This window comes from Miscanthus floridulus, chromosome 14 (assembly GCF_019320115.1).
Source record: "Miscanthus floridulus cultivar M001 chromosome 14, ASM1932011v1, whole genome shotgun sequence".
Lineage (NCBI taxonomy): Eukaryota > Viridiplantae > Streptophyta > Magnoliopsida > Poales > Poaceae > Miscanthus > Miscanthus floridulus.
In genome coordinates this window covers 14,418,327-14,489,764 of record NC_089593.1, presented here as the reverse complement: position 1 = coordinate 14,489,764, position 71,438 = coordinate 14,418,327, and the positions used below count along the sequence as shown (strand labels likewise).

The following is a 71,438-nucleotide window of genomic DNA, read 5'->3' as shown; positions in this document are numbered from 1 at the left end:
ATCTGATAGTCCTGGCAAATATGACAAGTATTGCCGAATGCCCTCTCTAGCTGCTGCCACAATGGACTCTTTCTGACAGACCCTCTGTGATCTGAACACTGCCCCACTGTTAAGATATGCATTGTAGAAATCCTCCTGCAGTGGCGTGTAGAACCCCTCAGCTGCTCTCTCATCCCTCCTCGGGGGAAACCAAACCTCAAACTCAACAAACCGCAGCTGCTGAACCTGCCTGGCTATAGCGGCCCTCAGGTCGAGGTGAACTACTGGAGGTGGACCCTGTGGTCTGGGCAGAGGGCGTGAACCCCTGTGCTGTGTAGCTGGCCGCGGTGGAACTGCAGCACTGGTACGACTCGAGCGGCGTAGCTGAGGTGCCGGCTCGGTCTCCTGACTCTCCTGAGTCTCCTGGGCTAGCTGAGGCTCTGCTGATGGGGGCTGCTGCTGTGCTGACGGACCCTCCTCAATGGCAACCCGTCGTCCTACAAGCGTGGCAGTCCCAGCTGGACTACCGTGACGACGCTCAACCTCCTCAATCGCAGCTCTGACTGCGGGTGAAACTGGCTGATCTGTAATGAAAACTCCGCTGCGGGTGCCACCTCTCTCGGCACGCTCTGCGGCCTCTGCAACAGCTGCTGCTCTCGCTGTCTCTGCGTCGGGGTACTTCCGCTTCTTGGATGTTACCTGCTTGGTTGACTTGCCTTTAGATCCGGCTGGCTGGCGAGGCGGGGGCCTCCGATCATCATCACTTGGGCCACCACCAACATTCTTGGTGCGAGCCATCTGAACTGACAAGATGGTGAACTGTCGCTGATGAAGATCAACTGTCAAACTGCCGCTTTCGAGGCTTGGCCTTGATCCTTACTCGCGAGCTTGGCTCCGAGTTAACTGCCAACTGCCAGACGAAACACAACGGAACTGACTCGCTGCACGAAAGAATAGATGGATATACAAATAAATACCATATATCTAATAGATGCGAAATCCTAATAGAGAAAGCAATGTAGATGCGAAATTGAATCGAGTGGCTTTCTACCTGACGATCAGCGAACCGAGAAGAGATAAGATATCACGCGGGGGATCCTCGGAACCGGGCTAGGGTTAGGTCAAACGCCCTGAATGCAATTTGGAATCAGTGCATTTAGAATTGATCTAGGTCACAATTGGAGATCAAGATTGAAACGCAAAAACTCGCCTTACCAAACAATGGGAGGATAGAGCAAGAGCACTTGGCGAAGATTTGTAGCCTTGGCAACGGTGGAACGACGAGCTTGGGCGTGAGGAGGCCGGCGAGGAGCGGAGCAGGCATGGTGGCGCGTGGGACGGCGGTGCTCCGAGATGACTGGCGCGGGGCTCGGTGGCGCGCTAGGCCGGGGCGCGAGGCTCGGCTGCGGGCTCGGGGAGGCTGCGGCGGCGCGGCTAGGCAGGGGCACGGAGGCGCGGGCGCGAGGTGAGGCGCGAGAAGGCGGCGGCGCAACCGTGCGGCGGCTACTTGGGCTAGGGCACGGCGGCGGCTTGGGTTAGGTCAAGGAAGAAGAAAGGTTCGGATAAATAACCCCCTAAACGCGACAGAAAAGGAAACGGGAAAAGAGTCCTTAAGACGCGCGAGATCCACTGACCGGACGCTCCGGTGGTAGCGACCGGACGCTACCACCCAGCGTCCGGTCGATTCCAGAGAGGTCCAAATCCTCTGGAATTGGGACCGGACGTGTCCGGTGGTCCATGACCGGACGCAGGCAGGGTCCGGTCAGTACAATTTGATCTTCCTCCGATCGACCGGACGCTGAACCCTTTCTGACCGGACGCACAGACGCAGCGTCTGGTCACTCCTTCAACAGCAGTTCACCTCCTGTGAACTGACCGGACGCTGAACAGCAGCGTCCGGTGCAGCGTCCGGTGCACCTTTTCCAGCAAATCTTCAAACTTCCTTCGCGCTGCCTGTTCCCAATCAAGTCCCAACTTGAATAAGATCCAAATAAACACCAATTGGGACTGATGTGAGTGACCTCTCTCAAACCCTCATATTTTTCAAAATATTTTGCCTTAGGCTATAATTCTTTTTAAGAAAATAGGCAACAATAAGGCAAATGGAACAAAACGACAAAACGAAATTCATGCATATGTAATACATGTAAGTAAATCTAGTTGCTTGTCAAGTTTGATCCAAGGTTAAGCTTCTTCACACGCTTTTCGGCGGTTATCTTAACCATGTTAGACAAGCCCTATATGCATTTCCACAAATTAAACATGTTGTATATTATAATGAATGCAAGGGACAACACAAGCTCAATTTTTTTTGTGAAGTTACTAAAATCAAGTACATTGAGCTCGTTCCGCAATCTACAAAATGTAGCCTCATCTAGCGGTTTAGTGAAGATATCCGCTAATTGATCTTCGGATCTTACACCTTCTAGTGATATATCATTTTTAGCTACATGATCTCTTAGAAAGTGATGGCGGATATCTATATGCTTGGTGCAAGAGTGTTGAACCGAATTATTTGCAAGTTTTACCGCACTTTCATTGTCACACAAAAGAGGTACTTTCTCTAAAACTACTCCATAGTCTAGTAAAGTTTGTTTCATGTATAATATTTGTGCACAACAAGCACCCGCGGCAATGTATTCCGCTTCAGCGGTGGACAAAGCCACACTATTTTGTTTCTTGGAGGACCAAGACACAAGTGATCTACCAAGCAAATGGCACCCTCCGGATGTGCTCTTTCTATCAACTTTGCATCCGGCGTAATCCGAATCGGAATAGCCAATTAATTCAAATAAAGCTCCTTTGGGATACCAAAGGCCAATGCTTGGCGTGTGCTTAAGATACCTAAGGATTCTTTTTACGGCAATTAAATGTGTTTCCTTTGGACTAGCTTGAAACCTAGCACACATACACACACTAAACATGATGTCGGGCCTAGATGCGGTTAAATATAACAAGCTACCAATCATAGAACGGTAGAGAGTTTGATCAACCAAGTTACCTCCCTCATCTAGGTCGAGATGTCCATTAGTAGGCATTGGGGTCTTGATTGGCTTACATTCATCCATCTTGAATCTCTTGAGAAGGTCTTTTGTGTATTTCTCTTGAGAGATGAAGATGCCTTCTTTCATTTGCTTGACTTGAAAACCAAGAAAGAATGTAAGCTCACCAATCATTGACATCTCGAACTCCTTAGACATCAATTCACCAAATTCTTTGCATGAGTCTTCATTTGATGATCCAAATATAATATCATCAACATATACTTGACAAATGAAGATATGCCCATCAAGCTTCTTGGTGAATAGTGTGGTGTCGACCTTCCCAATGGTGAAGCCCTTCTCAATAAGGAAATCCCGAAGGCGCTCATACCAAGCTCTTGGGGCTTGCTTAAGCCCATATAGTGCCTTGGACAACCTATAAACATGATTAGGATATCTAGGGTCTTCAAACCCGGGAGGTTGATCAACATAGACTAGTTCATTAATAAAGCCATTTAAGAATGCACTTTTCACATCCATTTGATATAGTTTCATTTCATGATGTGATGCATATGCAAGAAGGATACGGATGGCTTCTAATCTTGCAACCGGTGCAAAGGTTTCTCCAAAATCTAAACCTTCAACTTGAGAGAACCCCTTTGCCACTAGTCTTGCCTTGTTCCTCACAACAACACCTTGATCATCTTGCTTGTTGTGGAACACCCACTTTGTTCCAATCACTCTTGCACCTTTTGGTCGCTCTTCAAGATTCCATACTTCATTGCGAGTGAAGTTGTTCAACTCTTCATGCATGGCATTGATCCAATCCGGATCTTTTAGAGCTTCTTCTACCTTGGTAGGCTCATAGCAAGAGACAAAAGAGTGATGAGCAATAAATGAGGTAAGTTTTTGAGATCTAGTCATCACCCCCTTTGTTGGACTCTCTATGATGAGATCTTGTGGATGATCTTGTAGGAGAGGTGTATTTCTTCTATTGACCACTTGAGGAGGAGGTTGTGGAGCATCAACATCTTGTGCTTGTACCACCATTTGCTCATGGGAGATATGAGTATCTTCATTTTCTACTCTCCCAACTTTATCACCATCTTGTGGTACATTTGATGAAGAGGGTTGGTTAAAGACTTGTACATCATCTTCATCATCTTTTGGCTTGATGTCTCCCACCGGAATATTCTTCATAGCCTCCCTCAATGGTTCATCACCTACATCATCAAGATTCTCATGTGCTCCTTGGGAGCCGTTAGATTCATCAAATTCCACATCATATGTTTCTTCAACCAAGCCGGTGGCATGATTAAATGCTCTATATGCTTTGGACTTCAATGAGTAACCAACAAGAAAACCTATATCACAACGCCTTTGAAACTTCCCTAGGTGTTGCCGCTTCTTGTAGATGTAGCACTTGCAACCAAACACCCTAAAGAAGGAGACGTCCGGCTTCTTCCCATTGAGCAACTCATATGGTGTCTTGACAAGGAACTTTTGAAGAAATAGGCGGTTGGATGCATAACATGCGGTGTTCATTGCTTCCGCCCATAGAGCTTCGGGGGTGTTGTACTCATCTAGCATTGTCCTTGCAAGAGTGATCAAAGTCCGGTTCTTCCTCTCAACTATACCATTTTGTTGAGGAGTATAGGTTGCGGAGACTTCATGTTTGATTCCAACTTCATCACAATAAGCTTCTATGTTTGTGTTGTCAAACTCTTTGCCATTGTCACTTCTTATCTTCTTGAGCTTCACTTCAAATTCATTTTGTGCTCTCTTGGCAAACTTCTTGAAACAAGATGCAACTTCGGATTTGTCATGAAGGAAGAACACCCATGTATATCTTGAATAGTCATCCACAATCATAAGACAATAGAGATTTCCTCCCAAACTCTTGTATGTTGTTGGTCCAAATAAATCTATGTGTAGGAGTTCTAGCACTCTTGTGGTTGACATGAAAGCTTTGGTTGGATGAGTATTTGCAACTTGCTTGCCGGCTTGACATGCACTACAAAGCTTGTCTTTCTCAAACTTCACATCCTTCAACCCTCTCACCAAATCATTTATCATAAGCTTCTTGAGTGAGCTCATCCCAACATGAGCAAGTCTTCTATGCCATAGCCACCCAAGTGTTGTTTTGGTGAATAGGCAAGTCTTCAAGTTTGCATCTTCGGAGGTGAAGTCAACTAGATATAAGTTGTTGTATCTAAATCCATTGAATATCACTTGATTGTCATCTACCTTGGATACAACAACCTCCTTCTCGGTGAATAAGCATTGAAAGCCAAGATCACACAATTGCCCAACGGATAGCAAGTTGAAGCTCAATGAAGCAACATAGAGCACGTTTGAGATGGAATGATCATTTGATATTGCCACTTTACCCAATCCTTTAACCTTGCCCTTTGAATTATCTCCAAATGTTATTTTCTCTTGTCCATCTACCTCTTCATCTAGTGAGGTGAACATATGAGGATCACCGGTCATATGTTGAGTGCAACCACTATCAATAACCCAATGACTTCCACCGGTCTTGTAGTTCACCTACACACAAGAGATTCAAGCTTTAGGGATCCAAGCTTGTTGAGGGCCCTTCACCTTCTCAACAAGTGACTTAGCCACCCAAATTTTCTTAGGCCTACTCTTGTTGGGGGGACCTAAGAACATGACTTTCATCTTTCCACTCGAATCTTTTCTAAGCATGTAGTGAGCATTGAAAGCAAAGGGTCTAGCATGCTTGGGCAAGGGTTGTGGTGGTGGAGTTTGACACTCATGAGCAAAGTGGCCTTCTTGTCCACACTCAAAACATCTCTTTGGCTTTAGCTTTGGCTTTGATTGTTGGTGTTGAGCTTGAGCCTTCTTCTTCTCTACACTTGCCATATATCCAATGCCACTTCTATCCATCTTCATGACGGTATTCATGAGTAGCTCACTTTGAAGATGCTTGCCTCTAGCAAACTTGCTCAATCCCACCTTGAGATGCTCTTTCTCCATTTTAAGCTTCTTGTTCTCTTCCTTGAGAATGTCATTGTTCTTCTCCTCCTTGAGTTTCTCGATTTCTTCTTTTAACTTCCCATTCTCAAGGATCACCTCTTTGTCATGATCAAGAGTTTCTAGCACAATGGTGTTGTGACTTCATTTCTTCAAGATCTTTCATGAGCTTCTTATTTTCACTCTTGAGCTTGACATACTCATCATAGTCATTGCACTCAACCACTTGCTTGCCCTTGCTACTAGATCCATGCTCAATGCTTTCATCAATTAGATCATCACATGAGGTAGCTATATCAATCTTAACAACATGGTTAGTAGCATCATGTGGCTCATTTGGTAAGAATTCTTGAGCAATGATAAGGGTATCATAATTGATCTTTAGAGTTGCATATTCATCTTTTAGCTTATTGTGACTAGTGATAAGCTCATTATGCACCCACTCAAGTTTATCATTTTTATCTTTAAGCTCTTTCTTAGAAGATTTGAGCTCCTTGAGTTTGGATGATATAGAATCATTTGTTTCCTTGAGCTCATCATTAGCCTTTTTAAAGTATCACACTTAGCTAAGAGTGAATCATTTTTAGCATCAAGCTTTTCATTTGTAGCTCTACTCTTTCTAATGATCTTAGTATATTTTCTTAGTATTTTGATAAGATCATCATAAGTAGGTGAGTCATCATCATCGCTATCACTATCATCACTAGCATGTTCATCATCACTACTATCATCACTCTTAGTTACCTTGCGTTCACCTTTGGCCATAAGGCATAGGTGTGTAGAGGATGATGGCGATGGTGGTGGTGAAGATGCAAGATCAATAGCAATGGCGGCCACCTTTTCATCGTCACTATCATCATCGGATGATCCACTTGATGAATCAATGTCCGTGAGCCAATCACCGACAATATAGGCCTTGCCACTCTTCTTCTTCTTGTAGAACTCCCTCTTTTTGCCATCGCTCTTCTTGTATGGCTTGTTCTTCTTCTTTTTATCTTCATCACTTGAATCATCTTTCTTGCCCTTGTTCTTGAACTTGTCTTTCTTGGGCTTTGTGCATTGATGAGCTAGATGACCAAGTTTGCCACAATTGTAGCAATCCATCTCGGAGATTGGCTTTCTTCTTGAGCTAGTGAAGAACTTCTTCTTTTTGCCATCAAACTTGATGCCACTCTTGTTTAGCCTTTTTAGCATCTTGGTGGTCTTTTTCACCATGAGGGCAATGCTTTCTTCATCATCTTCATCACTTGAGCTCTCATACTCAAGTCTTGCTTTGCCCTTGTCTTGGCTAGCTTTGAATGCTAAGTCTTTCTCTTTCTTCTTTGTAGAGGATGAGCCATCTTGTGGTGTGATGTGCATGTACATCTCATGAGCATTGATCTTTCTCAAGATTTGTGTTGGTGTAGCGGCGGAAAGATCACCTTGATGTAGCACGGTCACAATGTGCCCATATTTGTCAATGGGGAGGACACTCAAGATTTTTCTCACAACGTCGGATGGTGACATTTGAGTGAGTCCAAGCCCATTGACTTCCTCTACAAGAACATTTAATCGAGAATACATCTCATTAGCACTTTCTTTGGGAAACATCTCAAAAGAATTTAGCTTTTTAATCACAAGATGATAGCGTTCCTCACGCTCACTCTTGGTTCCCTCATGGAGTGCACAAACATCCGACCATAGTGCATGGGCGTCTTTGTGGTTCCTTACACGATTAAACACAGCTTTGCAAAGGCCTCTAAAGATGGTGTTGCGAGCCTTTGCATTCTATTTTTCATAATTCACTTCATCGCCTTGAAGTTGTGCGGCATTCCTAGGTGCTGGGAACCCTTGAGAGGCGGCTCTTAGAATTCCAACATCTAGAGCTTCTAAGTAAGCCTCCATGCGGATTTTCCAATATGGAAAATCATCTCCCTCAAAGATAGGTGGAGGACCATCCCCGTGAGACATCTTGCTCTAAGCGATTAAGCTTAAAACCGTGAGCACGAGGCTCTGATACCAATTGAAAGGATCAAGATGCCCAAGAGGGGGGGGGTGAATTGGGCTAATTCTAAATTTTCTTGCAATAATCAAATCCTACGGATAGCCCAATTAACCCCTTGCGCCTAGAAAAGTGTTTATATCAAACTAATGCACAACAACCTCTCAACCTAAGTTCCAAACTTACTCTAGCAAGCAATTCTTATGGAAGTAAAAACAAGTATTGAATTGCTCAAGGTAAATGCTCAAAGTAAGTGCTCAAAGTAAATAGAGAGAGAAAGGAACACGGCGATGTTTTGCCGAGGTATCGGAGAGTCGCCACTCCCCACTAGTCCTCGTTGGAGCACCCGCGCAAGGGTGTAGCTCCCCCTTGATCCGCACAAGGATCAAGTGCTCTCTACGGGTTGATTCTTCGACACTCCGTCGCGGTGAATCACCCAAAGCCGCTCACAACTTGAGTTGGGTCACCCACAAGCTCCGCTGGGTGAACACCAAACTCCCAATCACCACCAAGCCGTCTAGGTGATGGCGATCACCAAGAGTAACAAGCACGAACTCTCACTTGACCACGCGAAGCCTAATGAGAAGATGGATGCACACTTTGCTACTCTTGATTTGCTAGTGAGGCTACTCTCTTGGATTCTCAAATCACAAACACCTCACTAGGACCTTGCTCTTCTTGGCACTCACAAACGTGTTTCTCAGCTGTTGGAATGAGCAAAAGATGCTCCACTCACGAGTGGAGCTTCTATTTATAAGTCAGCCTAAAAAACGAACCGTTATGAGCCTCTGTGGGATGACCGGACGCTCCGGTCGTGATGACCGGACGCTCCAGTCAGTTCAACCCGTGAACCAGTTTTCAAGTGATGACCGGACGCTGTCAGGATCCGGTCAGTACCGACCGGACGCGTCCGGTCGCTCTTGGATGCTTACTGTAAACGACCGGACGCTGGATACTCAGGGTCCGGTCATACTGACCGGACGCGTCCGGTCACTCTTTCCCAAGTCTGGACCCTTACTGGAGTCGACCGGACGCTGGCCCTCAGCGTCCGGTCACATGACCTCCCAGCGTTCGGTCACACCAGACTTGATCTTCACGGTCAAATGAACTGACCGGACCCTACGGCCAGCGTCCGGTCGCACCGGAGCCAGCGTCCGGTCAGTGTTTGACCCTCCATTCACTTCCAACTTCCGAACATATGTGAATGAAGTTTGCTCCAAAAGATCTTAGGCATTCATAGGAGCTACCTAGAGCTAGTTTTAACAAGTGTGCACCACACCTAACTCACTAGACTTAACTAGGTCAAGCTACCCGTTCATACCCCCCATCATAGTACGGCCAAAGGAAAAAACAAAGTCCTAAACTACTCTAAGTGTCTCTCCAACTCCAATTGACACTTAGAACTAGTTATCCTTAACCTTGTCGTCCAACCTTTGAAAACCGAAACGATTTCCATCGTAGGGGCATGACAACCTCGATTGCCCAATCGATCTCCATTACCATGACCTAACTTAATTGTCTCTGCAAAACACACGTTAGTCATAGTAATCTTGTATTGACATTAATCACCGAAATCCAAATAGGGGCCTAGATGCTTTCATGTCCTTAACCTTATCATCTATCCTTTGAAAACTAAAACAAATTCCATCAATAGAGGCATGAAAACCATCGATTGCCCAAACAATCACCATATTGTGACCTAACTCACATTGCCTTTACAAAACACACGTAAGTCACAAAGATCTTATGTAGTCATTAATCACCGAAACGTAACTTGGGGCCTAGATGCTTTCAGCTATCTAAGGCGAGAAAGGATGGGCTACCATTTGTGCACGTGCATAACAGATACTGTCCATAGGCTGAACATGGAATACTAGGGGCAGTAACGGTGTTGTCCATAGGCTAAACATGCAATACTTAGAGCTACAATAGTCTCTAGACTCTGAAAAGAAGAAAACAGAGAAGGTTGCAAGAGGCTATTGGGAAGGAAATGGGCGAACACATGATGTAGTGGTTGATTGCTAATGTCTTGGAATTAGGTCTAGTTGACCTACAAGAGTTCCAAAAGTGGCTGGAAACAATGGATGGTGTAGACAAAGAGAAGGTGAACAAGATACTAGTTGAAGCAAGGCAAATAACTCAAGGGTCAGTGCCACAACCACTTATGGGGATAGCTTCCACTTCACGGTACCAATAGTTCAAGCAATTGATTCATTGATGGTTACAAGTAAAACTTGTATAAATGTAAATTTCTTTATTCTCTAGTCATATTTCCATATGTTCAACCATGCTACATTGTGCTTGTGTTTATTCTTCTTTCGGTGTGTGTGTGTTTGTGTACACACACATATGCAAGTTTTCTCCTCTCCACCACTCGGCCACTAGGACATAGCCCACCCATGACTATGTGATTCATTGTAGTATGTTGTCCAATGGACCCCCACTAGACTAGTCCAATGTACTCAATTCCTCTCCAGAAGCTCTCTATATGCCATCAGACCAAGAACCAATGGTCCAATGCACACCCTCTATAGCTTGGTCCGATGCCTTGTAGACCAAACCCTTGGCGTACAGTCCCTAAAGCACATGGTCTGAGGCCTTGTTTAGTTCCAAAAACTTTTCCCAAAAAGTGCTATAGTAGCCATCACATCGAATCTTGTGATACGTGCATGGAGCATTAAATGTAGACAAAAAAAACTAATTGCACAGTTTGGTTGGAAATCGTGAGACGAACATTTTGAGCCTAATTAGTCAATGATTGAATACTAATTACCAAATAAAAATAAAAGTGCTACAGTAGCCAAATTTCCAAATTTCACCCAACTAAACACAGCCTGATGGACCTTTCGGCTAGGTTTAGATGCCCTCATAGCCTAGCTGCCCTTTGCTAGCATGCACCAGACCACAACCTTTGGTTTGATGGCTCCTTGAGCTAGAGCCTGATGCCCCATTTGACCCTCCATTAACTTCCAATTCCAACTTATTTGTGAATGGGGTTAATTCCAAATGATCTTTGGGCCTTCATAAAACCACCTAGTGCTAAGTTTGACAAGTGTGCACCACACCTAAACCATTAGACTTGCCTAGGTCAAGATACTAGTTCATATCTCCCTTTAAAGTATGGCCAAAGGAAAATAATGTCCTAAACTACTCTAAGTGTTTTCCAACTCCAATTGACACTTAGAACTGGTCCATTATCTTTGTCATCCATCCTTTGAAAACCAAAATCAAATCCATCAATAGGGGGATGAAAATGATTGATTTCCCAAACAACCACTATTATCGTGATCTAACTCAAATTGCCTCTACAAAACACACATTAGTCACAATGATCTTGTGTAGTCAATAATCACTGAAACCCAACAAGGGGCCTTGATGCTTTCAGCTATCTATGGCGAGAAAGGATAGGCTACCATTTGTGCATAAGTGTAACAGATACTGTCCATAAGCTGAACATGGAGTACTCAGAGCTACAACAGTCTCTAGACTCTGAAAAGAAGAAAAAAGAGAAGGTTGGAAGAGGCTATTGAGAAGGAAACGGGTGAACACATGATGTAGTGGTTGAATGCTAATGTCATGGAATTGGGTCTAGTTGAGATGTAAGAGCTCCAAAAGTGGCTAGAAGTAGTGGATGGTGTAGTCAAAGAGAAGGTGAACAAGATACTAGATGAAGCAAGGCAAATAACTCAAGGGTTAGTGCCACAACCACTTATGGAGATAGCTTCCACTTCATGGTACTAGTTTGGTCAGCACATCAATGCTGATTGAATGGCTTCCACAGGTCCTAGTTCGAGCAATGGATTCATTAATCGTAGCAAATAAATTGTTTATGAATGTAAATTTGTTTATTCTCTTGTCAGATTTCCATATGTTCAACCACGCTACATTGTGCTAGTGTTTATTCTTCTTCTTCCGGTGTATGCAAGTTCTAGGTAATAAAAATAAGATGAGGGGTAAGCAAAGAAGAGGAGCTTGGGAACCAAGCCCACTTAACCAGCCCACACCCCCTTTTCCTCCTCTCTGCCTCCCGACCACCAGGACATAGCCCACTGATGACTATGCAATTCATTGTAGTGTATGGTCCGATGGACCCCCATCGGACCAGCCCAATGTGCTCAATTCCTCTCTAGAAGTTCCCTGAGTTCCTTCAGACCGAGAGCCAGTGGTCCGATGCACCCTCTGTAGCTTGGTTCGATGCCTTGTAGACCAAACCCCTGGTGTACAGTCCCTGTAGCACATGGTCCGATAGACCTTTAGGCTAGGGTCAGATAGACTCAAACCCTAGGTGCGCTTTGCCAGTATGCATCGGACCACAGGCTTTGGTCTGATGGCTCCTTGAGCTAGGGCCTAATGCCCCATTGGACCCTCCATTAAGTATGGCAAATGGAAAAATAATGTCCCAAACTACTCTAAGTGTCTGCCAACTCCAATTTGCACTTAGAACTAGTCTGTTTTTAACCTCGTCATCCATCCTTTGAAAACTAAAAAATCTATAGGGGCATGAAAACCATCGATTGCCCAAACAATCACCATTATCATGACCTAAGTTAAACTGCCTCTATAAAACATACGTTAATCACAAAGATCTTGTGTAGTCATTAATCACTGAAACCTAGCTAGGGGCCTTGATGCTTTTAGCTATCTAAGGCGAGAAGGATGGGCTACCATTTTGTGCATGCACGTAACACATACTGTCCATAGGCTGAACATGGAGCACTAGGGATAGTAACGGATAATGTCCATGGGCTGAACATAGAGTACTCAGAGCTACAACGGTCTCTAGACTTTGAAAAGAAGAAAAAGAGAAGGTTGCAAGAGGCTATTGAGAAGGAAATGGGTGAACGCATGATGTAGTGGTTGAATGCTAATGTCTTGGAATTGGGTCTAGTTGAGCAGCAAGAGCTCCAAAAGTGGCTGGAAGCAGTGGACGGTGTAGTCAAAGAGAAGGTGAATAAGATACTAGTTGAAGCAAGGCAAATAACTCAAGGATCAGTGCCACAACCACTTATGGAGATAGCTTCCACGTCACTGTGCCAGTTTGGTCAGCACATCAATGCTGGTTAAATGGCTTCCACAGGTCCAAGTTTGAACAATGGATTCATTGATCGTAACAAATAAAACATTTATAAATGTAAATTTCTTTATTCTCTTATCATATTTCCATATGTTCAACAACGCTACATTGTCCTAGTGCTTATTCTTCTTCTTCCGGTGTGTGTGTGTGTGTGTGTGTGTGTGTGTGTGTGTGTGTGTGTTTGTGTACACACACATATGCAAGTTTTAGGTAATAAAAATAAGATGAGGGGTAAGCAAAGAAGAGGAGCTTGGGAACCTAGCCCACTTAACAAGCCTGCACCCCATTCTCCTCCTCTCCGCCACTCGGCCACCAGGACATAGCCCACCCATGACTATGCGATTCATTGTAGTGTATGGTCCGATGGACCCCCACCGGACAAGCCCAATGTGATCAATTTCTCTCTAGAAGTTCCTTGAGTTCCATCAGAACGAGAGCTAATGGTCTGATGCACCCTCTGTAGCTTGGTTGAAAGCCTTGTAGACCAAACCCTCGGTGTATAGTCCCTACAGCACATGGTCCGATGGACCTTTGGGCCAGGGCCAGATACCCTCAAACCCTAGCTACGCTTTGCCAGCATGCATCGGACCACATGTTTTGGTCTGATGGCTCCTTGAGCTAGGGCCTAATGCCCCATTTGACCCTCCATTAAGTATGGCCAATGGAAAAATAATGTCCAAAAGTACTCTAAGTGTACTCTAACTCTGATTGGCACTTAGAACTAGTCTGTCCTTAATCTCGTCATCCATCCTTTAAAAATAAAAAAATCAATAGGGGCATGAAAACCATCGATTGCCCAAACAATCACCATTATCATGACCTAAGTCAAATTGCCTCAACAAAATACATGTTAATCACAAAGATCTTGTGTAGTCATTAATCACCGAAACCCAACTAGGGGCCATGATGCTTTTAGCTATCTAAGGCGAGAAAGGATGGGCTACCATTTTGTGCACGCGCATAACTCATACTATCCATAGGCTGAACATGGAGTACTAGGGATAATAACAGATAATGTCCATGGGCTAAACATAGAGTACTCAAAGCTACAACAGTCTCTAGACTCTAAAAAGAAGAAAAAGAGAAGGTTGCAAGAGGCTATTGAGAAGGAAATGGGTGAATGCATGATGTAGTGGTTGAATGCTAATGTCTTGGAATTGGGTCTAGTTGAGCTGCAAGAGCTCCAAAAGTGGCTGGAAGCAGTGGATGGTGTAGTCAAAGAGAAGGTGAACAAGATACTAGTTGAAGCAAGGCAAATAACTCAAGGATCAGTGCCACAACCACTTATGGAGATAGCATCCACGTCACTGTACCAGTTTGGTCAGCACATCAATGCTGATTAAATGGCTTCCACAGGTCCTAGTTCGAGCAATGGATTCATTGATCGTGACAAATAAAACATTTATAAATGTAAATTTCTTTATTCTCTTATCATATTTCCATATGTTCAACAACGCTACATTGTGCTAGTGCTTATTCTTCTTCTTCTTCCGTTGTGTGTGTGTGTGTTTGTGTACACACACGTATGCAAGTTTTAGGTAATAAAAATAAGATGAGGGGTAAGCAAAGAAGATGAGCTTGGGAACCTAGCCCACTTAACAAGCCTACACCCCATTCTCCTCCTCTCCGCCACTCGGCCACCAGGACATAGCCCACCCATGACTATGCGATTCATTGTAGTGTATGGTCCGATGGACCCCCACCGGACCAGCCCAATCTACTCAATTCCTCTCTAGAAGTTCCCTGAGTTCCATCAGACCGAGAGCCAATGGTTTGATGCACCCTCTGTATCTTGGTCCGATACCTTGTAGACCAAACCCTCGGTGTACAGTCTCTGCACCACATGGTCTGATGGACCTTTGGGCTAGGGTCAGATACCCTCAAACCCTAGCTGCGCTTTGCCAACATGCATCGGACCAAGGCTTTGGTCCGATGGCTCCTTGAGCTAGGGCCTAATACCCCATTTGAACCTCCATTAAGTATTGCAAATGAAAAAAATAATGTCCTAAACTATTCTAAGTGTCTCCCAACTCCAATTGGCACTTAGAACTAGTCCATTCTTAACCTCATCATCCATCATTTGAAAATAGAAAAAATCAATAGAGGCATGAAAACCATCGATTGCCCAAACAATCACCATTAACATGGTCTAAGTCAAATTGCCTCTACAAAACATATGTTAATCACAAAGATCTTGTGTAGTCATTAATCACTAAAACCCAACTAGGGGCCTTGATGCTTTTAGCTATCTAAGGCGAGAAAGTCTAGGCTACCATTTTGTGCATGGGCGTAACGGATATTGTCCATAGGCTGAACCTAGCGTACTAGGGACAATAACGGATAATATCCTTGGGCTGAACATAGAGTACTCAGAGCTACAACATTCTTGAAAGCATCTAGGCCCCTAGTTGGGTTTCGGTGATTAATGACAACACGGGATTACTATGACTAACGTGTGTTTTGCAGAGACAATTTAAGTTAGGTCATGGTAATGGCAATTGATTGGGCAATCATGGTGGTCATGCCCCTGACGATGGAAATCATTTCGGTTTTCAAAGGATGGATGATAAGGTTAAGGACGAACTAGTTCTAAGTGTCGTTTGGTGTTGGAGAGACACTTAGAGTAGTTTAGGACTTTGTTTTTCGTTTGGCCATACTATTAAGGGGGGTATGGACTAGTAGCTTGACCTAGGTAAGTCTAGTGGGTTAGGTGTGGTGCACACTTGTCAAATCTAGCACTAGGTAGCTTAGGAATAGCCCTAAGATCAATTGGAGCAAACTTCATTCACATAGAATTTCGAGTTGGAAGTGAATGGAGGGTCAAATGACTGACCGGACGCTGGTCTGGTTGTGACCGAACGCTGGAGAGTGAGTCCGGTTAGTTCATTTGAGCTGAAGTCATCTGGTTGTGACTGAACGCTAAGTGAAAAGTGATTGGATGCTGGGTGTCTACGTCCGGTCAACTCTAGAGAGGTTCCAGAGAGGGATTTTCTTGACCGGACGCGTCCGATCAGTGCTGACCGGATGCTAGTCAGGATCCGGTAACTGACCGAACGCTGAATAGCAAAGTGACCAGACTCTGGGTGCCAGCGTTCGGTCAACATCAGTAAGGTTCTAGAGAGAGTTTTTCTTGACCGGACATGTTCGGTCAGTGCTGACCAGACGAAGGTCAGAGTCCAGTCAGACCTTAATGGATCTTTCTGACACAGTGGCGGGGATAACTAACTAGAGCGTCTGGTCACCCTGACTGGAGCATCCGGTCACCCCACAGAGTGCTAACTCAGCCTCCCAATGGTTTGTTTTGAATGAGGGGATATAAATACTTACTCCTCTCGTCCAAGGGAGGCCTCTTGCCCATTTGTTCAGGTGAGAAACACCCTTGAGAGTGCAAAGGAGAGCAAGAGCCCAGTGAGGTGATTGAGATTTGAGAATCCAAGATTAAGGTCCTCATTAGTGTAAGGAGAGTAGCAAGTGTGCATCCACCCTTCTCACTAGGCTTGTCGTGGTCAAGTGAGAGTTTGTGCTTATTACTCTTGGTGATCGCCATCACCTAGATGGCTCGGTGGTGATTGGAGGTTTGGTGATCATCTGGTGGAGCTTGTGGATGACCCAACTCAAGTTGTGAGCGGTTGTGGGCGATTCACGGCGATGGAGTGCTGAAGAATCAGCCCGTAGAGGGCACTTGATCCTTGCGCGGATCAAGGGGGAGCTACACCCTTGCGTGGGTGCTCCAATGAGGACTAGTGGGGAGTGGCGACTCTCCGATACCTTGGGAAAACATCACTATGTTCCTTTCCCTCTCTTTACTTTGAGCATTTATATTTGAGCAATTCATTTCTTGTCTTTACAATTCTAGAATTGCCATGCTAGAATAGGATTAGAACCTAGGGTGCAAAACTTTTGTGCGGTAGAACAATAGAAACACATTCTAGGCACAAGGGGTGAAGTGGGATAAGTGTAGGGTTTAATTATTGCTAAAATTTAGAATTGGCCCAATTCACCACGCTCTTGGGCATCTTGATCCTTTCAAGTCTCTAGACTCTAAAAAGAAGAAAAAGAGAAGGTTCCAAGAGGCTATTGAGAAGGAAATGGGTGAACGCATGATGTAGTGGTTGAATGTTAATGTCTTGGAATTGGGTCTAGTTGAGCTGCAAGAGCTCCAAAAATGGCTAGAAGTAGTGGACGGTGTAGTGAAAGAGAAGGTGAACAAGATACTAGTTGAAGCAAGGCAAATAACTCAAGGATCAGTGCCACAACCACTTAGGGAGATAGCTTCCACTTCATGGAACTAGTTTGGTGAACACATCAATGTCAATTGTATGGCTTCCATAGGTCCTTGTTCGAGAAATGGATTCATTGATTATTGCAAATAAAGCATTTATAAATGTAAATTTCTTTATTCTCTTGTCATATTTCCATATGTTCAACCACGCTACATTGTGCTAGTGTTTATTCTTCTTATTCCTCTAGTGTGTGTGTGTTTGTGTACACACACATTTGCAAGTTTTAGGCAATAGAAATAAGACAAGGGGTAAGCAAAGAAGAGGATCTAGGGAACCTAGCCCACTTAACCAGCCTACACGCCCTTCCCCTCCTTTCTGCCACTCGGCCACTAGAATATAGCCCACCCATAACTATGTGATTGATTGTAGTGTTTGGTTCGATGGACCCCCACCGAAGTAGCCCAATGTGCTCAATTCCTCTCTAGAAGTTCCCTGAGTTCCATCAAACCGCGAGCCAATGGTCCGATGCAACCTCTGTAGCTTGGTCTGATGCCCTGTAGACCAAACCCTTAATGTACAATCCCTATAGCACATGGTCCAATGGACCTTTAGGCCAGGGTCAGATACCCTCAAACCCTAGCTACGCTTTGCCAGCATGCATTGGACCATAGGCTTTGGTCTGATGGCTCCTTGAGCTAGGGCCTAATGCCCCATTTGACCCTCCATTAAGTATGGCCAATGGAAAAATAATGTCCTAAACTACTATAAGTGTCTCCCAACTACAATTGGTAGTTAGAACTAGTCCGTCCTTAACCTCGCCATCCATCCTTTGAAAACCAAAAAAATCAATAGAGGCACGAAAACCATCGAATGCCCAAACAATCACCATTATCATGATCTTAGTCAAATTGCCTCTACAAGACACATGTTATTCACAAAGATCTTGTGTAGTCATTAATCACCAAAACCCAACTAGGGGCCTTGATGGTTTCAACTATCTAAGGCGAGAAAGGATGGGCTACCATTTTGTGCACGCGCGTAACGGATAATGTCCATAGGCCGAACATGGAGTACTAGGGATAGTAATAGATAATGTCCATAGGCTGAACATAGAGTACTTAGAGCTACAACAGTCTCTAGACTCCAAAAAGACAAAAAAGAGAAGGTTGCAAGAGGGTATTGAGAAAGAAATTGGTGAACGCATGATGTAGTGGTTGAATGCTAATGTCTTGGAATTGGGTCTAGTTGTGCTGCAAGAGCTCCAAAAGTGGCTAGAAGTAGTGGATGGTGTAGTCAAAGAGAAGGTGAACAAGATACTAGTTGAAGCAAGGCAAATAACTCAATGGTCAGTGCTAGAACCACTTATGGAGATAGCTTCCACTTCACGGTACCAGTTTGGTCAGCACATCAATGTTGATTGAATGGCATCCACAGGTCCTAGTTTGAGTAATGGATTCATTGATTGTAGCAAATAAAACTTTTATAAATGTAAATTTTTTTATTCTCTTGTCATATTTCCATATGTTCAACCACGCAACATTGTGCTAGTGTTTATTCTTCTTCTTTTGGTGTGCAAGTTTTAGGTAATAGAAATAAGATGAGGGGTAAGCAAAGAAGAGGAGCTAGGGAACCTAGCCCACTTAACCAGCCTGCACGCCCTTCCCCTCCTCTCCGCCACTCGGCCACCAGGACATAGCCTACCCATGACTATGTGATTTATTGTAGTGTATGGTTCGATGGACCCCCTCTAGACCAGCCCAATGTGATCAATTTCTCTCTAGAAGTTCCTTGAGTTCCATCAGAACGAGAGCTAATGGTCTGATGCACCCTTTGTAGCTTGGTCGAAAGCCTTGTAGACCAAACCCTCAGTGTATAGTCCCTGCAGCACATGGTCCGATGGACCTTTGGGCCAGGGCCAGATACCCTCAAACCCTAGCTATGCTTTGCCAGCATGCATCCGACCACATGTTTTGGTCTGATGGCTCCTTGAGCTAGGGCCTAATGCCCCATTTGACCCTCCATTAAGTATGGCCAATGGAAAAATAATGTCCAAAAGTACTCTAAGTGTATTCTAACTCCGATTGGCACTTAGAACTAGTCTGTCCTTAACCTCATCATCCATCCTTTAAAAACAAAAAAATCAATAGGGGCATGAAAACCATCGATTGCCCAAACAATCACCATTATCATGACCTAAGTCAAATTGCCTCAATAAAATACATGTTAATCACAAAGATCTTATGTAGTCATTAATCACTGAAACCCAACTAGGGGCCATGATGCTTTCAGCTATCTAAGGCGAGAAAGGATGGGCTACCATTTTGTGCACGCGCATAATAGATACTGTCCATAGGCTGAACATGGAGTACTAGGGATAATAATGGATAATGTCCATGGGCTGAACATAGAGCACTCAAAGCTACAACAGTCTCTAGACTCTAAAAAGAAGAAAAAGAGAAGGTTGCAAGAGGCTATTGAGAAGGAAATGGGTGAACACATGATGTAGTGGTTGAATGCTAATGTCTTGGAATTGGGTCTAGTTGAGCTGCAAGAGCTCCAAAAGTGGCTAGAAGCAGTGGATGGTGTAGTCAAAGAGAAGGTGAACAAGATACTAGTTGAAGCAAGGCAAATAACTCAAGGATCAGTGCCACAACCACTTATGGAGATAGCTTCCACGTCACTGTACCAGTTTGGTCAGCATATAAATGCCGATTGAATGGCTTCCACAGGTCCTAGTTTGAGCAATGGATTCATTGATCGTAACAAATAAAACATTTATAAATGTAAATTTCTTTATTCTCTTGTCATATTTCCATTTGTTCAACAACGCTACATTATGCTAGTGTTTATTCTTCTTCTTCCGGTGTGTGTGTGTTTGTGTACACATATGTATGCAAGTTTTAGGTAATAAAAATAAGATGAGGGGTAAGCAAAGAAGAGGAGCTTGGGAACCTAGCCCACTTAACCAGCCCGCACCCCATTCTCCTCCTCTCCGCCACTCGGCCACCAGGACATAGCCCACCCATGACTATGCGATTCATTGTAGTGTATGGTCCGATGGACCCCCACTGGACCAGCCCAATTTGCTCAATTCCTCTCTAGAAGTTCCCTGAGTTCCATCAAACCGAGAGCCAATGGTTCGATGCACCCTCTGTAGCTTTGTCCGATACCTTGTAGACAAAACCCTCGATGTACAGTCCCTGCACCACATGGTCTGATGGACCTTTGGGCCAGGGTCAGATACCCTCAAACCCTAGCTACGCTTTGCCAGCATGCATCGGACCACAGGCTTTGGTCCGATGGCTCCTTGAGCTTGGGCCTAATGCCCCATTTGACCCTCCATTAAGTATTGCAAATGAAAAAATAATGTCCTAAACTACTCTAAGTGTCTCCCAACTCCAATTGGCACTTAGAACTAGTCCGTTCTTAACCTCGTCATCCATCATTTGAAAACAGAAAAAATCAATAGGGGCATGAAAACCATCGATTGCCCAAACAATCACCATTATCATGGCCTAAGTCAAATTGCCTCTACAAAACACATGTTAATCACAAAGATCTTGTATAGTCATTAATCACTGAAACCCAACTAGGGGCCTTGATGCTTTCAGCTATCTAAGGCAAGAAAGTCTAGGCTACCATTTTGTGCATGGGCGTAATGAATATTGTCCATAGGATGAACATAGCATACTAGGGACAATAACAGATAATGTCCTTGGGCTAAACATAGAGTACTTAGAGCTAAACAGTCTTGAAAGCATCTAGGCCCATAGTTGGGTTTCAGTGATTAATGACAACACGAGATTACTATGACTAACATGTGTTTTGCAGAGGCAATTTAATTTAGGTCATGGTAATGGCAATTGATTGGGCAATCATGGTGGTCATGCCCCTGACGATGGAAATCATTTTGGTTTTCAAAGGATGGATGACAAGGTTAAGGACGAACTAGTTCTAAGTGTCATTTGGTGTTGGAGAGACACTTAGAGTAGTTTAGGACTTTGTTTTTCCTTTGGCCATACTATTAAGGGGGGTATAGACTAGTAGCTTGACCTAGGTAAGTCTAGTGGGTTAGGTGTGGTGCACACTTGTCAAATCTAGCACTAGGCAGCTTAGGAATAGCCCTAAGATCAATTGGAGCAAACTTCATCCACATAGAATTTCGAGTTGGAAGTGAATGGAGGGTCAAATGACTGACCGAACACTGGTCTGGTTGTGACCGGATGCTGGAGAGTGAGTCTGGTCAGTTCATTTGAACTGAAGTCATCTGGTTACGACCAGACGCTGAGTGAAAAGTGATCAAACGATGGGTGTCTACGTCTGGTCAACTCCTAAGAGGTTTTAGAGAGGGATTTTCTTGACCGGACGCGTCCGGTCAGTGCTGACCGGACGCTAGTTAGGATCCGGTAACTGACTGGATGCTGAATAGTGAAGTGACTGGACTCTGGGTGCTAGCATCCAGTCAACATCAGTAAGGTTCTAGAGAGAGTTTTTCTTGACCGGACATGTCCGGTCAGTGCTGACCGGACGCAGGTCAGAGTCCGGTCAGAACTTAATGGCTCTTTCTAACACAGTGGCGGGGATAACTAACCGGAGCGTCCGGTCACCCTGACTAGAGCGTCTGGTCCCCCCACAGAGTGTTGACTCAGCCTCCCAATGGTTTGTTTTGAATGAGGGGGGTATAAATACTTACTCCTCTCGTCCAAGGGAGGCCTCTTGCCCATTTGTTTAGGTGAGAAACACCCTTGAGAGTGCAAAGGAGAGCAAGAGCCTAGTGAGGTGATTGAGATTTGAGAATCTAAGATTAAGGTCCTCATTAGTGCAAGGAGAGTAGCAAGTGTGCATCCACCCTTCTCATTAGGCTTGTCGTGGTCAAGTGAGAGTTTGTGCTTATTACTCTTGGTGATCGCCATCACCTAGATGGCTCGGTGGTGATTGGGAGTTTGATGATCATCCGGTGGAGCTTGTGGATGACCCAACTCAAGTTGTGAGCGGTTGTGGGCGATTCACGGCGACGGAGTGCCAAAGAATCAGCCCGTATAGAGCACTTGATCCTTGCGTGGATCAAGGGGGAGCTACACCCTTGTGTGGGTGCTCCAATGAGGACTAGTGGGGAGTGGCGACTCTCCGATACCTTGGGAAAACATCGCTATATTCCTTTCCCTCACTTTACTTTGAGCATTTATATTTGAGCAATTCATTTCTTGTCTTTACATTTTTAGAATTGCCATGCTAGAGTAGGATTGGAACCTAGGGTGCAAAACTTTTGTGCGGTAGAACAATAGAAACACATTCTCGGCACAAAGGATGAAGTGGGATAAGTGTAGGGTTTAATTATTGCTAAAATTTAGAATTAGCCCAATTCACCCACGCTCTTGGGCATCTTGATCCTTTCAAGTCTCTAGACTCTAAAAAGAAGAAAAAGAGAAGGTTGCAAGAGGCTATTGAGAAGGAAATAGGTGAACGCATGATGTAGTGGTTGAATGCTAATGTCTTGGAATTGGGTCTAGTTGAGCTGCAAGAGCTCCAAAAATGGCTAGAAGCAGTAGACGGTGTAGTGAAAGAGAAGGTGAACAAGATACTAGTTGAAGCAAGGCAAATAACTCAAGGATCAGTGCCACAACCACTTAGGGAGATAGCTTCCACTTCATGGTACCAGTTTGGTGAACACATCAATGTCGATTGTATGGCTTGCACAGGTCCTTGTTCGAGCAATGGATTCATTGATCATTGCAAGTAAAGCATTTATAAATGTAAATTTCTTTATTCTCTTGTCATATTTCCATATGTTCAACCATGCTACATTGTGCTAGTGTTTATTCTTCTTATTCCTCTAGTGTGTGTGTGTGTTTGTGTACACACACGTATGCAAGTTTTAGGTAATAGAAATAAGATGAGGGGTAAGCAAAGAAGAGGAGCTAGGGAACCTAGCCCACTTAACCAGCCTGCACACCCTTCCCCTCCTTTCTGCCACTCGGCCACTAGAATGTAGCCCACCTGTGACTATGCGATTGATTGTAGTGTTTGGTTCGATAGACCCCCACCGGAGTAGCCCAATGTGCTCAATTCCTCTCTAGAAGTTCCCTGAGTTCCATCAAACCGAGAGCCAATGGTCCGATGCAACCTCTGTAGCTTGGTTTGATGCCCTGTAGACCAAACCCTTGGTGTACAATCCCTATAGCACATGGTCCAATGGACCTTTAGGCTAGGGTTAGATACCCTCAAACCCTAGCTACGCTTTGCCAGCATGCATCGAACCACAGGCTTTGGTCTGATGGCTCCTTGGGCTAGGGCCTAATGCCCCATTTGACCCTCCATTAAGTATGGCCAATGGAAAAATAATGTCCTAAACTACTATAAGTGTCTCCCAACTACAATTGGCAGTTAGAACTAGTCCGTCCTTAACGTCGTCATCCATCCTTTGAAAACCAAAAAAAATCAATAGGGGCATGAAAACCATCGATTGCCCAAACAATCACCATTATCACGATCTTAGTCAAATTGCCTCTACAAGACACACGTTATTCACAAAGATCTTGTGTAGTCATTAATCACCGAAACCCGACTAGGGGCCTTGATGGTTTCAACTATCTAAGGCGAGAAAGGATGGGCTACCATTTTGTGCACACGCGTAATGGATAATGTCCATAGGCTGAACATGGAGTACTAGGGATAGTAACGGATAATGTCCATAGGCTGAACATAGAGTACTTAGAGCTACAACTGTCTCTAGACTCTAAAAAGATGAAAAAGAGAAGGTTGCAAGAGGGTATTGAGAAAGAAGTTGGTGAACGCATGATGTAGTGGTTGAATGCTAATGTCTTGGAATTGGGTCTAGTTGTGCTGCAAGAGCTCCAAAAGTGGCTAGAAGTAGTGGATGGTGTAGTCAAAGAGAAGGTGAACAAGATACTAGTTGAAGCAAGGCAAATAACTCAATGGTCAGTGCTAGAACCACTTATGGAGATAGCTTCCACTTCACGGTACTAGTTTGGTCAGCACATCAATGTCGATTGAATGGCATCCATAGGTCCTAGTTCGAGCAATGGATTCATTGATTATAGCAAATAAAACTTTTATAAATGTAAATTTTTTTATTCTCTTGTCATATTTCCATATGTTCAACCACGCTACATTGTGCTAGTGTTTATTCTTCTTCTTTCAATGTGCAAGTTTTAGGTAATAGAAATAAGATGAGGGGTAAGCAAAGAAGAGGAGCTAGGGAACCTAGCCCACTTAACCAGCCTGCACGCCCTTCCCCTCCTCTCCGCCACTCAGCCACCAGGACATAGCCCACCCATGACTATGCGATTCATTGTAGTGTATGGTCCGATGGACCCCCACTGGACCAGCCCAATGTGCTCAATTTCTCTCTAGAAGTTCCTTGAGTTCCATTAGACCAAGAGCTAATGGTCTGATGCACGCGCGTAATAGATACTGTCCATAGGCTGAACATGGAGTGCTAGGGACGGTAAGGGATAATGTCTATAGGCTAAACATAGAGTACTCAGAGCTACAACAGTCTCTAGACTCTGAAAAGAAGAAAAAGAGAAGGTTGCAAGAGGCTATTGAGAAGGAAATGGGTGAACGCATGATGTAGTGGTTGAATGCTAATGTCTTGGAATTGGTTCTAGTTGAGCTGCAAGAGCTCCAAAAGTGGTTGGAAGCAGTGGACGGTGTAGTCAAAGAGAAGGTGAACAAGATACTAGTTGAAGCAAGGCACATAACTCAAGGGTTAGTGCCACAACCACTTATGGAGATAGCTTCCACTTCACGCTACTAGTTTGGTTAGCACATCAATGCTGATTGAATGGCTTCCACAGGTCGTAGTTCGAGCAATGGATTCATTGATCATAGCAAATAAAACTTTTATAAATGTAAAATTCTTTATTCTCTTGTCATATTTCCATATGTTCAACCACGCTACATTGTGCTAGTGCTTGTTCTTCGTCTTCTGGTGTGTGTGTGTGTGTGTCTTTGTGTGTGTGTACACGTACACACATATGCAAGTTTTAGGTAATAGAAATAAGACAAGGGGTAAGCAAAGAAGCGGAGGTTGGGAACCTATCGCACTTAACCAGCCCACTCCCCCTTCTCCTCCTCTCCACCACTTAGCCACCAGGACACAACCCATCTACGGCTATGCGATTCATTGTAGTGTATGGTCCAATGGACCCCCACTAGACCAGCTCAATGTGCTCAATTCCTCTATGGAAGTTCTCTGAGTTCCATAAGACCGAGAGCCAATGGTCTGATGGACCCTCCGTAGCTTGGTCTGATGCCTTGTAGACCAAACCCTCGGTGTATAGTCCCAGTAGCACATGTTATAATGGACCTTGGGCCTAGGGTTAGATGTCCTCAAACCCTATCTGCACTTTGCCAACATGATCGGACCATTGCCTTTGGTCCTATGACTCCTTGAGCTAGGGCCTGACACCCCCATTTGACCCTCTATTAAGTATGGCCAGTGGAAAAATGATGTCCTAAACTACTCTAAGTGTCTCCCAACTCCAATTGACACTTAGAATTAGTCTTACCGTAACCTCATCATCCATCCTTTGAAAACCAAAAAAATCAATAGGGGCAAAAAACCATCAATTGCCCAAATAGTCACCATTATTGTGATCTATGTCAAATTGCCTATACAAAACACACGTTAGTCACAAAAATCTTGGGTAGTCATTAATCACTGAAACCCAACTAGGGGCCTTGATGCTTTCAGCTATCTAGGGCGAGAAAGGATGGGATACCATTTGTGCACGCGCATAACGGATATTGTCTATAGGCTGAACATGGAGTACTAGGGGTAGTAACGGATACTGTCCATAGGCTGAACATGGAGTACTCAGAGCTACAAAAGTCTCTAGACTCTAAACAGAAGAAAAAAGAGAAGGTTGTAAGAGGCTATTGAGAAGGAAATGGATGACCGCATGATGTAGTGGTTGAATGCTAATGTCTTGGAATTGGGTCTAGTTGAGCTGCAAGAGCTCCAAAAGTGGCTGGAAGCAGTGGATGGTGTAGTCAAAGAGAAGATGAACAAGATAATAGTTGAAGCAAGCCAAATAACTCAAGGGTCAGTGCCACAACCACTTATGGAGATAGCTTTCACTTAACGCTACCAGTTTGGTCAGCACATCAATGCCGATTCAATGGCTTCCACAGGTCCTGGTTTGATCAATGGATTCATTGATCGTAGCAAATAAAACATTTATAAATGTAAATTTCTTTATTCTCTTGTTATATTTCCATATGTTCAACCATGGTGCATTGTGCTAGTGTTCATTCTTCTTCTTCTTCCATTGTGTGTGTTTGTGTACACACACGTATGCAAGTTTCAGGTAATAGAAATAGGACAAGGGGTAAGCAAAGAAGAGGATTGTATTCGTGTACAGAGAATCAGATGGATAGCACACAAGACATAGGGATTTATACTGGTTTAGGTACGTGGTTGGTGATTGTAGCTATGTGCAACTTTTTTTTGGAACTTAGCTAAGGGCAACTGGCAAGTAGTAAGAAGTGTTGTTTCTGTCATAAAGAAGACGATCAAACACTTCTTTTCTGAATGCGAATTTTCAAAACAAATTTGGTCTATCATACAGGTGACTTCAGGGCTTTCTTAACCTCGTAGCATGCCATATATGTTTGCTGGTTATGGGGAATTAGAACAAACCTGAGAATACTATGCTTGCTAGTAGTGAGCCCAACTTGTTGGTCCCTGTGGGTTTGCATGCATGGGTGTGTTGTGTTCACGCACGTGCACAAATGGGACATCACAAGTTGAGCGAAAGAGTTGCAAATTCTCTCATGGCAACCAAATGAAAAAACTACCAAATATGGAGAAGAATATCGTCAACCCAATTGATATCTGGATCACTCTCTGACTTCCAACTTCTGTTAGCCTAAGGGGGCCAATGTTTTCACTACATCGAACAAAAGAAAGAAAAAATAAGACTTTTTTTAGAACAAGCCATATTGGTTAAGCATGTCTTCTAATAAAAAAATTGTTATCTTAGTTGAGTCTTCTGGGGTAGAATGATCTAGTTTCAACCGTAAAACTTTTACACGCATTTTTAGGAACCAAGGCGGAAATTTTGAAAGTGCTAGAATCTAATCTAGAATGAAAACCTCACAAATAGGGGGGCATGTTAAGATTATTTACACTGATACGGATGAACCTGCTGGAGCACCAAAGATCCCCTCCAAGAACATTCCAACACCCTGCTTGCGAACATTTTGTTAGAAGGCTCGGAATTTTGTAGGCACAAGAAGTGGTCACATCACATCTATACACATACAGTGTTTGGCGCACAACAGAAACTATTGCTCGATAGAGGTAGGGAAGACTTTGTGGTTTTCTATAAAATACACACAAAAAATAATATATCTAGAGAGAAACAACAAATTTTGTCACTACTACACAAGTCTAATTGGAGGCGGGCGTTTCAGGTTAACGAAGGCGGGCATTGCATCTGCCTCCGCCAAAAGGTTTGCGTTAATGCAGATCTATGGAGGCGGTTGCTCTGCCCACCTCGGTTAATCGATTCATAGAGGCGGACACAAATGCCCGCCTGCGTAAATAATTTCATGATTTCAAAAAGCCTGCCGAGCCCGGTTGCCCACCTAGCCTGGGCACATGGATGACGGTCTAGTGTATGGATTGATAGCTACCTTTACTTAAAAAACTTTTATAGGCTGTGTGCTTTTATGGTTTATGCAGTGATGGGAAGTGATCTCAAGGTGTTTATATGAACTTGATGTAATTATCTTGAGTTCAATAAAATATTAATAAAAAAATACCATACTACAATAAAGTTGATCTCGTTATTCAATTCATCATGCAATTCATATGCCTCCTTTTATTCTTTTGATAATTCATGGTTATGTTAATGCTCAGTCTAATTCATGGTCAGATTACTTAGCATGCTTCTGTCTAGTGTCTTGACGGTGATTAGAGTAGCATAGTTAATCCCACATGGGTTTTCAACACATGCAAGGATGTCTCCCTTAGTGAGCCCTTGTGGTCGTGCCTTTGGGGAACTGGCACAAAACAGTTGGGTTATGACAGGTTCTGGGAAGGCCCTTGCCACCAACATAATTTAAGCTTGTTGCCCTTGCCACCGCCACCAAGCTTGAGATTTTGGTCCTCGCTTGGCATGGCAGGATTTGCATCCCATAGCTGGGAAGACTTGCCATCCTTCTTCAACTTTTTGATGACAGTGTCCATGTCCATCAGGCCAGTCACCTTCCCTTGCTCTGTGTCTATACTAGTTTGGTACACACCTGTATAGATCAATCCAATACATTTAAGGTTTTCACACACAGCACAAAAGTAGCGTGTTTAACTAAAGAATGAAGAAATTTACATTTATAAAAGATTTCTTTGTTACCATCAATCTTGTGTAGGGCCCTGTTAACTTTCTTGAGACAGCCTTTGCAGTGGATGCTCACTTTCAAGTCGCATGTCTGGGAACAAATAGAAAGAGAAAATGTTAAGAAAATAGCAAAGCCCTTTCTGAAGAATTGCACAGTAAAATGATTGTCAAGCTGCTTGCTGCTTGATAAAAAACTGAGCATGGAACATAAGAAGGAATACACACATGCGCGTGCGGACGCACACACACATGCACACACTCGCACGCGTATCTGGAGAAAAGAACGGATGGTAAGACAAAGTGGAGTGGTTGAACATCACTATGTAAAAAAGCCACATATCCACCACGTCACCTACAGACGCCAACACAAACGCACGTTTGTAGTAAGTCACCGGTGGGGTCACCGGTCCGGCGAGGTCAACACGCGTTTGTAATAAGCGTCTACTACAGACGCGTGTTAGGAAAACATGTCTGTGCTAACTCTCCAAATGTGCGTTTATAACACGCGTCTGTAGCTGCATCAATTATTACAGACGCATGTTGTGTTTTCCGAGTCTCAGATAACGGGTTCAAACTCTACAGACGCGGGTACGTAACACGCGTCTGTATCTGGGTAACATATCGGATGGTATGACAAAGTAGAGTGGTTGAACATGCATGTGGAAATGTAACAAAAGAATAAAGAAATTTACATTTTTTTAAACTTTTGTTCGTTATCATCAATCTTGTGTAGGATCCTCTTAATTTCCTTCACACACCCATCACAGTGGATACCCACTTTCAAGTCATAGCTCTAGAAACAAACAGAAACAAAAGTTAAGAAAATAGCAAGCCACTTTATAAAGAAATGCACGGTGAAATGATTAACACACGCACGCACACGTGCGTTTGTGTATGTGTGTGTGCGTGCGTGTGTGACACACACACATCTTAGAGAATTGCATATGCGTGCTTTTTCTTCAGTAGAGAGGAAGCAAAACGAACTCACATGCATCCTGAGAAGTGCCACCTTACTCATATCCTTGACCGCCTCAAAATCAACACCATCAACAAGGAAACATGTCTCATAACTCTCTTCGTCTATCTCTGTATTGGCGAGAGTGACAGATCGATAGAGATGATAGGGAATGTGTTGATGGCAAAATCCACTTGACAACACGATAACCTGGCGTATGTTCCTCATCGAGTTCTTGTTGGCAAACTGCATGAATGAGACTACCACAGCAGCTGACATCAACAAAAATTCACTGATGATTAGTCTGTGAATGACGAATCTGCAATAAGTTTTGCCTCTACACAAGAAAGGAAGTTTGACTCACCTACAATGCCAAATAAGATGCAGTAATATGCTGCGAAGATTGGCAGTGGAATTGATGCAAAGAAGGCCCCAAATTTCCCTGCAAAAATAGGACATCACAATTTGAGCAAAAGAGTTGCAAATTCTCTCATGGCAACCAAATGAAAACAAAATACCAAATATGGAGAAGAATATCATAAACCCAGTTGATATCTGGATCACTCTCCTGCTTCCAACTTTTGTCAGCCCAAGGAGGCCAATGTTTTCACTACATTGAAGAAAAGAAAGAAAAAAAGAAGACTTTTTCAGAACAAGCAGTAATGGTTAAGCATGTCTTTTAATAACAAATTCTTATCTTAGTTGAGTCTTTTGGGGTAGAATGTTCTGGGTTCAACCATAAAACTTTTACACACATTATTAGGAACCAAGGTGGAAATTTTGAAGGTGCTAGAATCTTATCTAGAATGCTAAGATTATTTACACTAATATGGATGAACCTGCTGGAGCACCAAAGATCCCCTCCAAGAACATTCCAACAACCTGCATGAGAACATTTTGTTAGAATCCTCGAAATTTTTAAGCACAAGAAGTGGTCACATCACATCTATACACATATGGTGTTTGGCACACAACAGAAAACTACACATATGGTGTTTGGCACACAACAGAAACTATTGCTCAATGGAGGTAGGGAAGACTTTGTGATTTTCTATAAAATACACACAAAAAATAATACATCTAGAGAGAGAGAAAAAACAGATTTTGTCAATACTACACAAATCTTATTGGAGGCGGGTGTTTCAAGTTAACGGAGGCGGGCAACGCAACCGCTTCTGTTGAAAGGTCTGCGTTAATGCAGACCTACGAAGGTGGTTGCTTTGCATGCCTCAGTTAATCGACTTATGCGCCACCACTGGATCGGCTCGCTCTTGGTTGGATCCACAACCCCCCCCCCCCCCCCCGCCGCTGCTCGTGCCAGATCCACACGCACGCAGCTGACGGTGGCTGAATTCACTCGGTGGTGGCAGGATCCGCGCCCCCACCCCTGCTGGTGACTGGATCCATGCCCCCGCCTCCTCCGGTGGTCGGTTGGTGGTCGGATCCACCGCCGGTGTCCAGTTGGAGGCCGGATCCACGCCAAGAGACGGAGAGGGAGAGGCGCCATGCACCGAGAGAGGGAGAGGGAGAGGGATGGGCACCGCGCGCCTTGCCTGCCAGCTATGGGGGAGAGGCGGCACGCTGCCTGCTGGCTGTGGAGAGAGAGAGAGGGAGAGGGAGAGGGAGGGGGAGCGTCGCATGGGGAGAGAGGAAGCGCCTCGCGTCGCACGGGGGGAGGGAGGGGCTCCGCCCTGCCTACCAGCTGTGGAGAGGGAGAGGGAGGGGGAGCACCACACGGGGCGAGAGGGTTGGGAGCTTAAATGAGAGAGGGAGAGACTGAGAGAGAGAGAGAGAGAGAGAGTGTCGGGTTCATAAACTCGGGGTCCCTCTTAGACCGGCTTCCCAGTAAAGGCTCGGCCCGACAGACAACGTTGCGAACGACGCGCAACTCTTGGGCCAGCTCAGACACCTAAACGACAGGTCAGAAGGACAATCCAATCCGACCGGAAGGCCTGGCCAAGGAGGAACGGCGCCCGCTTCCGACTCCGGCCCGCCTCTCCGACCGAAAGGCCTCACAAAGGAGGAACAGCGCTCGCTTCCATCACCAGCCCACCTCCGGACAGCCTCTCCGACCGGAAGGCCTGGCCAAAACACCACTTTCGACTCTGACCCGCTTCTTCGACCGGGAATGCGCTGAACCCCTGCTTACAGCTCCTCTCCGACTGGCGCAATCAGAGCCGACTGGGACCGACCGACCAGGGACGCTTGCTTGGTAAGGACTAGAAAACGGACAGAGAAAGTAAGGCAGGGCACTCAAGTCAATCGCAATACCAAGGACCGTACCCTATATACCTACAGGATAGTACCCTGCGACCTCCCTGGCATGATAGAACCGAAGCAATGTTGTAGGCGCCGACATTTTCCCCTACAGTGTTGTGGGCGCCATCAACTCTCATACCAGACAAATACGGTAAGGCTCCCCCCACGTGCCTCTGAGGCACCAATAGTGTTGTGGGCCTCGGCATTTACCGTACCAGGCGAACATGGTAAAAACCCCTTGCATGCCTCTGGGTATCAAACAGTATGGCAGGCACCGACATCTGCCATACCTGAAGAAGACGACACAACCTCCCACGTGCATCTGACATTAAATAGTATTGTGGGCGCCTACCATCATCATGTACCTACCGGCGTGGGCAGCAAGACTTAGCAGTATATGTACTCTCTCCCTCTCACTTGTAAGGCCATCCCCTTCATCTATAAAAGGGGATGATCTCTCTTCCAACAAGGAGGATCGATCAGGTCACTAGTACACAACAACCGAACCACTAGGTTCAAACCTCGAGCACACGCTCAAACACTTAGCACATAGCGGAGCTCCCATCACTTTTGGCCCTTCAGACTGGAGTCCGACCGGACCTCTTGTACCCCCCATCTTTCTCCGTCTCGTTTGTAACCCCACCGCAAACTTCGAGCAACTGGGCTCAGGAATAAAGTCACCGACTGATTCAAACTAGACGTAGGGTACATTGCCTGAACCAGTATAACCCTGTGTCATTGAGTGCTAGGCCACATCCGATCACACGTACGGCAAAACTATAAATATTTACGTGTTGCTCACTTTCTGCACCGAGAGAGAGATTGAGAGGAAACCCTAATTGCTTCTCTTATACAAGCCCGATAGAAGCCCAATTTGGGCTTTGGCTGGGCCTCGGCCATGATTAACCGAGGCGGGCCTCATAACTTTTTCGAAGGTCGACGTCTTAAAAGGCCCACCTCAGTAAATCGATTTTAGGATACGGTCCGTAAATTGATTTTAGAAGGCAGGCAATCGTGACCGCCTCCATAAATAAAATGTCTGCTTCGATAAATGCATTTTGCGAGACGGTTAATTGTGACCGCCTCCGTAAATAAAAATGTCCGCCTCTAAAAATCCTTAGTCATTTTCCGAGGTGGTTAGATTTTGTGACCGCCTCTGTTAATGGTTGGGCAGTGCCTCGCAAAATGATTTTTATAGTAGTGTGTTTGAAGAAAACCATAAGAAAGGATTATTATCAAGAGGCTAAGAAAAAAATATAGGAGGTAGGAGGAAGAAGATACTCCTCTATGTCTATTTACATCAAGCTAAGGACATGGAGTCAGTCTCTATTATGCTTACCGTTTTTGTTTCCTTGAGACCTCCTTTGGCCTCGGAAACTGAAGCCTTTCTTTTCACCTTCAGCGGATTGTGCTTGCAAAAAAAAACACTAGCCCAAGAGGTGTTTAAATAGGCTACTAGTGCGGGCACACATAGTTGAATGTAAAGTTACATATTAATATTGCATGAGTGTGGTGTGGTGGGGGTGGTGCGGTTGTGGTTGTGGTTGTGTGTGGGTTCGTGTGTCTGCGTGTGGGTTTGCATGCATGGGTGTGTTGTGTGCACACACATGCACAAATGGGACATCACAATTTGAGCGAAAGAGTTGCAAATTCTCTCATGGGAACCAAATGAAAAAACTACCAAATATGGAGAAGAATATCATAAACCCTCGATATATGGCTCACTCTCCTACTTCCAACTTTTGTCAGCCCTAGGAGGCCAATATTTTCACTACATTGAAGAAAACAAAGAAAAAAGAAGACTTTTTTAGAACAAGCAGTAATGGTTAAGCTTGTCTTCTAATAACAAATTCTTATCTTAGTTGAGTCTTCTAGGGTAGAATGTTCTAGGTTTAACCAGAAAACTTTTACATGCATTTTTAGGAACCAAGGCGGAAACTTTGAAGGTGCTAGAATCTTATCTAGAATGAAAACCTCACAAATAGGGGGGATTAAGATTATTTAGACTGATATGGACGAACCTGCGGAGCACCAAAGATCCCCTCCAAGAACATTCTGACACCCTGCATGAGAACATTTTATTAGAAGGCTCAAAATTTTGTAAGCACAAGAAGTGGTCACATCACATCTATACACATACGGTGTTTGGCACACAACAGAAACTATTGCTCGATAGAGGTAGGGAAGACTTTGTGGTTTTCTATAAAATACACACAAAAATAATATATCTAGAGAGTGAAACAACAGATTTTGTGTTTGAAGAAAACCATAAGCAAGGATTATTACCAAGAGGCATGCGTGTGTTGTGGTTGTGGTTGTTTGTGGGTTCGTGTGTCTGCGGGTGGGTGTGCATGCATGGGTGTGTTGTGTGCACGCATGTGCACAAATGGTAGCCCGTCCTTCCTGCCTTAGGGCCATTTCACTGAATAGAAGCACGTACTCAGAGTCATCGAATCCATCAAAGCACATTGGATGTGCTTGCTTGGCAAGAACCTAGACAAAACAACAGTTAAATGCATTCATGTTTTCTATTTTACTTTGTCGTGTGGGGTGAATGAAAAAATTGTAGGATAACAACAATTACTGGTACTACTAAAAGAAAGTAACATGCTATTAGAAAAGGAGAGAGAGAGAGAGAGAGCAGATTTTCGGATTCTTGACTAAGAGCATCTCCAGGAGTTCCCTAAATCCCTTCCTAATCCATGTTTTTAGAAAGATAGGAAAAAACCCCTCTCCAACAACTCCTAATCCTTCCCTAAAATTTACGCACTTGGGAAAAGCCGACCCAATCCGCGTAAAGTTACGTGCTTCTCCGGCTCCGTGTGTCCTTCTTCCCGCGCCATTTTTTCTTCGCGCCATCATTTTCTCCTGCACTGCGGTGTCGTTGAACACCATCTTGATGAGGGCAGTCTTGCCCACGCCGGCGGCGCCCATGACGGCCAGCACCTGCGCGTCCCGCTGGTCACGCTGGCCTAGCAACAGCCCCACCACAGCCTCCACGTCGCCGTCGCAGCCCATCACCCACTCGGGGGGGGGGGGGGGGCAGGGGTCATACATCAGCGAGGTCATCTGCCGGAACATGGCCTCTGGACCACCGTCTGGACGAGCGTGAGCGCCCTCCGCACGTCCCTAGCCAAAACACGGCATGGTGGACGACGACGAAGGTAGCTTAATTATTGATCATTTCAGGTTGCAGCAGGATCAGAGGATCAGTTTATTGTTTGCGTTACAGAGAGGTAGATGAGTGCTGACTGCCTCCTAGCCCTGGGTGGTAGCAGGCTACCCTTGGACTCCACTGGCTAGCTGCGGCAGGGAATCGCGGGATGGGAGGAAAAAATGGCGTGGGGAAATGGCCAACGTCGGCTGGGAGGAGCAGGACTAGGGCAAGGAGGAGGCGGCGGCGGCGGCGTACGTATTGTGCGAGCATGAAGAGACCCGCACGAAAAAAGGCTGGCAAAAAAAATTGATTTTTTAAAGTGAAATATTAGGAACTATTAGCAAAGATACCCATGCGTTGCAACGGGAGAAAATCAAAACTTGTATTTGTACTTAGTTACTAATAATATGTATATTTTGCATTTAATCCATCAGCAATGAAGCAATAATTACATTAGGACATTGATCATCTATAAAAGTGCAATTTAGAATAATGACAGTTGTCGTAGGGTCGGAACCGCGGCAAGCATTGTTGTTTGAGTTGGTGTCAGAGTATGTGTCTCCGGTGGCTCGGGTGGGCTCAAGAACACAAGAATCAAAGAGGGGACACAACGGTTTATCCTGGTTTGGGTCGATCGGTGCCCTACGTCCAGTAGCTGATGATCCTTATACTCAAGAGCACCAAAAATCGGGGTGTTACAACAGAGTGTAGAGAGATTTGATAGGGGGTTAGCTTGGTGCTAATTCTAAGGTTGCCTCACCATCGATGGAGTCTTTCCCTCGTCGGAGAGGAGGAAGACGATGGATGCGGCGGAGGAGCTCTCGATGCCCCTCTCTGGGTTGCCCTGCCCTCGGTGCTGAGTAGAAGCAGATCGAATGAGGAGTCGAATGATCTATCTGGGATCCTCCCCCCTTCCCCTGAGGTCCAACCTTATCCCTTATATATCGAGATAAGTCGAGTACATGGCGGTTTGGGGAGAAGTGTCTACGATTTACATGCGTCGGAGTCTAGGAGGGTCTTGTAGCGGTGCTCTGTGGACCATGGCAGTGTCGTAGAGCCGAAGAAGTCTTGGGCGTCATCCGACTACTCTGTTATGACAATCTGCATGTCAGGCTATGTCGGCTTGGACCGGCCTCCCCCAAGTGGACCTTCTAGAATCTTCTTGGTGGCGAAGGAGGTCGGCTCCAGGGGCTGACATGCGGGCCTAGTGTAGGGTCGAGATGGCGGACTAGAGGGGGGTGAATAGTCCTTTCTAAAATTAAATGCACCAGCTAACCAAAACAAATGCGGAAATAAGACTACCAGTCTAACCAAGACTACACCCCTTTATCTAAGTTCACAAGCACCTTATGAAGATCTTAATTAGGCAACAAAGGTGTCGGGCTTGCTAGAGCTCACCTAAAGAATTCTAGATCAAGGCCACACAAACCTATACACTAGTACTTTGCACAACCGAGGGAGCTCCTACACAATCTAGTAAGTAAAAACACAAAGCTCATAAGCTCACTAGCAATGCTCGATAACAAGGCTACACAAGCCAAATATTGGCATCACCCGCCAAGCCCGCATGTCGGGCACCGCAAGAACTAACCCCGAAAGTGAGGGTAGCTCAATGACACGCTCTACTAGAGTTGCTCTTCGTGATCCCCGTGGGGTGAGCACAACCCCCCCTTACAAATCCTCCTCCAGAGCACCGCACAATCTTCTTGCATGTTTCAACGGAGTCACATGCCACCAAACCATCTAGGAGGTGGCAACCTCCAAGAGTAACAAGCACCACTGACTTGCAACTCAATCACCTAGTGCCACTCGATGCAATCTCACAATGCAATCGCACTAGAATCGCTCACTCACAATCAATTCAAACTCTTGCAAGCACAAGTGAGTTAGAGGCTCTCCTAGCACTCCGCAAGCATGGACACTAAGTCCCAAGGGTGCCAAGCATATGCCAAGGCCGGCCACACACTCCTTTTATAGCCCCAAGGGCTAAAATAGCCGTAACCCCCTTCATCCTAATTTCTACGCACTGACCGGACTCGCTAACTTGACCACCCTAGAGTCCGGTCGTAGAGTCTGGTCACTCCTCGTGCGCCATGTGTACTAGCGGTTCAAAGATGATCGTTGCTTGCCAACGGCTAGCTCCCGCATGCACATACTCTTGACCGGACGCGCCTGGGTCCAACGACCGAACACGCTGAGGTCGAGTTCGGTCACCAACGCGCCTTTGTACACTGACCGCACTCCCTTTTCTCCTATGACCGGACTTGACTCTCCCAGAGTCCGGTCACTTCCAGAGAGGTTTCAGAGAGCTCTTTTGATGACTAGACGCTTCAGGTCATCACTAACTAGACTCTCTATGCATCCGGTCGCTCTTGGACTCGTTAAAAATACTGACCGGACTCTCGATTGGACTCGTTGGTATTGACCGGATGCGTCCGGTCATAGACCTTTCAGCGCTAAAACGGCTATAACTCTTAGCTCCGAACTCTTATTTCGATGATCTTCGACATTTTGGAAAGCTTATTCAAAGGGCTACACAACCCACTTGCATATTTGATCCAAAGCACAATGGATCAATGCAGAATTCCAAATCAAGAGCCATCCTATAGTTCGAAGTACACCGAAAAACCTCTCTCTCTTCTCCAAGTTGATCCAATTCAACTCCAACAACTTCTCCTTTGCAAATGTGCCAACACCACCAAGTGTACACCACCAAGTGCAAGTGTGTTAGCATTTTTACAAATATTTTTCAAAGGATTAGTCACTCAATTCACCATGCCACTCGATCCTAGCAACGTCACAAAGTTAGATCGCTCAAGTGGCACTAGATGACTGATATGCAAACAAGTTTACCCCTCTTGATAGTACGGCCATCTATCATAAACCTGGTCATCAACTTATCTACACGCCTATGACCAGTGAAATGAAATGCCCTAGGTTATACCTTTGCCTTGCGTATTCCATTCCATCTCCTCCATTGTTGATGCAACACATGCACCAACCAATCACCAAATGATATGATCCACTTCATATCATCACGTGGCCGTATTGATTCATCGATCTTGACTTCACTTGCTCTTCACCATTGCTTCGGTCCATCGGCACCAAGTCATCACTCAACTTGCCCTTCACACTTGCAACTGGTCCATCGAGCCAAGTCTTGTCTTGATCTTCTCCACCTTGATCACATGACTCCATGTCATGTCTCATATGCAATGAGCTCCTTCATCACATGTGTGAGCTTTGCAATATCTCCAAGCCATTTCACCTCCATGGCAAAGGTTGCTCACACATGATGTTCATGTGGACTAATCACTTGTGTATCTCACATTAAACACAATTAGTCCACCTAGATTATCACTCAATTACCAAAACTAAACAAGGACCTTTCACCCAAGAACTGCCCAGCCCCTAGAGGCTAAGGGGACTTGTCTTCTTGTGTCATACCCCATGTGTGACCTTGTTGCAGGAGCGGCCGGCAAGGCCACGCCCGGAGTGCACCGTCTAGGAGCCCCCAAGCCTCGATGGCCCGAGGCTTGTCTTCTTGCATCTGGCCCTTGGCTAGCATCGTAGGTTGGGCAGGAGCCAAGGGCTGAGTATGGGCACGTCACCGATCTAGAGAGGGGGCATTGCTAGCGATGGGAAGCTCCACCACCAGCCACCACCGCCTCTACACCACCACCACCGCGATAGTGCCTTCACCACCGAGCATCACAGCGCCACCATCAAGCAACCCCATGGCTAGCTCGTCTTGTACGAAGGCGGCCGATGGTTTGCACCTCCTCAACCCCTATCTCTCTCTCACTCTATCTGTTAATTCCGTACTAGCACATGTTCTAGGACTCGCTATTTATTCCAAATGTAAGTACACATGCTAGATCTATGTCTAGTTGATCCTATAATAATCTATCAATGGTATTAGCCGCCTAACTAGGCATAAATCTAGCTTATCGGCGTAGAAAACCGAGTAATAGCAATTAGAAGGAGGTGAGAGATCCAATTTGGATCTAAGCAGAGGGTTCATCAAACCCTAAACCCAAATCGGGTTAAGAAAAGGAGTAAGAAAGGGTCTCGGTTTTGAAAAGGAACTCAAACCCTAACCCTAAGCCGCGTAGACAACTCAGGGAAGAAGAACAGTAGCCAAACCCTAACCCTAACTCGACCTAACCTTAACCCGAACCCAAAATCAAACAAGATCCGAGAAGAATAGAAGAAGATCCAAGCAGAGAAAAGAAGGGGAAAGGGGAAGGGCTTCGGAGGCGGCTTACCTCGCCGCCCTCCACTCACCAGAGTCTCCAGGAAGGGCTTCTTGCCGCCTGCTAGGGCACTGCCACTAGTCCACTTGATGGCAGTGCGCTCACACAAAGGGGAGCGCGTGTGCCGGCGAGGGGGCCGGTGACGGCGCCATCATCCCTCCACCACGGGCTAGCTCTGATGGCCGCTGCTTCACTGCCGCTAAATGGCTGCCGCTCGCTATGCTGAGAGAGGAAGGGGAGGAGAACATAATGAGCTAGGGTTCAGGAGCCGGCGCCGTGTCGTGCTTTTTTGTTCCGCCGAGGAGCGCGCTTGACCATCGATCTGAGATGGACGGTGCAGAGCGAACGAGCTGAATTTTGGCCCAAGCGGGCGCGAGCGGCAGGTCGCTTTCCCGGCCTAGGCCCAGGTTGCGGCCTAGGAGGGAGCCGTGGGCGCCCGCGCAAGGCAGGCTGAGCCGCTTTGCTGCTTGGGCCAAGTAAATAGTGATGCTTTGAGCCCTTTTTCATTTTCTAAATTCTAGATAATTTATTATTTTCCTGGTATTTGATTAATGGCTCAAATAAAATTAGTAAAGAGAATTTTCTTGTGGGTAAAATTCACCAATTAAGTGTGAGTTTTCTGCTGCAATGATCAGTTTATCCTCTGATTAATTTTTGAACCAACGGGAAAATTTTAATTGGAGGAGTAGTCATATTTGCTTAAGTTAAATTATCGTATTGTTATTTTCTGACCAACATTGATGATAACAATATTATAATGTTTATTCATAAGTTTTTCATGCATTAATTCTATTTCTGCCCAACAGTGATGTAGAATTAGTGTATAAGAATGTTGTATGTTTTAATTTTGACCAACATTAAATTAAAGCATGCAATTATGATGTCATATTTTCTCACTATCTCTGATGGTGTTTTTTAGGACTCAACCTAATGGCTTTTATCTCGTACATACCACCTCTTGAAGGGGGCAACTACATGGTATGGCGAGAGAAGTATGAACTAGCACTTGCACGGTCTGAACATGACCTAGCGCTTACCTCCTCGTGTTCGACTGAGCCAGTGGGCCTGGTGAGGGAAGATAATGAGACTGATGCTGATTTCACTGCTTGGCAGTGAGATCATGCAGAAGTGTGGATGAAGTATGATCTCGAACACAAGAAATGGGACATTTCAAACCACAAGTGCTTGATGGTGGCTAAGTCCACAATTTCAAATGCTATAAGGGGGTCTATCCTAGATTGTGATACCGCCACAGAGTATCTTAAGAAGGTGGAGAGTCAGTTCACTGGATCTTCAAAGGCTTATGCTAGTACTTTGATAAAGAAATTATTCAATGAGAAATACTCTGGTGGAGGTATAAGAGAACACATATTGAAGATGAGCAACATGGCATCCAAGCTCAAGCCAATAGATTTGGGGCTCAAAGATGAGTTCTTGATTCATTTGGTTTTTGCTTGCTTGCCAAAAGAGTATGAAACTTTTGTTGTTAACTATAGCATGTAGCCCAATAAGTGGGACATTGAGAAGCTCATTGCAATGTGTGTGCAAGAGGAGGAGAGGCTTAAAAGCTCACAGGGTGACTCTACAAACCTTGTGAAGAACAATAAAAGGATGAATTTTAATGCCCAACCTCATGGGAAAGCCCCTCAGATTGATCACCAGCAGAAGAACAATAATGTACAAGTTGACAAGGATCAATGCAAATAGTGCAAGAAGAGTGGACATTACCAGAATGACTGTCCAAAGTTCCTAAAAAACCTTCTGAAGAAAGGTGAGGATATTATTACATTCATAGACGAGTCCTTGTATTTAAGTTATTCAAAATCTACTTAGTGGATTGACTCAGGTGCAACTATTTATGTTGTAAATTCATTACAGGGATTCCATACGAGGAGGACCCTGCAAAGAGGAGAACGAAGAATTAAAGTAGCAAATAGAGTTGAAACTGAAGTTGAAGCCATTGGAGATCTCTCTCTAGAATTAGTTGATGGTTTTGTACTTAAGCTTTCAGATGTTCTATATGTACCCTCTTTGCGAAGAAACTTAATAAGTGTTTCACATTTAGATGACGATGGATATGATTGTCATTTTGGTAATGGCAAATGTCGGATTATTTATAATAATAAATGTATTGGTCTTGCCTTCCGACAAGACAAGCTTTATTTATTATCACTTTCTAAGAATGTGAATGATGTAAGTACTGAGAATGAGAATGCCTCTTCGTCTATGAATGCAAGTAATAAGCGGAAGAGAGTTCATGTTGTACCATTGAAATTATGGCATTGTCGTTTAGGCCATATTTTGAGAGGGAGAATAGAGCGATTGATTAAGAAATCAATTCTTCCGCCTTTAGAATTTTTAAATTTAGAGCAATGCATTGATTACATAAAAGGAAAGTACGTTAAGAAAATAAAGAAAGATGTCAAACGAAGCGCATGAATTTTAGAAATAGTTCACATAGATATTTGTGGTCCTTTTCCTATAAAGAGTGTGGATGGTTATGATTCATTTATAACATTCACAGATGACTATTCTCGTTTTGTCTATATTTATCCAATTAAAGAAAGATCGGAAGCATTGGATAAATTTAAGATATTTAAGGCTGAAGTAGAAAATTAGCACAACTTAAAGATTAAGGTAGTAAGGTCCGACCGTGGGGGAGAGTACTATGGTCGACACACCCCATATGGCCAAGTTCCTGGACCTTTTGCAAGGTTCTTATAGGAAAATGACATATTAGCCCAGTATTCTACACCGGGCGAGCCTCAACAGAATGGAGTAGCTGAAAGATGCAACCGTACCTTAATGAATATGGTGAGAAGCATGATAAGTTACTCTACCCTACCGATAAGTTTATGGATAGAGGCATTAAAAACGCCATTCATATACTTAATCGAGTGCCAAGCAAGTTGGTGCCCAAAACACCGTATGAGTTGTGGACATGAAAGGAACCCTCACTTAACTATTTACATGTGTGGGGTTGTCCAACTGAGGCAAAAGTTTTTAACCCAAACATAGGGAAGCTAGACTCCAAGACAGTTAGTTGCCATTTCATTGGCTATCCAGAAAAGTCAAAAGGTTATTGCTTCTATTATCCTGACAGACAAACAAAGTTTGTAGAAATAAGGCATGTTGTCTTCTTAGAGGATGATATGATCAGGGGGAGCATGGTTGCGCGAGAAAATAGTTTTGAAGAGAAGCGGGTATATGTGCCCACTCCTATGGTTCAGGAGCCATTCTTCATGCTACCTATTGTTGCTGTACCAACAGTGCAAGACACTATAGTAACAACACCTATTATTAGTTCTCCTATGGCAACAATGAATGAACATGAGGAACTTGTCCTTTAGGATCTCCAAGAACCCATTGTCACACATGAGGGAGAGCAACAATAGCCTCATATAGAACAAGTGTCATCTAACGAGGCCACTAGAATGTCTCAAAGAGTTAGGAGATCAGCCATTCCTGGTGACTACGAAGTTTATGAATGTGAGGAATTTCAAATGGAGGGTGATCCCACCTTATTTGAAGAAGCCATGAGAAGCGCTCACTCATCCAAGTGGCTTGAAGCCATGGAAGATAAAATAAATCAATGAAAACCAACCATGTTTGGGACTTAGAAACAATTCCTAAAGGAGCTAAGACAGTAGGTTGTAAATGGGTCTACAAAACTAAACAGGACTCCAAAGGGAATATAGAAAGATTCAAAGCATGACTTATGGCGAAAGGCTTCACGCAAAGAGAAGGCATAGATTACAATGAGACATTTTCTCTAGTCTCATGTAAGGATTCTTTTAGAATCATAATGACGCTTGTAGCACATTACGATTTAGAATTACATCAGATGTATGTAAAGACGGCGTTCCTAAATGGGGATCTGGAGGAAAATGTTTACATGGCACAACTGAAAGGTTTCATTGTGGAAGAAAAAGAACGTATGGGATGCCGCCTGAAGAAATCCATTTACGGATTAAAACAAGCTTCAAGACAGTGGTATTTGAAGTTTGATAGTACAATAAGAAAGTTTGGGTTTCAAGAAAATGTAGAGGACAATTGAGTTTATACAAAGTTCAAGAATGGGAAATACATTTTCCTAGTCTTGTATGTGGATGACATCTTGCTCGCTATAGAGAAAGGGGGGTTTTAGGATTATCACAAAAGGCATACTTAGAAAAGGTTCTAAAGAAATACAGTATGCAAAATTGTAAGTCTTAACCTGCTCCCATAGTCAAGGGTGATAGATATATGGAATTTCAATGTTCTAGGAACCAATATGAGATCGATCAAATAAAAGTGGTTCCATATAGTTCAACTGTCGGAAGTTTATAGTATGCTCAAGAGTGTACTCGCTTTGACTTAGCATTTGTTACTGGGTTACTTGCAGATATCAGAGTAATCCAGGAATAAAACACTGGAAATTAGTAAAGAAAGTTTTGCGTTACTTGCAAGGTACGAAGGGTCTCATGCTAACATATAGAAGATCTAATTCCCTGCACATAGAGAGGTATATAGATTCTGATTATGTGGGAGATGATAGAAAATCCACGTCAGGATACATATTCACTCTCGCAGGAGGAGCTATATCGAGGAAAAGCTCAAAGCAAACCATCACTACATCGTCCATGATGTATGCCGAGTTTGTAGCATGTTATGAGGCCACAGGGCAGGTGAATTGGCTGAAGAAATTCATGCTCGGATTAAAAGTGGTAGACGACATACATAAACCACTCAAGTTATACTACGATAATAATTCAGCAGTATGTTATGCTCACAACAATAAGTCAAGTGGTGCAGCCAAACACATTGATATAAAGTATTATGTTGTGACAGACAAAGTCTAGGATCATATAATTAGTCTTGAGCATATAAGAATAGAAAAGATGCTCGCGGATCCGCTTACAAAAGGCTTACCACCCAGCATATTCAGAGAACACTTAGCCGACATGGATTTAAGGGAAAGCCTATGATTCCTAGACAATAAGGGCCTAGTTGAGAATCTAGTTCAAAATAGAGAGGTGCATTATAGCTATTTAATCTAATGACAACTGACCGTGACGATGAGGCACGCTCTATGCACTGATCTGTGATGGAATGGGAACAAGATAAAGTAAGTAGGTTGAGTTTAAGTCATAAGGTGTGATCAAGGAGGAGAATGTTAGATGATCTCCACCATTTGGCCCACCCTTGGATCCGCGCCCTAATCGGGGGCGCCCAACCATTCCATGGTTGGTGGGCCCCCATCGCACAGCGCCATAAAAAGGGAGGTGGGGGTCGGGGCACAAGGAATCATGTTCACTTGAGCCACCAAACGCCCCACCTACAGTCCCTAAACCCTAGCTGATCTAGAGAGGGGGCGTTGCCAGTGATGGGAACCTCCGCCACCGGCCACCACCGCCACCGCGACAGTGCCTTCACTGCTGGGCATCACAGCACCACCATCAAGCAACCCCATGTCCAGCTCGTCTTCTACGAAGGCGGCCGATGATTTGCACCTCCTCAACCCCTATCTCTCTCTCACTCTATCTATTAATCCTGTACTAGCACATGTTCTAGGACTCGCTATTTATTCCAAATATAAGTACATATGCTAGATCTATGGCTAGTTGATCCTGTAATAATCTATCAACCTCCCTCGTACATATGAATGATTAGGTCTTCTTCACACACGCTGTCACTCCACTGTAGCCTAGGGCTATCCATGCAAAAGCTATATGCAAAAGTTAACATTATTGGAGAAGTTGGCTTAGAGCTATTAACTAACTCTAACCATCGTGGGTGCCCTAAGGGCAGCTCCAACAAACGACTTTTAATATAGCTCTAAATATTTTTCTCGTATTTTAATAGAAGAGAGAGAAAACTAGCTCTTGATCAAGAGCTAAGCTCTTGCACATATTTCAAAGCTATGTAAGAGTGTCATATGAAGCTATCCATGTTAAAAACTATGTGCTAAAAGTTAATGTAGATATCATCTATGCTCCTGAACCTGACGGGTGAAGCTAGCAGCATGCAGCTCCTTCCACCCACTCGCCAACACGTACACAAGAGCAAACATACAAAACCATCCATTAGTTATTCCACAACCCTCTCAACAGCTACGTTCCCCCCACTATACCACAACCAACAATTAGCATCGAACAACGGTCGCTAAAACATAATATTAACAACCAATAATTGGTGGCTATAAATTTCTAACAGATTATCGGTCGCTATCTTTTCTTCTACCGACTCTGCATCGGTCGATATATATATTTACCTATTTCCTCGGACAATCGGTCGCTAAAAACAAGTATTAGGGTCAAACGATCGGTCGATACAGTCTGTTTTCATTTTAGCGCGCTTGGCCCATCCCACTGGCGCCCAAAGAAATTTGGTGGCCCACCTATCATTCTTCCTTTGCAAAACCCTATACCTCATCCTTTCCAGCCGCCCCCGCCCAACAGCACATAGTCGCGCGAGCGCGCCAATCCATTCTCTCGCCGCCCCTACCCCCATACCGCCGCTCGGTGCCACGCACCCTTGGCCCCTCCCGCCTGCCCTCTCAGATGGGGCCACGCAAGTGCCCGCGGGACCCCTCGGACGAGGCTGCATGAGCTTGGAAGCACAAATCCACCGGAGTCCGTGATACCTGCGTTACCATAGGCAAGGGGTCTGATTCCCTCGTTCCTTTCATCTTCCTTCCGAAGCCCGATATTTATTCCCCCATCCCACCTGTCTTGCTCTAGATCGAGGAGATTGAAATCAATTCCTTGGGATAAGATGAGGTCAAGCAGGATAGGGATTTATGTGATCTGTCTTGCTCTATATCGAGGAGATTGAAATCGATTCCTTAGGATAAGATGAGGTCAAACATGATGGGATTTATGAGTTTAAAGGGCTTTAAACTGGGCCCACTGGACGCTCCATACCCCCCATCCACCCACTATGCATGTGCATGGCTTAATTGACAAATCAGTCATTGTAGGATGAAGGAGTAAAGTTTTGCCCATGACTCTAAACAACTCAGCGGGGCTAAAGTTTAGTCCCCCTAAACTTTAGTCTATGGACTAGTGATCCAAACACGGCCTTAGACTAAAGAAGCAAAAGTTTAGTCCTTGATGGAGGTGTTTGGATCATGGGCTAAACTTTAGTCCTTCAACCAACAATGACCAATTTGCCCATAATTTAATTTAGCCATGCACATGCATGCATAGCCATGCAGCATCAAGTGGGTGGGGGTATGGGGCGTCTTTGCACCCCCCCCCCTCCCCCCCACCCCCTCCCCCCTAAGGCACTTTTAGCCTAGTTTAGACCCTCTTGTGGAGCAAATGGAACAGGCCCTGAGTTGTTTACTTTGCGAGTAGTAGCTTAGGCTGGGCGCAGCTCTTGAGTTAGCGCGTGGAATGCACATTTCATAAAAAGGCCCCGTTTGGCTTAACCAGAAAACGACACTATTTAGCTTGTTTTTTTCAGCCGGAACAATATTTTTCTCTCACAAGAATTTAGCCAGAACAGTGTTTTCAACCAGTTTCAGCCACAATTCAGCGAGCCGAACGGGGCCAAAGGGTGTTGTATTCAACTGTTTTACACTTAATCATTGAGAAGAATTACCCTCTCTTCTGCATGAAAATAAGCATTCAATATCTCAATATATACCAATAACCCATTTTTCCTGGAAAAATACAAACAGAGTAGCGTAAATTATTGACATGTCTTTTTTTTCTTAGTGCTGCCAGGAGCACTGCCATCATTTAAAAACTTGGGCACCGGCACTAACCGTGTGCTCAAACACAGAACAGGCCATTGAGCCCTGCTTGGTCCTCATGTGACACGCCACCCGAGTCATTCAACCAGGAATCAAACTTTGGCTACTCCATTTTCCATTAGCTTCTGTTCGGTTCCTGGGGAACCGTGGCCGGGAACAAATCCAGCCAGGATTACGTGTCTAATTTGTATAAGCTTCCTCCAAGCAGAATGGTTCCTGCCTCTGTTCCAGGCCAAACGAACGAGCCCTTAAGGGTCCGTTAGGGAACCGCTCTCCGGAATAGTTCCTGCCCAGATTACTTGCTTGTGCTTGTTCGGTTATCACGAATTTGCTCCCTAGAACAATTCCAAGCTAGATTGTTTCTCTAATTTATATAAGCTTTTCTCATCTGGAATGATTCCTGGGAGAATTCAAATTAACCGAACAGGGCCTTAATTTACATAGCCTACGAGCAGCAAGAATAATACCTAGTCAATTTTTGCCTAACCAAACGGGCCCTAAAGTGAGAAGTAGGTTAACCAAGGTCACACCTTTGAGTGCAAAACTTGTTTACACCACAATGAGTCTAATAGTGTGAAAATTGTTTACGCTACTTTCTCTTGAGAGGTACAATCTCAAAATTTTCAAATTTATCATTCATTTTTCATTTGTGGTTTAACTTGTGCAATTTCAAAGAGGTACAATCGATCAGTAGTTGAAAGCAATTTTATTTATCAAAACATAGAGGAAGATTTCAAAATCAAAATGCTTCACGAGGAGCTGTGTTCTTTTTTTCACACCTTTTTTTTTTACAAAAATCACAGCCATTTGGGCCGCTTAAGGCACCGAGTGGGTTGTCCGTTGGGCTTGGCAGGCTGGACATATTGGGCCCGACCGGGCCGCCAATAAGTTGCAGCCGTGCAGGTGCCACCAACAGACTCTGTACGTCTGTTTTCTTGGCTTGCCAAACGACCTCAACGGAACGGAACCGGAATCCGGTACGCAACAGCAACCAACGACCAACCGGAGCCGACAAGGATAGGAAATCGCCACCGCCCACCACCGCCGCCCGCCCGCCCCCATATTAACAGCCGCGCGGGCACGGTGGAGTTCTAGTTCCGCCCTTGTCCGGGATCGCTGCTCCACGATTCGATTCGATTGATTGATTCCGTCTCGAGCTTCAGGTGAGGCGACCTTTCCTCTTCTTCAAATCGCTGTGTGTTTTTTTTTTTTGGGTTCCCCACCCAGTCCGTAATCTGCAATCCCGCCGACGATTTTTGGGGTTCTTCCCCCTTGCTCGATTTGTTTGCTTGACTGATTGGCCCCCTTCCTCGTTTGCTCCCCGTTCCCCCGCCCTCCCTCGCCGATCGGCTTCCCAGTCGATCTCTCGCCGGGGTTGGTTCCCCGTGGTCTGCTGGATCTGGAAGGGGGCTGCCCTCGGTTCCTGGCTGACCGAAATCAACTGGCTTTCTTGAAGCTCTGTAGTCTGAACTGTATGTGATGTATTTCTTCCCATGGCAGGTTGACAAGGAAAGCATCGCCAGTCCACCATACAGATGGGTTCCAAAGCGCCTTTCTGTCTCACGCTCCTCTTGCTGCTGCTCGTCGCCGCCTGGGGACCTGCTGCAGAGGCCAGGCGTCTTGTACCTGCTGCTGGTAACAGACTTGGCATCCTTATGTTGTGTTCTTACTCAGGGACTCCATATCAGCACCGTTGACCTACTCTTATGCTGCAAAACTATAATCACCGTTGGTTGCACTATTTGTTTCTGTTATTTCATAGAAAGTATCATCAATTCATTATGTTCTCACTCAGGGACTCCATATCAGCACCGTTGACTTATCACTTATGCTGCAAAACTATAATAACCGTTGGTCGCACTCTTTGTTACTACTGTTATTTCATAGATAGAAAATATCATCATGTCATGCTGGTTTGCTTATGTACAGCTGTACCTCTCCTTTACCCAAAAGGTGCTGTGGTCGTATGTCTAGATGTTTAGGGTACTAAACAGTTAACACAATTACTAAATAAGTTGAAATTGAGCATGTTTCATTTTCTGATCCTCCTATGTCAGTCGCTAGGGTGGCATATATAGATACTACATAACATAACTGTGACATCCGATTTTAAGGATAAAATGGGATGCAAAATCTTATGTGCGCCCAAAGATCAGTCACACACGTAAGCCGACAAATTATAAATAGTATCACTACAAGTGTTTATTACATCACGAATAATAAGAAATAGTCTTCACATAAATGTAGCGGAAGTATAAAGAAAATCTCTCGCGGAAGCTCCATATCACAGGGACGTCAACTGGTTGACCACAAGTCTAATAATCCTAAGGAAAGTCGTCATTACCATAGTCATCTGTTACACATCCGGGATTTTTATCCAAATATTGAAAATAAACAAGCGTAAGTACATACAAGTGTAACATGGGGTTCATGAGGCTCAAAAGGCTTACACATGTTTAACAATATTCAGCTTTTAGTTGTCATCATTTTAGCATAAGAGTAGCAACAAGTTGTTTCAATCCCAAAGTAAAATACATGATCAATATAAACAAGAATAATGAATAGCATAAACGGATAATTCTTAGTGATCATCTATTCCATAAGGGTTCCAATGCCGCTCGTGACCGTAAGCACGGCTGATATACCAGTTTTACACTCTGCAGAGGTTGCACGTTTTCACTATGAGTCGTGATACCCATATGCCCGGGTTTATAACTCCCAAAACACTCCCAAAGTGAGCAGGCAGGGGTCACTATGAAGCTTTTCAAAGGTTTGTCTAACAAGTTAGGGCCGCTAGATTTCTGTGCCCTACGAATGTAGGGCTCTCCTTCCGACAGGCACAATGACGCGCAGCCTATACATTGACGGATAGAGGCCGCACTATATCCAACCCGAAACACACCCCTCTTGCGCCATAAAGGTAACCTCTAACAAGCTAGAAAAATGTCCTTGTACTGAGCTAAAGCCAGAGCCATGTAGCCGTCACAGCTGTACTGTAAATCCTGAATGATCACTTACAGATAAGTCCTTAGGGAGAGGAACCTGAAGCATTTAGAAAGTATCTAAACACTTCAGCCCCCTGTTTTCAAGTTGCTAAAAAGTCATGTTTTAATGTTTATTGCATATACCATTAGTCAAGTTACAAGATCATGTTTTAATTGAGCACTAGCAAAACTACCCAATGCATATCCCGTAGGAGACAAGGTATAAGTTCAATTCTAGGGAATCCCTATCAAGGTGACTCATGCAACATGAATTAAATGTATTAAAGTTGATAGGAAACAAGGATGATCCTATGCTATACTTGCCTTGAACAAAGTGCTCCTGCTGATCTTACTCGTCAAAGTAGCACTCTTGATCACTCACGAATTGCTCATCGTCTATACTCGATAATCATAGCAACGTACGAGCATCCATAAGCAATCATGCATAGCAAACAAAGGCGGTAGATTAGAACAGAACACCAACAGTACAAAATCAAGATGAAAAGTTTATAAAACGAATCTACGTCTCGCTATAAACACACAGACGTGAAGATCACAAAAATCGGAGCTAAAACGAAGAAGTTATGAATTAAACAAGATTTCTTTTAATAAAATAATAGATTAATCTAACCTTAAATTTTAAAAGTTGAAAACATACTTAACAGTAATATGAACATGTAGACTACTCAATTACGAACCTAACGCAACTTGAACGGGTCAAATTGGAGTTAAAACGGAGATTTTATTGCTAAAATGAGATTAGTGAGAAAACTGTAAATAGTTGAAACTTAATTTTCAAATTTAAATAAATAAAATCAGATTTTAAACCGAACCAGGGACTGCGGGTATGAAAACGAAGAAACACAGGGGCTCTTTAACAAAATTGCAGGGACGACGGGTTGAGATCTAAATAATTATAAGGGCCTTTTTGCAAAACGACAGGCGAAGGGGTATCTTCTATTATGGGCCGTTGATCTCAGATCGGGCGGTGCAAATCAGATCGAGGAACGGAGGTCGTCGGAGCGGCGCTGTGCGCGGCGACGCCATGGCCGGAGAGGCTCGGACCTCGCCGGAGTTGGGCGAATCGGTGACTCCAACCCTTCAAGAATTCACCACGCTTGTCACGTGGTGCTCCACCAATTGGTTGATTCTGTTGATTCTGCACTAGAGCTTGCATAAGCTGTGTCTGCACTGCCAGAAACTGCTCAATAGTAGGTGGCGGCGGTGGTGGTGGATGTGGGGAAACACCTTCACGACCTTAGCCTCTTCCTCTTCCAAACATCTGACATCCAACACAAATATTCAAAATTTAGAGATTTCCAAGTTATATGCACTTATAGAGATATAGAATACATTCTGAAAATTTTCTGGACGAGTTCCAACATCAGCAGCTCGGTAAAATAGTCATATCTTGAGTTCCAGATATCCAAAAGAGGTGTTCTTTACATGGCTGGAAAGCTTAAGAAATTATCTACAACTTTTATTTAGACCACATTTCCAGATTCTGTCGTTAGGTTACTCAAAAACATGATACAACCGAAACTGTTCTAGGTTCCAGACTGCGCAGAAACTTCAACTTAAAACAGCTATATATCTTAAACCAGATCAGGTATAGGGGTGATTCCAGAAGCATTAGAAAGATACTTAAGTCTAGTTGCTTCCATAAAAATTTCATAATTTTTGGTCAAGTAGATTTAGATTGGTATTGAGATAAGGGCAGACTGCTCCGAAAAACAGATCCGAGCGAACATGATGTACCAAACCCAACTATTTATTTATTGACTCAAACTTTAATATTCTTAACTATGGGACTTGCGGACATGCCCACAAAGTTTCAGCACTCATTACAAAAAATCCAACTCACACATAAACATAATAATAAATTAACTAGGCACACCAAAGTTCACACCGCACTACTAGACTCGACTTGACTCAACTTGACCTGTGCTACTAACGTCCTATTACATAGAAAGGACTCCAACACCTATGGACGGGAAGCTCCTCGTAGATCCTTGGCAGGTTGAGGCACACCTGTTGCTCATCTATCACTTGTTGGTATCTCTTAAGGGTCACCTCCTGTGTCTTCAACTGATCTTCCAGCTGTCGATTCCTGTCTACTAATGTTGTTAAACCTGTGTCAAGCCTTTTGAGCCTCATGAACCCCATGTTACACTTGTTGAGTACGACATGTACTTACGCTTGTTTATTTTTAATATTTGGATAAAAATCCCGGATGGGTAACAGATGGCTATGGTAATGACGACTTTCCTGAGGATTACTAGACATGTGGTCAACCAGTTGACGTCCCTGTGATATGGAGCTTCCGCGAGAGATTTTCTTTATACTTCCGCTACATTTATGTGAGGACTATGTCTTATTATTCGTGATGTAATAAACACTTGTGATGATACTATTTATAATTTGTCGGCTTATGTGTGTGACTGATCTCTGGGCACACATAAGATTTTGCATCCCATTTTATCCTTAAAATCGGGTGTGACAATAACATAGGCTCAGCATGGCATCCATCCACTGCAACTCATGAACCATCCTTTCCTTATTAGTAGCGCTGGATCTTTTGCCTGCAGATTGGATCATACCCAGTTTATTGCCTTCTCACTTTTTCTTCATCTTGTGCAGTTGAACTCCCAGATCATGGCTTGACCTTGAAGGAACAAATTTCTTCAACCAAGATTCCTGTCCATCTCAAGGGTAGCGGCCCACTATGCTCAGCCTGTGAAAACTTCACGAGCGAAGCTGTCAGTTATCTCAGCGAGAAACAGACACAAGATAAGGTCATGGAATTCCTTCATGACGCTTGCTCTAAGTCATTCTCCTTTGAAGAGAAGGTGATCATCTTGAACATATTTTGTTTATTCTTATATAACTATAGATGTATATGTATTGTAGAAAATTAAAATATTGGCATGGTTGCAAGACATTAAATACATAAACATTTGGTTTCCATACTACATACCATGCTGAGAAGGTGCTGCCTAAAATTAAATAATATACTATGTGGGTTTACTGTAATTTCTCTAACAACTTCCCTATCTCTGCAGTGTGTTGAATTGATGGACTCTTATGCAACTCTCCTGTTTGCCAAGATTACTGAGATCAAACCAGAAGCATTCTGCAAACAGTATGGCCTGTGTAGGGACACGGCTATTTTCTCCGGAGTGAGAAGTAACAGCACATGTGTGTTGTGCCACCATCTGCTTGATGAAATTATGTCCAAACTGAAAGATCCAGATGCGGAGGTAATAGCTTCGCGTCATTTACTTGTTCCCTACCATGAGTTGCCATTCTGTGTCTGACATTTTCCACTTGATTGATGTCTGCAGCTTGAGATAATTCAGATTCTTATCAAGGAGTGCAATAAGATCGAAGGTCATGTTCAGCAGGTAAGCTATTTGACTTTTGATGTGTGTAAACTTTTCACCCCTCCACTCACTATATTTCAGATTTACTTCCCTGTCATATAAAAAATCTGAATGTTTTGCAGAAACGCTAATTCTTAAAAAAAAAAAAACTTATATTGGGAATCGTTTTCTTGCTCAGTTGATTTGCGATGACATGATATGCAATGGCTAATCTTGTTTTCGTGCTGGCAGTGCAAGAAGCTGGTCCTGCAATACATTCCCCTCGTCCTGGTGAACGGTGAGAAGTTCCTCGAGAAGAATGATGTTTGTGCGCTCTTACAGGCGTGTCCAGCCAGCCAGAAGAAGACTTTCAGCTCAGTCTTGCAGGGAGCGTTGCTGAGTGACGCTTGAATTGAAGGTTGGAGAAGAACACGCGAAGCAGTTAGTGGTGGTTGGAAATAGTGGTGTCCAAGCGCTGTGTTGTACATATTTGTCATATCATATATAAATGCATGATGAAGGACGTGTCTTGTGTCCTGCATTCTTTTCATCTTGTAATCACGTCGTCTTAAGTAAAATTTTATGGACATCCAGAGGGATGAAGGGTAAAACATTTGTATCATAATAAACACATTGTCTTAAGCTACGGATGCAGTCAATCAATTTATATCCAGAAAATTTCAGCACTGTTGGCATGTACTCATTTCGACGGAAGCAATGCTCCTAAAATGATGTCCTGATCATTCGACGGAAGCAATGCTCCTAAAATGATGTCTTCCTTTTTTTCGCGATTTGCTCCTAAAATGATGTCCTGATCATGCACTTGCACTTTGATGAGAGATTGAATTTTGGTCAATATGGGCATATAAACAAGGTAAAATTGGTTCTATAACATCGAAAGAATCGTATTTTTTTTTAAAACCCCGATTTTTTCGGTGCTATAAAACCAATTTTTCCTATAAACAATGGCTCTTCCAGACTCCCAAGCACATAGCCGGTCGATGCAAGAGTCTAGTAGGACTGCGGATGCGGAAGAGTAGAGTCAACCCAAGCCGTCCGGAGAGGAGCAGGGGAATGGCGACGCCTCGCCGGCTCATCCGGGAGCGCGCCGAGGCGGCGGTGGCTTCCCTCGTGGCAGTCCGCCCCCACGAGATCCCCCCGTTGATGAGCGCGGCCGCCACCTTCTTCTTCGTAAGCCAACCTTTGATCCATCTCTCGCCGTAGTCCTCGCGCCCCGTTCCTGCAAGGTTACGATACGCCATCTGAATTGTCTGTGCTGGAGACGCAGATCCTGAGCGCCTACTTCGTGGTGCTGCCGCTGCGGGACGAGGGCGCCATCTCCCTGGGCCTCGACACCCTCCCGGGCCTCTTCGCCGGCTCCCTCCTCCTCACCGTCGTCTCTGCCCCCATCGCCTCCCTCGCCTTCTCCCTCCCCTCCATACCCAAGTCCAAGGTTCGTCCGTCCGTGCCACCTCCCTTTCCTAGCTTGGGCGCATCCATTGGTTTGGGAATCATAAAATTAACCCCGGTGATAAATTGATAATGTGGGTCTGTACTGGTCAGCTGGCCTGTTAATTAATCATATAGAAATCAAGTAATGACCCCATTGGTACAATAGAGATGCCCCAGTGGAATTGATGGCGCTGGCTCCACACCTGGTCTGGTTCAATCATTTCCCTCAGGGTTGATTCATGGTTTCTTGTTTCGTTGTACACAATAATTAGGATTTTTTTTGTTGTTCAAGCTCTAAAGATGGGATCTTTGTCTTTGTTATGTTGCGAGATGAAGGTGGACTGCTGGCCCTCCTTTGTCTGTGGAATTCTTGCATTATTTGTGTTGCTTTTATGCACTGCTGGTCTGCTGTTAAAAGTGATCCTGGAAGACTTATTTGTTGCACTTGCTGCTTATAAGTGTAAAAATAGTGAAGTTAGTTGAATGATTATGGCCAGTTTCTCTTAAAAGTTTTCCCCCTTTGGTATTGATTGTTTGATTTATCTGTTTTTATTTTCATTTTTAGTAAGAACTTTTCCATTTTCAGAATCCAGATAATTTTGTAAAACTATTGACATAGTAGAAATTACATTGCAATTATTCTTTTATAAGGATACAGGCTCATTTTATCATGTATATATCTTCTTTCAGGCTTTGGTGATGATACACAGGTTTTTCAGCATATCTCTTCTTGCATTTTTTTTGCTTTGGTATACCTCTACACCAGGGCAGTCCGGATCTACCTCACAGGTAATAGACGCTGATGAACATTTGCTGCCCATATCCATCAATATTGCCACATTTCCTTGTGATCTTTGGAAAACTAACTGTCCAAGAATACTTCTTTCACTTCACCACTTCCTATGTGCGTCAAATTTTCTTTTATTGGAATCTTGAGCAACAATTCCTGACACAAAAGAGTTGTTGCCCTATGTTCTCTTGTCTGATGATGAAGTCAAGTGAAGGAGGTTCAGACAAACCTGCGGGATGGAGAAATCAGAGCTGGTTCTACATAGTTGTGAGAATAAGTTTGTTTCTTTGGGTATGTCCCTTCCTAATGACGACATGATGCTGTTCATGTTTTAAAGATCAAAGATGATAATTGATTTGAATAACTCTCTTAATCTGAAGGTTGCTTTGCTAAATCTCATTACAATATCGTCAACTTGGGCAAGGGTAATTGATGTCATGGACAGTGAGGTACCATTTACTATTGTGCCAATAATCATGTAGTTCTTATTTCTTACTGCCTGTTCAACCCTTTTCTTGTTCTTCAGTTTCTTATTTCTCTTTTAGTTCAGTCAGGTTCAAGATTATTTGGTTTTATTGGGGCTGGTGCTACGCTAGGGCAACTCTTTGGTTCATTGTTTGCTGCAAGTATGGCATGGTTGGGACCATGTATGTATCATTCTCTTGAGTAAATTAATGAGTTAGTTTCATGGAATGTGACTTCACATCTCCCAATTGTTCCTCAGTTCTGCTCCTATTTTCCTCACTCTTGATGGAACTTGCTGCGCTGTCATCAAAAGGAATTTGTATTGATGGAAATCAATGTTCAGCTGAATTATGTCAAACAGGGTATGAAATCCTTTTGGACACTAATTACATGTTATCAATTCATCTTCTTGATAAGTTTGACCTGGGCAATCTATATGTTTTATAGAAAACATTTCTGGGTCCATTTCCATTATCAAACTTTGAGCCACAAGCATTGTCTTTCTATTCATGATCAACTATTTCTTTGTGACAATCTATATTGACAATTTGTAGTACAGACCTCTATTAGAAAAGTCGGCTTTTGCAATAAATATATAGGCTTCACTGATGATTTATTTTATATTCTGCTGCTTCCCATATTCGTGGGTTGCAATCTTAGACTTTTCAATCTATTGCTAACTGCAGGGCAGGACAAGCTCCTAATACCGTGGCTGATGATGAAATGTCTTCACTGGTCACTTCACCTAGACCAGCGATCCAATCTCAAAAATCTAAACCTGAATTTTTCATAATGTTTGAAGGTTTCTGGCTGATCTTGCGATCGCCCTACCTGATATACATATCGCTGTTTCTTTGGTTAAGTGCAGTTGTCTCATCTGTATTTTACTTTCAGGTATGGTTATTCTGTATATGTGTATTGCCATGCATCATTGAGCTTGTCTCTTTATTACATATCATAATACAAATGAGTCATCTTTTACTCCCAATTACCTCTTCTCCGTGATTTTCAGAAAGTGACGATAGTTGCTACTACAATATCAAGCCCAACGGCCAGAAGGAGAACGTTTGCTCTGATAAACAGCTTTATAGCAGTTTTTATTCTTGCGGGACAACTCACTTTGACGGTATTTTGCATCTACTGATTATTCTCAGTTCACTCTATGCCAGTAGTCCCAATACATTATAATACATAACTAAAAGTGAAACTGATGAAGTCTAGTCCTTTAGCAGACATTTTTATTTTATTTTATTAATTGTTGGTATGTTTTTGACAAATATTTCAGGGTCATATTCTTACAGTAGCTGGTATCACAGTTGCTATCTGTGCATCTCCCTTTGTTGCTGCCTCAAATTTGGTTGCCCTTGCTGTATGGCCAACTTGGGTTGCTGTTGCTGTCACTGAAACAATTAGAAAGGTATCAGTTTAATAGCTATTGTAGCCAACATGCTTACTATGCACCAAGACAAAATTACATTAAGGAAAGCAGAGTAGTCATTATTATTCTGAGATGCTTTAAATCTTGTCTTATTTAGTTAGTAATATTGTAGACATGATACAAAAGAGCCTGTGCATCTCATAAGTTGAGGGCAGTTGCACTTTAGCTGCAACCAATTTTTTCATCTATCTATGCCAGATTTGCTCATGCTAAAATAACAGATGTAGTTCAATAATTGGCCTGTTGTGTACCTCTATCAAATATTGTTTCTACTCCATCCTATCATTTCTAAATCCAGCTATATTCAAGAATACAACTAACCTTTGATTCTTTGCAGGTAACAACTTATGTTTTGACAAGACCTGGAAGGGAGTTATTATTCACTGTTGTCTCACAGGATGAAAAATACAAAGCAAAGGTGAAAGATGTTTCTTGGAACCTTCTAAAACTGATTAGAAAACAAAAGGGTGATGAGTTGGTACTTTGGAAATGATAAGGCACTGGTTTAGCCCATCTTTCATATTGTCATGACTTCTTTCACACACACAATAATTATTTCATAATGTTGTAAAAAATGGTAATGAAATCATAGCTTCATGTGAAGTGGTCATTCAGCATTGCAGCTCCATGAGATGTACAGCTCTCTCTTAAGATAGAAAGCTATTTTTCTAAAAAAACAGAAGTTACTAAATAGCAGTATAATAAACTCAAAAGCCTGTTTTCAGAAACATTGGACCGTTAACTGGAAAGAGTCAGTTTTTTGCAATTGCCTACCTACCTTTTGAGCATGAGATCATTTAATAACAGTTTCATTCATATTGGTAAATCATGCAACATTGTTTTTGCTTTGTACCCATCTTGCCATAATTTAGAAGAAAATACTTTTGACTTTTTTTATATAGGTCTGTATAGATGTGATTGTCCAGAGGCTTGGTGATGCCACAGCCGCTGGAATTTACAGGTGGTTGTTCAGTAGCCTTGAGAAGAAAACATCCAAGGTCACCCTGTTTGCATTGCCGGTATGAATCGTATTGTGATTAGTTCATTACTTTGTTTCTAGTGTCATATGTGTTATTTTGTATTCAAATAGTGGCTCAGGGTGGTCCTCGAGTCTTACTTGCATCACTCGATCGAATGGCGAATGCAATGCTCCATACTTCTAGGGAAATTTAACCAATGTATAATCCTAGTCCTAGTGCCATTCTGTGGCAAAAAAAAACGGAAGAAAGAAAAGTGATTTGCATTCGCAGTGTCTCCCTTTTGGCCTCTTATCACTTGCACAAAGTATCTTTATACATGTGAAACAAGCTAGTGCTGAACTAGATAACATGAACGGATTAGATTGACAAAGGTTGTTTGCACCCATGCATGGTTTCTTTTTTTTATTGCAAGTTCTGGGAGATAGCAATTAACAGTTGTTTGTATTTCTTTTCAAATGTCAGCTCTGCTTCCTGTGGCTTGTCATTGCATTTCACTTGGGCCGGCTCCAGACTAATCTTGCCAGGCTTCAGGCTTCTTCTGCCCCATCCTATTCCTGAACAGGTATATATATAGGGACCAAAAAATGGTGCCCCTTCATCTTTCATGTTCGTTCTTGTGCTCACTGCGAAGTCAGAGTTCAGGGTTCTGAGTTTTGACTGAATACAGGGAGCTGCTGCGAGTGTCCTTGGAGATGCGCTTCGAGAATGTTTGAACAGACATGGCGAGAAGTTAGGTTGTCATCAATAATTAGTTTACACATTCTGGAGGAATTTCAGGTTTGATTGATGGAGAAACCTTCAGAATATAGTACCAACCATTACTACACTATACAGAAGAGTTTAGCATACAAGAGGCGAGAAATAGTACAACATTTTTTTCGAACAATATACAAATTCAGTATTCCATTTCGATGTGCACTGTAGGGAACTCTAGCATGCGATGCGTGAGTTATTATAATGATGTAGTAGGGCCGGATTTGTTGGGCATTCTTCTGCCATTTGGAACTACTGTTGTCTTGACAGACGCAGCATTCTGCATTTCACCTACTTCCAGATCCCAGACTAAATGGCTGTAAACACAGATTGTGCGAGGTGGTGGTACACCTGACCTTCTTCCATATAATTCAGAAAAAATGCCTGCTTTCTGGAACATGCCCCTTTCTTTATCGACAGGAGCAGTAGAACAATATCTCACGTTCTTCGTGCTAACCGTATAAGAAATGACACACGAGTTGAACTATAAAGACGAGGCAGTGAATCATCGGATGGGCACAGCACAGACCTCTCTAGCTATCTAGCTGCATTTCATCTGCTCGCTCCGGTCCAGCGGTTCATCTGATCTGTCACAGCAATCCATCCAATGCAAGCCATCAACAGTAGCAAGAAGAAGGCGGCGGCAGCAGCAGCAGCATCTATGGCCAAGTGCATTGCCACCGTGCTCGCCGTCGCCGCCGTGCTCACGACAATGCAGCCATCGGTGGCGGCGAGCAACGCTCCGGACGCCGATGCTCTCCGGTTCCCCGGCCGCCCGGGCAGCAGGCCGCGCAACCCGGTGTTCCCAGGGTACCCGAGAGCCAGGCCGTCGCCGCCGGTGCCCGGCAGCTCCTCTTCCCCGGGGGTGCCATCACCCATGCCCGGCGTGCCGTCGTCGTCGGGTTCAGGGACGCCGGCGCCCTGCGCCAGGCCCGGCGGCGCGGTGGTGCCGCAGCTGCCGGGCTTCCCCGGCCTGCCGGGCAGCGTGGGCGGCTCCGCGCCGTCGTCGCCGACCGACTGCGTGACCCCGCTCGCGGGGCTGATGACGTGCGGGACGTTCCTGACGGGGAGCGAGCCGGAGACGCCGACGCCGCAGAGCGAGTGCTGCGCCGGCCTCGGCGCGTTCCTCAACAGCTCCAGCTCCGCGGCGGAAGGCGACGACCACACGCTGCGGTGTCTGTGCCCGGTCATCCTCGGCGACGTGAACAAGATGCTGCCCAAGCCGGTGGACCCCGTCCGCATGATGTACCTGCCCATCGCCTGCGGCGTCGTGCTGCCGCCACAGGTCCTCTACATCTGCTTCAGTGAGTCCTCTTCTTCCCTCTGTCCTCGATCGATTCTTCCATGGCTGGCTGTTGCATGACTCCGTGGACGAGCATTACGTAACTGACCGTTGCATTGCATGATGCTGCCATGGATGCAGCTGGGCAGCAAAGCCCGCCACTCGTCGGCCGCATTCCTGACGTCTGGGAGAAGCCGACTTCAGGCAAGGAATACTCTACTGGTTCTTCTTCAAGATTTAACAGCTTGCTTTTTCAGTTCATGATTCACATTATATTACTGCTCGTGGAAGTAGATGTCTGATCTTGTCTTCTCTGTTCCATATATGCAGCAGCCTTGTCGCCATGATGAGCAACTTGAATCTGAATGGAGGCCGGACACGAATGGTTCAGCCAGCATCATATATAGTTCATATAAGTACACAAGACAAAACTTACTAGCAGCTGCATGCATGCCTCTCTAGAACACGCATGCTTCCATATATATAGTTTAACATACATACATATATATACATGATAGTTTCAAGTTATCAGAAATGAATAGGCCGTGGATGTACGCACTTCAGAAATTTACCATCAGGTCTCATGTAAGAGCATGCTCTTTTACACGGAAGAATATATTATATACAATATAAGCCAGGTAATTGTATGACTTTGAGCGTATTGTTCCGATCATCCGCAACTAAAGAATACTGTGATCCAGTTATCTGAGGAAAGAAAAGAAAATAAATTTTACACGAAATTGCAGGAAACAAACTAAATGGCATTTCTTTGTCGATGTAGCTTACTCATAAACACTCGGGGGGCTGTGGCACGTATGCCATATGAGATAACAGCAGCAAGATGCAAAATACACACATCTAAAAAAAAATAAGAAGAAAATAAAGATTCAGTCTGTTCCAAGGATCAACAGGCCCAAAACCTATGCAGAGTGCTTCGATTTTGGTGATGGCTGCTTTCTGGGACATGCATAGTCAAAGACAGCCTTCTTCGTGTGCAAAACAAATTAAATTAACCCAGGATCTGTTCAACTTGTTACATACATGAGCTACCAAGAGTGAGAAGTGCATCCTCTGTTTGTGTTTGGGCAGCAACTGGCAAGTGATCATCCCCTGTTAAGTTTGGGCGCACACAGACTGATAGACGTCCGCACGCCCTCTGCATCTTCTTTTTCTTGATTCCTGTGCAAATTTCCAGCTGCTTCCCCAAAAGCTGTGCATATGTTTTTTGTTCATCTTTATTTTAGTTTCCTTTGCTTTTTTTCAAAATAAACTGCATGTTTCATTCCTTCCCAGATGTTTTGTGCATCCAGTTACGGAGGGACGGTTCTTCTTTCTTGCGGAGCCCCCATACTAGTTGATTGGAATTAGCATGATTGATAAAGGAGCATCGCTTGGCACCAGGACAGAAAACCTTCCAGGAATGGCAATGTCTTTGTAGACATATAAGTTAACCATATACTACACAACAAACACACAGGGGGCATGCAGAGATAGTACTACGCAGCAAAGTAGAAAAGAAACAAAAAGAAAAAGTGAACTGCACATGAAGAATCAAACTTACCAATGATATGGTAGATTTCAATTTGGCCATAGCTTCAAATAAACTTTTACAGAAATGAATTAAGTGATGTTCCTAAGAAAATGAATATTATACTGTGGCATACATCCACAGGTTTATTTACACAATAAACCTACAATGCGCTATTAACGGATGGTCATCCCATTCGCAGTCACCACAAAAGGTGAAGACATGAAGTGGTCTGCAACTAGAAGCTCATGTAAGGCCCTCTTTATTTCCTTCTTATTAGCTATTACAAACTACCCAGCAACAAATACGACCTTGTATAAGCTTTATTGAGAGCATTTTGATCAAATTTCTTCAATTCAACATCTAATAATCTGGTGATGAAGCGCAGTCCTTGGGAAGCTAAGTTTCCCTTCTTGATGCGTGAAAGGAGTTGCACTTGCAAAGTTATGCTGCTAAGGATAATTGGGTCTATCATGAGTTCACAACACTTCCTGTCCTGTAAGAAGGTATTATTACAGGAATGCAGATAGACCGTATGTGCAGTGTATTGCCAATGTACACTCACCTTAAAGTGGCTATCATTAATATTTTCTTCTGCTCATGCTTCACGAAGAGCACGCACCCGGTCATGAATTAACTTTCTCTCCCAGTCCGCAATGCCCTCAAAAGCGTGCTCTGGAAGATTCTCAAAAGGCTCTTTAGATGGATCATTCTTAGCTAGATCATAGGTTGCGGCACGGATAGCTCTCTTATTGGGTCCACAGGGCCTTATGGTGGTTAGCTTCTTATAAGCTGTGTTAAGCTGCATTAAAAGGATAGATAAGCAACAACAGTTTGTAGCACTCTGCATATTATGAGATGGAACAAACTTACATCCATATTCTCAAACCAAAACATGTAAGCAATTGCAACCGCAGGTGCTCTCCCAAGTCCAGCAGTGCAGTGCACATAAACTCGCCCTTTGCGTTGCGATATAGCCCATTCTAGCGCCAAAACTGCTTTTGGCAATTGTGATCTCAATGAATCTGGATCAAAATCCACTGCCTGCAGCCAAGCAACCGTAAGCATATAGACAAGGTCAGATGCTACTAGTGTCAAAAACTGAAATGCAGACTGAGCTAAGAAGAACACTAATTAGTATTTTTGAAGTTATCAGAAATCCAGAAGAAATTGAAGCATATAGAATTATACTATACACACTCAATGGGTATAAGAAGCTCACCGGTCTTCTAATGTGCTGAATGCCAAGTTCTTTGCACCTATTGAGAATGGATTGGAAATCAATGCCCCAATATTCGATGTCCTTGTCCTGCTGTAAACAAAGAATATATGCTACTCGCTCTTCATTTTTCAAGTGATCGATATCTTCAGGCTTCTGAGGCTGTGAGCCAACAATCAAGCTCTCACTTATGACAGCATAGTTCATACCTATATTCCAAGTGTAGTGATTAATCCTTCAATTATTGCATCTAGTATAGCATCTTGTGAAAAAAAACAACTTAAGCCAGAGAAGGAGATGTAATTGACTCTGACAAAAGAGGCCCCAAATGTTGACAAAAATATTTTATCTTGCTACCATTTAAGTGAGAGTTTCGCAACAACTTTCCTGTGATGTTAATATTTCAGAAAAAGAGAAGATTTTGGTAAATGAGAAGTAGACTCAGCTAAGGAAAATGTATTTATCTGTGTCCTGACATAGAGCTTGGCTATTCTGAACTACTAGAAAATAGAAACTTAATAAGAACAATGAGTACCAATGTTTATTTTTAAGACAAACAGGTCTAGGAAGCTATAAATTTAGTTGATGACAATGAGGCTTCTTTATGCATCTTATTGTCTTATTTTTGAAAGAATTGGCAAGAGAGTGTACCCATTGTATTAAATAGAGGAAAGATGCGTTGTTGTCATGAATGGGCAAATCCAAATCATAGAATCTTCACATCAACAAACACGAAATCAATGCAAGAATTATCCCAACTGCCACACTGATCACTGAAAAATGTGTATGGATCGTACAACACATGAACAAATATCTACAGACCAAACATACATTTAACCACCAAGGCAACAAATTTTCATGATATGAAGGGGCAAGCAACCAAAAGACCTGTGAGCACAGCAATGACATCATCTCACAATATGCGGTCTTAAAAATAGCTGCGATTAATTTCGAAAAGAATATTATATACGTTAAACTTGACCGAGAAAATTGAAGGCTATGTACCAAAATCTAATCTTCAAGCAAACCCATTAGTAATTTCACCAAGTACCACATTAATTGCGTGGAATCACTAACATCACTGCTGAAATCCTTATGGACAAGTTACCAGCACACGTCAAGCTCTAGCCTTTACCCATTTTCCACATCTGTAGCAATCGACAAGGGGCCATCGCATGAAAAGCAATTAATACTAATGGAACGAGTCAGTACCGAGATCGTGGTGGTATTCGTAGGGGTTACGCATCATCCGCTTCATGGCGGCGTTATAGTCCTCCATCCTCGTGCCCCCTTGGGCTCCGGCCGTGGACGAGGATCGACACAGGAAGACCCCAAGGCTCCTCCGGTGGCTCCTGCTGCCGCCGGGACCGCATCTGACGGCCGCCATAGCTAGCCTCCTGCTCTTAGCGCCGATGCTGACGGTTGGGAGGCCGCAGGGGGTGGGGAGACAAGAGGTGTTCGCCATGGCCGCCATTGTTGCGGTTGCAGGATCTCAATGTCTGGTCCGCGTGGAGTGAGGAAACGGGAAAGAGTCGAAGAGAGGAAGGAGCTTGGGTCTCATCGCTTTCCCGTGAACGGACTGAATAGAAGCCCAGAACCAACGGCACACACACGTTCTGAAAAAACTTTATCCTCTCAAAAAATGTTTCAAGTTTTATATAGGACTTTCGTTCCTTTGCTTCCAAAGTGAATTTGTGAGAAAAAAGTGTGAAATACTTCCTCCATCCCAAATTATAAGACATTTAACTTTTTTGACACCAAATTTGACAACTCGTCTTATTCAAAAATTTGTGCAAAATATCACTTCTTTTGTCGTGGCTTGCTTTATTTATAAAAGTTCTTCTAGAATAACTTAAATTTGACTATGTTTACATAATTTTTTTAAAAATAAGACGAATGGTTAAACGTGGGGTCAAAAAAGTCAAACGTCTTGTAATTTATGATAGAGGAAGTACAAAGTTATGTTGATTTTAGATGAGAAATTCACTCGCAAATAATGGAAACGGTAATCGCGAATACTCTATAGGTTCACAATTGTATTGGTTAGATGCCTGCTTTAGTCACCTGAAAATTACGATGCATACAATCAATTTCAGAGACAGGTAAGGTAAATAGAGATTCATGCTTCATTTTGTCAATATATGTCTTTTTTAAAGAATGACAAAAGCTTTGCACGATTTTATTAGAAAAGATTGACATAGTTTTTAAGGAAAAAACGAACATGAAAACCTTACCACCATGGGATTGAACTATATTCAACAAGTAACTAAAAACAACTCAACAAGCTTGCCACACTAAGGATAGCTAAAATATATGCTACCAATCAACTAGATAACTTACTCAAAAGATCACAAACTAAATAAGACCAGCCAAACACAACAGTTGCAACAGGAGATTCTGACAACTAGGAAAATCAAAACATTGGAAACTACAAAGATCATTGGCAAATACCAAAATAGAAAATGGCAGACAACTAAAAACTCTTGAGAAAACACTAACACCATTGGCAAAACCACCACAAGTTGATCCAAACAATAAGCAGCTAAGGAGAAATACTACCACCTCTAGCACAAGCACCACCTAATGAACCACAACACTTAGAACTTAGAACAACTAAAGGCAGAACAAAACGAGGGCTAACACGCCATTGGAAGATAGATAATAGGTCAAAAGGTAAGTTGTCTCAGAAAAAAACTTCCAACTATGAGTCATAATTTGACTGATCATGGGTCTAAGAAAAGACCACCATATATAGCTAGATTTTGAATGGAAAATTTTTTCAGAGATGACAAACTACAGGATAACAAAAAGTACTTTTTGTGAGGGGATAATAAAAGTACTTTGATTTGCATATATAGCAAAACAATAAAACATGTACTTAAATTTTCAAAATTGGTAGTAATAGTTTAGAAGGATAACAATGAACTCCTATGTCAATCTACAAATACAAGAAATCATGAGGCTTTAGATCTCTTCACAAATATTGGGAGTTATATTCTAACTATCTAACCTAAGCACTTGATCAAATTCAAAGATTATGGACCCACCTCCTACCATGTAAAGCATTAATTAGCCCAATAGAACGCATATGCTTAAGATAACCAGTGTTGGTCCGTGAACATTAATAAGAGGTACATGTGTCCTTTCCCTTCATCCTTCTGGCCTTGGTTGGTTCGACGTCGATGGAATGATTAAGCAAAACATGGTTCCGAGGACCACGGAATGTCCCATGCAGGGGTGGATTTAGGGGGTGCAGGGTGGGCTTCAGCCCCTCTACTGGCATGAACACACTAAGGTTCCTCTTGCAAATTTTGGACATAGGTGAAGTAGTAGAAGAAGAAAAAAGAGAGGAAGAAGAGGATGATGAGAGACGTGGATGAATCCCTCCTGGCCACATTCGTGACTGGCCCATGTACGATGAGAAATATGAGAAAAATGCAAGACATGGCTCTGAGCCAGGGGCGAATATAGGCTAGATAACCATCGGTGTCTTCTCTAAAGATGGTGTCTATTAGAAACTAATCAGCACTGTATATAGTAATGTTCCATTAAAGTTTCAGAAATTTATCGGGGTCGGCGGACCCCAACGACAAGCTGTAGATTCGCCCCTGCTCTGAGCCCACATTTCAGCTTAGACGCAATGCATCGCTGCGGTTAGCAATACTAAAGAGGACCTTATTTTGTTCTTAAAAAATTTAGAATTAATTCCTTATATTTATGGGTGGAGTGAGTAAGCTTAAAACACTCGATCCGCAGTGGCTAGACAGCCCCAGGTATTCAGGCTTAAGAAGAAGATCTTCTCACGTAAATCGAGAAAACCCCTAAACCCCTGCCCCACCCTTACACAGCGGCACTGCAGCTCTGTGAGATGAGTTGGCCACAGACCTATACTTTAGATGTGAGACAGACGAGGGAGTTTTCTTCCCCTCCTGGTCACTGTGGCCGAAACCACGAGAGTGGGTCCTCAGGACTCGAACTCTGACCACCCCAGGAAGGAGCAAAGATGATGTGAGAAAACATAACATCCACTTATAATTTAAATCGTGGCTTAGAAATTTCAATAACCCATACAAAATTATAGTGTGTTTCATGAGATGGAACTCATCAAAGTCATTTACCAAAGATTTGCCATGAAAAAGAGAGAGAGAAAGGTTCTCCAAAACACAGGCTTAGCTATGTGCACCATGGCCGATAATAAAACACATGTTATCTAGTCCTGGTTTCTCGTGACTCTATCCATGAGCTTCTCGCCATCTTCATATAGGATTTTTTTTTTTACCCTTCCTTGTGGAAGTCACGTAGTATATGCTTATACTATATAAATCACATCTTAATAAAATTTGTATAACTCGTATAAAAAGCAGTGTTATTTGACTAACTTTTACCATTACAGTGTGCACGGCCTCTAAGTGAAACTTTCGTTCATATCCTACATCATGTATTCATATCAAACCGATATTCACAATGACTCTCCGGACATATCCTACATCGTATAATAAGCTTTTCAGTAATTGAAGGTTAAATTTTGTAATGGAAAAAACCGGTTAATGGAGGTAAGCACAAGGCTTATGAAAGTCATGGTATTCTTGTACTATATTCATGTTAACGATGAAATTTGTATTAATTTGTACATTTTTTTTGGCATTTTCTCGAGTTCAATTATCTTGTTAGGAAAGTGAACCAAAAAGTCTTGTCTAACAACAATGTTTTTACAAAACAAAAATTGCCATTACGTTTTTAACCGCAAACCGGTTAGTGGAGATAAACACAAGAGTTGCCATGACATAAGAAAAAAACCGAAAGCTTTTTCTAACAACTTTTTCGTAAACACACAGCTTGCCACTGCGTGCGCCGCACCCGCTAGTTGAGGTAAACGTGTATGCGGCGCACACAATGGCAAACGTGTGTGACGTTGTCTCGTGCGTGACTTATATGTGAAACTCATCATTTTCTGTCACACACAAGTTTTATATCTCTTTATGCTTATGGGTAGTCTAAATTATTTTTTAATAAAAAACCGGTTATTGAATACAAACTTTTATTGCGGGCGCCACACTTGCTAGACAAGACTTTATCTTCGCAAACATGCATGACTTATATGTGAAACTTATCAGTTTCTACTTTAAAATAGTTCATGCACAAGTATTATATCTCTTCGTGCTTATCGGTAGTCTAAATTAATGTTTCTATTAATCAAACCGGTTAGTGGAGATAAATGTAAGAGTTGCTATGACATAAGAAAGAAGTTGAAAGCTTTTCCTAATAACAACACTTTCGCAAAACATAAATTGCCGTTGTGGCAGCACCAGCTAGATGAGGCATTATCTTGGCAAACGTGCACGACTTATATGTGAAACTTATCAATTTTTACTTTAAATTATGTGATGCACAAGTTCTATATATCTTTATGCTTATTAGTAGTCTAAATTAATATTTTTAATCAAAAACCGGTTATTGGAAATAAACATAAGAATTGCCACGACAAGAAAAGAATAAAAAATTGGAAGCTTTTCTTAATAACAACTTTTTCGCAAAAAACAAACTATCATTGTGGGTGACGCACCTTCTAGAGAGATATTATCTTTGCAAATGTGCACTGACATATGTGAAACTCATTATTTTCTACTTTAAATTACGTCATGCACAAGTATTATATCTTTTCATGCTTATTGGTAGTCTAAATTAATTTTTTAATTGAAAACCGGTTAGTGGATATAAATGTAAGAGTTGCCATGACATAAGAAAAAAATGAAAACTTTTCCTAACAACAACTTTTACGCAAAAGCACAAATTGCCATTGCGTGCGCCACACTTATTAGATTGGGCATTATCTTGGCAAACATGCACGTGTTATATGTGAAACTCATCATTTTCTACTTCAAATTATGCCATGCATATCGATAGTCTAAATTAATATTTTAATCGTAAACCGGTTAGTGGAGATAAATATAAGAGTTGCTATGACAAGAAAAAGACCAAAAGCTTTTCTTAACAACTTTCTTTGCAAAATACAAACCACCATTGCGCGCGCCACACATACTAGATAAGGCATTATCTTAACAAACATGCATGACTTATATGTGAAATTCATTATTTTCTACTTTAAATTACGTCACACATAAGTTTTATATCCATTTATGTTTATCGATAGGTCTAAATTAATGTTTTTATTCGCAAACCGGTTAGTGAAGATATACAAACCGCCATTGCGTGCGCCACACATGCTAGATGAGGCATTATCTGACAAACGTCCACGACTTATATATATGAAATTCATTATTTTCTACTTTAAATTAGGTCACGCATAAGTTTTATATCTGTTTATGTTTATTGATAGTCTAAATTAATGTTTTTATTCACAAACCAGTTAGGGAAGATATATAAACCCCCATTGCGTGCGCCACACATGCTAGATGAGGCATTATCTTGAAATTCATTATTTTCCACTTTAAATTATGTCACACATAAGTTTTATATGTGTTTATGTTTATCGATAGTCTAAATTAATGTTTTTATTCGCAAACCGGTTAGTGAAGATATACAAACCGTCATTGTGTGCGCCACACATGCTAGATGAGCCATTTATCTACAAACGTGCACGACTTATATATGAAATTCATTATTTCTACTTTAAATTACGTGACACATAAGTTTTATATCTGTTTATGTTTATCGATAGTCTAAATTAATGTTTTATTCGCAAACCGGTTAGTGCGCCACACATGATGAGGCATTATCTTTGAAAGCATCTAGGCCCCTAGTTGGGTTTCGGTGATTAATGACAATACATGATTACTATGACTAACGTGTGTTTTGCAGAGGCAATTAAGTTAGGTCATGGTAATGGAGATCGATTGGGCTATCATGGTGGTCATGCCCTTACGATGAAAATCGTTTCGGTTTTCAAAGGATGAACGACAAGGTTAAGGATGGACTAGTTCTAAGTGTCGATTGGAGTTGAAGAAACACTTAGAGTAATTTAGGACTTTGTTTTTTCCTTTGGCCGTACTATTAAGGGAGGTATGGACGGGTAGCTTGACCTAGGTGAGTCTAGTGGGTTAGGTATGGTGCACACTTGTTAATCCTAGCACTAGGTAGCTCCTAAAAAGCCCTTAGATCCATTGGAGCAAACTTCATTCACGTATGTTCAAAAGTTGAAAGTAAATGGAGGGTCAAATACTGACCGAACGCTGGCTCTGGTGTGACCGGACGCTGGCTCAGGGTCCGGTTAGTTCATTTGACCAAGGTGTTTTCGTCTGGTGCGATCGGACGCTGAGAGGTCAAGTGATTGGATGTTGAGGGCCAGCGTTCGGTCGACTCCAGTATGGTTCCAGAGAGGGAAAATTACGACCGGTCGCGTCCGGTCACACTGTAAATACTGGAGTTTGGGGTGAACTGACCGGCGCGTCCGGTCAACATGACCAGAGCGTTCGGTCACCCCGCAGAGGCACATAACGGTTCGTTTTTCAGCCCATGTTATAAATACTTCCTCCATTCGTGTGGGGGGTACTTTTGCTCATTTCAACAGCTGAGAAATATCTTTGAGAGTACCAAGAAGAGCAAGGTCCTAGTGAGGTGATTGAGATTTGAGAATCCCAAAGAGAGCCCTCATTAGTGAGATCAAGAGTAGCAAAGTATGCATCCACCCTTCTCATTAGGCTTATCATGGTTAAGTGAGAGTTCATGCTTGTTACTCTTGGTGATCGCCATCACCTAGACGGCTTGGTGGTGATTGGAGAGCTTGGTGATCATCTGACGGAGCTTGTGGATGACCCAACTTAAGTTGTGAGCGGTTGTGGGTGATTCACCGTGATGGAGTGTCGAAGAATCAACCCGTAGAGAGCACTTGATCCTTGTGCAGATTAAGGAGGAGCTACACCCTTGCGCGGGTGCTCCAACGAGGACTAGTGGGGAGTGACGACTCTTCGATACCTCGACAAAATATCGCCGCGTTCTTCCTTCTCTCTTTACTTTGAGCAATTCAATTCTTGTCATTTACATTCCTAGAATTGCCATGCTAGAGTAGGATTGGAACTTAAGGTGCTAAACTTTTGTGCGTTAGATCAATATAAATACTTTCTAAGCACAATGGGTTAATTGGGCTAACCATGAAGTTTAATTATTGCAAAGAAATTTAGAATCAGCCCAATTCACCCCCACTTGGACATCTTGATCCTTTCAATTGGTATCAGAGCCTCGTGCTCATGTATTTA

The 71,438-nt window shown here is 43.4% G+C and overlaps 4 protein-coding genes across 6 annotated transcripts; 3 read left to right on the top strand and 1 right to left on the bottom strand.

The window, feature by feature from the left end:
• The first annotated feature begins 47,905 nt into the window (after window positions 1-47,905).
• Window positions 47,906-54,004, top strand: LOC136504717 (uncharacterized). Its single transcript, XM_066499690.1, has 6 exons — window positions 47,906-48,135; window positions 48,473-48,607; window positions 52,597-52,805; window positions 53,019-53,216; window positions 53,301-53,360; window positions 53,571-54,004. Exons 2-6 carry the CDS (start codon window positions 48,508-48,510, stop codon window positions 53,727-53,729), a joined length of 726 nt encoding a protein of 241 aa, XP_066355787.1. The 5' UTR covers window positions 47,906-48,135; window positions 48,473-48,507; the 3' UTR covers window positions 53,730-54,004.
• A 295-nt stretch (window positions 54,005-54,299) lies between these two features.
• Window positions 54,300-58,488, top strand: LOC136504483 (uncharacterized). The gene is made up of 12 exons (XM_066499423.1): window positions 54,300-54,509; window positions 54,607-54,771; window positions 55,461-55,559; window positions 55,765-55,851; window positions 55,941-56,009; window positions 56,111-56,207; window positions 56,285-56,387; window positions 56,712-56,919; window positions 57,038-57,151; window positions 57,311-57,442; window positions 57,801-57,881; window positions 58,366-58,488. Exons 1-12 carry the CDS (start codon window positions 54,345-54,347, stop codon window positions 58,486-58,488), a joined length of 1,443 nt encoding a protein of 480 aa, XP_066355520.1. The 5' UTR covers window positions 54,300-54,344.
• A 624-nt stretch (window positions 58,489-59,112) lies between these two features.
• Window positions 59,113-61,080, top strand: LOC136504484 (uncharacterized). The gene is made up of 2 exons (XM_066499424.1): window positions 59,113-60,500; window positions 60,809-61,080. The coding sequence occupies exons 1-2, from the start codon at window positions 59,804-59,806 to the stop codon at window positions 60,823-60,825; spliced, it is 714 nt and encodes a 237-aa protein (XP_066355521.1). The 5' UTR covers window positions 59,113-59,803; the 3' UTR covers window positions 60,826-61,080.
• A 1,154-nt stretch (window positions 61,081-62,234) lies between these two features.
• Window positions 62,235-64,822, bottom strand: LOC136505162 (phosphoglucan phosphatase LSF2, chloroplastic-like). 3 transcript variants are annotated; one of them, XM_066500277.1, is made up of 5 exons: window positions 64,438-64,822; window positions 63,229-63,434; window positions 62,880-63,050; window positions 62,572-62,808; window positions 62,235-62,497 (listed from the first exon to the last, which is right to left on the bottom strand). In XM_066500277.1, exons 1-4 carry the CDS (start codon window positions 64,697-64,699, stop codon window positions 62,605-62,607), a joined length of 843 nt encoding a protein of 280 aa, XP_066356374.1. In that variant the 5' UTR covers window positions 64,700-64,822; the 3' UTR covers window positions 62,235-62,497; window positions 62,572-62,604. The 3 variants fall into 3 exon arrangements, with proteins under 3 accessions (XP_066356374.1, XP_066356375.1, XP_066356373.1); XM_066500278.1 differs by having other exon boundaries at window positions 62,235-62,455; XM_066500276.1 differs by having other exon boundaries at window positions 62,235-62,502; window positions 64,438-64,821.
• Window positions 64,823-71,438: the final 6,616 nt, after the last annotated feature.

What these genes read in the sequence shown, in the direction of transcription:
- LOC136504484 (XM_066499424.1), top strand. Translation starts at nt 59,804, where the DNA reads ATGCAAGCCATCAACAGTAGCAAGAAGAAGGCGGCGGCAGCAGCAGCA.
- LOC136504717 (XM_066499690.1), top strand. Translation starts at nt 48,508, where the DNA reads ATGGGTTCCAAAGCGCCTTTCTGTCTCACGCTCCTCTTGCTGCTGCTC. An exon ending in GCGTCTTGTACCTGCTGCTG is followed by an intron (nt 48,608 to 52,596) that starts GTAACAGACTTG and finishes CATCTTGTGCAG; the next exon opens with TTGAACTCCCAGATCATGGC. An exon ending in TGAAAGATCCAGATGCGGAG is followed by an intron (nt 53,217 to 53,300) that starts GTAATAGCTTCG and finishes TGATGTCTGCAG; the next exon opens with CTTGAGATAATTCAGATTCT.
- LOC136504483 (XM_066499423.1), top strand. Translation starts at nt 54,345, where the DNA reads ATGCGGAAGAGTAGAGTCAACCCAAGCCGTCCGGAGAGGAGCAGGGGA. An exon ending in CCTCCATACCCAAGTCCAAG is followed by an intron (nt 54,772 to 55,460) that starts GTTCGTCCGTCC and finishes ATCTTCTTTCAG; the next exon opens with GCTTTGGTGATGATACACAG. An exon ending in TTGATGTCATGGACAGTGAG is followed by an intron (nt 56,010 to 56,110) that starts GTACCATTTACT and finishes CTTTTAGTTCAG; the next exon opens with TCAGGTTCAAGATTATTTGG.
- LOC136505162 (XM_066500277.1), bottom strand. Translation starts at nt 64,699, where the DNA reads ATGGCGGCCATGGCGAACACCTCTTGTCTCCCCACCCCCTGCGGCCTC. An exon ending in CGAATACCACCACGATCTCG is followed by an intron (nt 63,435 to 64,437) that starts GTACTGACTCGT and finishes CTTGGAATATAG; the next exon opens with GTATGAACTATGCTGTCATA. An exon ending in TTTGGTTTGAGAATATGGAT is followed by an intron (nt 62,809 to 62,879) that starts GTAAGTTTGTTC and finishes CTTTTAATGCAG; the next exon opens with CTTAACACAGCTTATAAGAA.